This window comes from Triticum aestivum, chromosome 5B, assembly GCF_018294505.1.
Source record: "Triticum aestivum cultivar Chinese Spring chromosome 5B, IWGSC CS RefSeq v2.1, whole genome shotgun sequence".
NCBI classification, from domain to species: Eukaryota; Viridiplantae; Streptophyta; class Magnoliopsida; order Poales; family Poaceae; genus Triticum; species Triticum aestivum.
In genome coordinates, this window is record NC_057807.1 from 643745940 (window position 1) to 643818028 (window position 72089).

A 72089-nucleotide genomic window follows, 5' to 3' on the forward strand; every position below is an offset into this window, starting at 1 on the left:
TATCATAAATTAAAATCCTAAAAATACCTTGCTGCAATTTTCCTTTCTTTATTTATTTTGTGTTTTATCTATCTATCCATCACTACAAAATTAGATCTTGTGAATAACCGCCGAGGGATTGACAACCCCTTGTTCGTGTTGGGTGCAAGTATTTGCTATTTTGTGTGTAGGTACTGCTAACAAGGTGTTGCATGATTCTCCTACTGGATTGATAACCTTAGTTCTTAACTGACGGAAATACTTATCTCTATTGTACTGCATCATCCTCTCCTCCTCGAGGAAATCCCAACGCACCTCACAACTAGCAGGAAGAATTTCTGGCGTCGTTGCCAGGGAGACATCATCAACATCTATCAAGTATCTACGCATAAACTTTCATCTCTTTACATTTACATTATTCGCCATTTGCCTTTCGTTTTCATCTCCCCCACTTCTAAAAGGTTTTTACAAAATAAGAAAGATATTATCCGTTTGCTCTTTTTGCGTTTGCCTTTTTCTTTGCTTCATATCTTGTTTGCTCAGTCGCTATGTCTCAAGAAGATACAATATTGTGTGATTTTTCCAATACTAATAATAATAATTTTATTAGTACTCTGATTGCTCCTCCTGCCGCTAGTGCGGAGTCTTGTGATATTAATGCCGCTTTACTAAATCTTGTTATGAAAGAACAATTTTGCGGTAGTCCTAATGAACATGCCGCATCACATCTTAACACTTTCGTTGAATTGTGTGATATGCAAAAGAAAAAAGACGTGGATAATGATATTGTAAAATTAAAATTATTTTCGTTCTCACTATGAGATCACGGTAAAACTTGGTTTTCATCTTTGCCACGTAATAGTACTGATTCTTGGGATAGGTGCGAAGATGCTTTTATTGCCAAGTATTTTCCTCCCGTGAAAATTATTTCTCTTAGAAATCAAATTATGAATTTCAAGCAACTTGAGCATGAACATGTTTCCCAATCTTGGGAGAGGATGAAATTAATGATAGGAAATTGCCCTACTCCTGGTTTGAATTTATGGATGATCATACGAATTTTTAATTAGGGATTGAATTTTGTTTCTAGAAACCTTTTAGATTCCGCCACGGGCAGTAATTTTATGGAAATAACACTAGGGGAAGCCTCAAAATTGTTTTACAATATTATGGCAAATTATTCACAATGGCATACCGAAAGAACCTCTACTAGTAAAAAGGTGAATTCTGCTGAGGAAATTTGTACTTTGAGTGATAAAATAGACGCACTTATGAAATTGGTTGCTAGTAAAAGTGATCATATTGATCCTAATGATGTGCCATTGTATACATGATTGAGCAACACAATGATCCCATGGATGTGAATTATGTCTTGCGAAACAATTTCAATAGTGATGCTTATAGAGGTAATTTTAATCATAGGTCGTTTCCTAGAAATTCCTCTAATAATTATGACACTTCCTATGGTAATTCTTCTTCTTATAATAATAATAATAATAATAATAATAATGATAATAATAATAGGATGCCCTATGATCTTGAAAGTAATAACAAATAATTCTTTAATTCTCAAAAAGTTTTCAACACTACGATAGAAGAAAATTTGAGTAAACTTGATGATATGTCTAGGAGCATGGATAGAATCATTTATGATGTGGATAATCATAAAACTATTTTTTTTCACCCAAGCTTGATATAAATGAATCAATTGAAGCTCTTCGTGTCTCCATGGATGAAATTAAAGAAAGAACCGCTAGGTTGAGGGCTAAGCGAGAATTCTTAGAAAAAGTGATCCCGCCTGATTTTTGTCGTAGTAATGATGAAGATATTAAAATGATTGGTGTTTCTTCTATTGAATCTTTATTTATCAATGTATAAATTGATTAAAAGGGGATTGAATAAGAGTCAACTTTAGCTAGAAGGCTTCCCCATAATTCGGAGGGTGAAAATCTTAATGAAAAAATGATAAAAGTAGGTTTGGAGAGGTAAAAACTTTAAATAGTTATGTGCCCACTCTTTTGGATTGAAAATGCTTTAAATATGATAGTTGTTCTTTAATTGAGTATATATCTTTTTTGCAATCCATGTTAAATTCACCCAATTATTATGAACAAAACAAGGCTTTTACTAAACACATTGTAAAAGCAATGATGAAAGTTTTAGAAGAAAAGCTAGAATTGGAGGTCTGAATACCTAGGAAATTATATGATGAGTGGTAACCCACCATTAAAGTTAAAATTAAAAATTATGAGTGCAATGCTTTATGTGAGTTGGGTGCTAGCGTTTCCACAATACCAAAATCTCTATGTGATGTGCTAGGTTTTACCAATATGGATGAATGTTCTCTTAATTTGCACTCAGCAGATTCTACTATCAAGAAACCTTTGGGTAGAATAAATGATGTTCTTATTCTTGCAAATAGAAATTATGTACAAGTTGATTTCATTATGCTTGATATTGATTGTAATCCGTCTTGTCCCATAATACTGGGTAGACCGTTCCTAAGAACCATATGTGTTGTTATTGACATGAAAGAAGGGAATATAAAATTTCTATTTCCGTTAAAGAAGGGTATGGAACACTTCCCTAGAAATATAATTAAGCAACCATATGAATCTATTATGAGGGCCACCTATGGAATTAATTTGAAAGTTGACAACACTTGAACCTATGCATTACGCCTAGCTAGGGGCGTAAAATAATAGCGCTAGTTGGGAGGAAGCCCAATAGTTATCTTAATTTTCTTGTTTCTTTTTCTATTTTTGTGTGCACACAATTATGCTACTGTTATGAGTGTTTTGTGTTTTAGTTAGTGTTTGTGCCAAGTAAAGCCTTTGGGATGATTTGGATGATAGTTGCTTTGATTGCATCCAGTAGGAGAATTATTTAAATTTGCTGGAGCATGGTAAAATTCTGAAGTTTTTACACATGACTGATATACAAATTGCCCACATTATCCTATTTTTTTTAGAATATTTGGAGTTACATAAGTATGGTCATTGTTCGAGTTACTCAGACTGTTCTATTTTTGACATATTTTATTTTTGTTACATTGTTCGTTTGTTTTGATGAATCTATGGATTGTATCAGGGGGTATAAGCCATGGTGAAGTTAGAATATAGTAGTTAGAATGCAATAATAAATTATGAATGGGTTTACCACAGTACCTTAAGTAGTGATTTGCTTTATTATACTAACGGATCTCACGAAGGTTTTGTTGAGTTTTGTGTGCTGAAGTTTTCAAGTTTCGGGTGAGATCACGATGGAAGAAGGAATAAGGAGTGGCAAGAGCCTAAGCTTGGGGATGCCCGAGGAATCCCAAGGTAATATTCAAGGATTCCCAAGCATCTAAGCTTGGGGATGCCCAGGAAGGCATCCCCCCTTTCTTCTACCAACTATCAGTAATTTTACTTGGAGCTATATTTTTATGGGATAATCGGTTTTATACCCTTAGTTGGGTACCACTCATCAGGATTGCCCCTACTTTTGGAAAACACATGGTCTTGCCCAATTTAGTTTGCTTTTCTTGTGCTTTTGCCCTTTCGGCACGGCTTCGTCCAGTCAGTGTCGTTTGACCATAAGCGGCACTAGACTTTGGACATTTTTGCCCCTGTCGGTGCTACACTTTGTACCCTTTCGTCCTTAGTGAGCTCGGGCTGAACAAAATAGAGGAGCAAAGCCGTCGAGAAGAGGCCTGATGAGGAAGAGGATGGAGCCGCGCAGCACAGCGAGCTCAGGCTCGTCCAACTACTCGCAGGCGGCCGGTGAGGTAAGTGAACATCAGCTTGTGCGCCTTCCTCCACCCCCAATTCGTGCTAGGGTTTCTAGGGTTTGTGATATTCGGGGAAAATTTTGACCTTCCTTGCCTTCCATTTGGTTTAGGTTGATGGGGTTAGGATTGTGCAGCTCGTCTTCGTGTTCTTTCTTCCCTATGACACCTATTGTGGATTGGAGTATCATTCAAATCATCATTGCCCTGGTCATGGTCTTGTTCCAGCCTGCCGTATTTCCTGGGAAGGGGCAAGCACTGGCCGCCGGTTTTTAGGGTTTCCTTTAGATGTAAGAGTTTGTGAATTTGAGCATCTTTTAGTTCTCGTTTATGAAATATCTAATTTTTGGTTAATGTGATGTGCAATCAGTTACCATAGGAGTGTCAGTGGGTAGTTTGGGTTGATCCTCCTCCTCCATTGCATGTTGCCCTGGCTTTTGAAGACCTGCACGTAGAGGTAGAATAGAGCTGGATCAAAAGCCACAACTTGAAGAAGGAAAACCTTGAGCTTTCAAGAAAGAATCTTCTTTTGAAGAAGAAGCTGAGAGGAAGAGATGAGATGATGCTTCTTTTAGCATTCTTGTTTGTACGAATTTGTGTTGTAGTTGTATCAGTTTTTGCTTGTTGACAGAATGGTACAACCTAGTATGATGTATTTGAAGATGATGATGCACTGTTGTGGTCAAGATGAACATGCTATTTTGTTTCTGCAAACTAGATGATGGTGTGGATGGATGCAAAGTAGATGCTGGTTGAGATGTCCTAATTAGACAGAAGTGTGCCAAAGTAGATGTAGTTTTTGTCGTCGACACGCCGATGACAAAACTATGCCAAAGTAGATGTAGTTTTTCTCATCGACGACGTCGATGAAAAAACTATGCCAAAGTAGATGTAGTTTTTGTCGTCGACGACGTCGATGACAAAACTATGCCAAAGTAGACAACAACAAACTTATGCCAAAACAGTGAGCACAAAGCATTAAGAAGAAGAAGCTGGTCATCACAAATGTACCAAACACTGGGCATAACTAGTGCATAAAGCATTAAGAAGTTGATCATCACAAATGTACCAAGCACTGGGGCATAATTAGTGCATACAACACTAAGAACATAAAAGTACTAGCTATCATAGTCCACACACAACAACATCAAATGCATAATAGTTTTATCTAGTAACAGTACTAAAGCTGAAGTTTCTCGCTCCTGGTGTTCTTGGCTGGGTTTGGATCCAGTTTGCCTTGCTTCTACTGTTCTTTACTGGATTGGGGGCAGTGGGTGGAGCTTCAACTGCTATTGTTGCTTTTTTGGCTGGAGAGACACCCTTGCTGTTAACACTGCTTCTAGTAACTAAGAAAAATGTAGTTGTTGGTACATTTTTCTTCTGCTTGCAACACCTTGGAGAAGCTCCCCTCTCTGCTCCTCATTTATAATTCTTTCTAGGACTAAAACAAGTTCAAACATAACACAATTTTTAAGATATGAACTAATGAAAACTGAAACAAGTTGAAGATATGAATGAAGACTAACACAAGTTGTTGGCACATACCTGACTACATTAGCTTGTGTAGATGCCTCATGTGAGGTTTCCTTTGGTGGTGGCGTCTGCTACTGAAGAACATCAACTTCTAGCTCTTCATCCTCCTCCTCATCTTCTACTTCTGTTTCTGCTAGGTCATTAGCTGTTGGATGATCATCTGCATAATCTAATCCCCAATGTTCTTCTTCTCTAAAGGCTGGATCACACTATAAAAAAATACACTTCCGTGATGATACGTGTTTGTCACAGTAGGTCGCGTTTTTTGTCATGCATGTACATCCATGACAATTTTATGACAGAATCAAGATAGTCATACCTGTGCTGTCGTAGAAGTGTTCCATGACATTACCAAAATTATCATCACGGAAGTGTCCACTTCCATGACGATAAATCGCACGTCACAGAAGTGCTTTCGTCAAGGGTGACCGACACGTGGCATCCACCGTAACGGAACACCGTTAAGCTACCGGGTCGGGTTTTGGATCCGATAACCCATTAACAGCCCGGACCGATGGGGATTTTCCATGTGTAAAATCATCATTAGCTAGAGGAAACATGTGTCGGCTCATCGTTGGGACAGATGTCATCCACTCATTGGACAGAAGGCGCCTTTGATACGTCGATAGGTGGCACGGCCCAACAGAGGCCCATTCCAGTGAAAAGGTCGGCTCGTCTGACTTGGTCAAAAGGTGGCGGGCCGGCCCATGGAAAGCCTGTTAACGGCCTGTTCGCATATAGCTCATTTACAGCACGCTAACCCAAGGCCCGTTATGCCCTATCCGAATTAGGCCCAGTAGCATCATCTAGGCCATCCAATATGATTCCAGCCCGTTTTCACTTCTGGCCCATGTATGGCCCATGATGTCTTTCGGCCCATATGAGGCCCTTTGTAACTCTTGGCCCATTAACAGCCCATCGTGAAATTGGCCCGTAATGAATAGTGTATCACTTTACACCCATTAACGGCCCGTGCTGAAACTGGCCCATAATGAACAGTGTATCACTTTATACCCATTAACGGCCCGTTATTCCGTTGGGCCATTTCCAACCCATGTTATCTTTCGGCCTTCTCAGAGCCCATTTATTCTTGGGCTCATTTCTAGCATTCGTTTACTTATGGCCCGTTACTGTCATTTTCTGCTTGTGGGCCAAATTTAGCCATGGTTACAGTCGGCCCGTTTGTGGTCCGTTAATACGTTGGGCCGTTTTCATAGCGTCATCAAATACGGCCTATTAACGATGGCCTGTTATGGTCGGCCCATGAATGGACAATTCCAACTCTAGCCCGTTTACGGCCATAATGCGGTATGTTTGGCCCATGTTTGGCTAATCGATCATATGGCCCGTACACGGCCCATTGATGACACGGCCCGTAGAAGGCCCATTGTTTCTACGGCCTGTAGAAGTCCCACTGTTTCTACGGCCCGTAGAAGACCCACTATTTCTACGGCCCGTAGGAGGCCCAGTGTCACTACAGTAAATATTAGCCCATGGTTATTGTGGCCTAGTTTTAAAAAGTAGGTTATTGCGGCCACTAGCAAACCGCAGAAAAAGAACTGCAATGACTACAAGCAAACAAATAAACAAGACAAAAAGGAAATAAATAAGCAAGCAACTAATGCTAGGCTATCACGGCTATTACACATATTACATCCACTAGGTATCAAAGTTCGCCAGTGCAAATATAGGGAACAAAGCAGCATATCATATACACTGGTTGTTAAAGTTGGCGACTATCGCAAATAAACGCCGCAGCAAAACAAATCCAGAGCTGAAACCACTTCAGAAGATCTCAAGAAACAATATCCTGGGTACCCATAATGCTGGCAAGATTCTTAGCAAGCTTATTAACTTTCTCTTTTTTGGCACTTAAATCCTCTAGCGCTTGCTGTTGCACCAGGAAATATGCATCTGAATTCTGCAGGGACTACCTCAGTCCTTCAGCTTCCTGTCGTAGCACATCTGATTGATGTCTTTCAACTTGAAGTTGAGACTCAAGAAGACGAACTGATTCAGGCAGCGAGTTCGAAGAGCTTGTGCCAGCAGTTGTGGCAAGTAACTCGAACACTACATCAAGACAGGACTTTTGGGTTCTCTCACAGTCGTCAAGATAGTTTTTATCAACTTTCTTGGAGACCAACAGGGATGTCTCACTATCTTGAACCTTATCTGCATTACTTCCTTTACCATGCATAACGTGGTACTGTTCTCCAATATTTTATCCGCATTCTAAAAGAGAAACAAGCAGATACATCACAGGTTTACCATGTTGGGTATGAAACTCATTTTGGTAAATGAGTTCAGTAGTAAAGTGGATAGGATAGCAGCATGAAACAAACATATATCTATGTACCATGGTCAATTTATGGTCTATATCATTCTAGTTTTTGTTGCCAAATCAAGATAGAGACACAGTTCAAATAATATTTGTTCAAGACAAAGTAAAATAGACAGAATATAAGTGTGGGAAACTATAGAGCAATAACAACACTTTTAATGTGCATGACATGAGAACATAACTATTTATTCAATTGAAACTTAAATCAACATAGAGCAGGTTACAACAGCAAACCGGTTAAAGAAACAGGTTTGAAACATACCTGTTGCGCCATTGGAGTTTCAATTCCATCCTTCAAATTTGAAAATAGTTGGTATGAGTAAATATAGTAATGCAAGAGCAAAGGAGTATGAACCATAGCTACAGAACCTGACCTGAGAACAAATCTTCTTCTCCTTTAAGCGTTGAGTTGGGATTCGGAGTGGTGGTCCTCGTGCTTTGGGCACTGCAGTTCCCTTACTAACTGCTCATGTTTGGGTGCTCTGTGGTGGAGACGGTGTTGTGTCAACTGGAACTAGGTTACTATCTACCGGGGTTGGGGTTAGAAGGGGTGTACCTGGTTCTCTGTCCAACTGGATAGGGGTACAATCTGCGAGAGTCTGGGTTATGTGTGGTGGATCTGGTCCTTGGGCAAGTACAACCGTGGTTCTATCTGCATCAACTGGTAGCACTATCTTTTCTGAAGACCGTGTTGTTACTCCCTTAGGTACTGCCATCACCCTCTCCAATTCAAATGGCTGATAAACAATAAAAGTAATTGAAAGTATAGACATTGTATGATAGACAGGTGCAATGGATAGTGGGGAATAAAAGAGGGCATGAAATAATTCATATTTATGTTGTCTAACCAAACAGGATAGCATGACACAATTTCACATATATGATGGCTAACTAACCAGGATAGCATGACACAATTTCACATTATGATGGCTAACTAAAAAAGATGGAAAGACATAGTTAAAAATATGATGACTATGTAAATAGGATGACATTATATAACTATATAATGTGTTTATTAAATAGGTTGGCATGCCATAATTCACATACATTCACAGATAGAATGCCATAATTCAAAATATGATGACTGTAAACACTAAACAGGATGAGATGATATAACTATTTGATGTCTTTATTAAATGGGTTGCCATCCCATAATTCAGATAGATGATGTGTATGTACTATGTAAACATGATGGCATGGTATAATTCAAATATATGATTTATATAGTAAGCAAGTAAGCAGATGGCAATCCATATATGATGTAAAAACTAAGCAATGCAAGACAACATGCATGACATGGGTAATATAACCCTGCCAAGTTTGAGCATAGACCTCAGGGGGGAAATAGGACTGGTCATCAGTCTCTGAATCCTCCTCTAAGGAGCTCTCTGTAACCATCAAGATGTCTGCTTCAGCAGGTAGCATTGTCTGCTCTGAATACCTTGTTTTCACTCTAGATACTTCCATCACCGCTTCAAATGGCTGATGCACATGAAGAGTAGTTGAATATACAAACGTTGTCGACAAATGGAACACGTAATACAAAAAAAATGATAGCATGACATAATTCACATACATGATGATTGGCTAAACAGCATGGCATTGCATAATTCACATATATAATGCCTTTGCAACAAGATATCATTGTATAATTCACATATATAATGTCTTGCAACAAGATGGCAATGCATAATTCACATATATGGTAATTAGACACTGAACAGGTGGCATTCACACAAAGCATGTCTAAACTAATCAAATGACATAGCAATGCGAGACACCATACGCACGATATGAGCAACATAACCCTGCCAAGTTAGAGCATACACCTCGGGGGGGGGATAGGACTGGTCATATGTCTCTGAATCCTCCTCTGAGGAGCTATCCGTAACCATCAAGATATGCACTTCGTCAGATAGCATAGTCTGCTCTGAAGACCTTGTTTTCACTCCAGAATTTGCCATCACCGTGTCAAATGGCTGATGCACATGAAGAGCAGTTGAACGCACTAACATTTGGCGATTCTAGTAGGCAGGCTTGAGCAAGGAAAAACCTACACTAAATTTTTGTGTGTGCTACTTCTATTACTTTGGACCCAGGCCACTGCCCTACTAGCTCAACTCCCAGGGCCATCGACAAATGCACAGCTCAAACACGCAGAGATAAATAATGATGGTGTTCAAGAGAGTCCATCACGAAAAGCTAAGTTGTCTGATACCTCACTCCTTGTCATATAGTAGGATGAAATAATTGTATTTCCTGTTACTACAGGTGCTCAGTGGACAATATATATAACATTGTAGAGTAAAAAAGAGATGCAACAAGTGTACAACCTCTTTGGCGAAGCCATGTCGATCTCAGCGTGATTGGGTTGGCCAGTGAGGATGCTCCCGCTGACTTGGCTGTCGGAGGAGGGGAAGAAGATCTTAGGCGTCTGGAGATGGAGCCCGAGGTACTGCTCCGCTGTGATGGAGGGTTTCATCGTTGGAGCAGCTCCGGTGAGTTGTACGACACCGAGGCTGAAGCACGACAAGAGAGACAATGTTAACCTGAGTGGAATTCTAATAGCATCTCCAATACATGACGTAAAATACATAACCACAAAGATCTAGATGTAAAATACATCAGTCGCTCATCTCTGAACTTAATTGTCGAAACTGAATTTAACTGTCGAAACTGAACTTAACTGTCGAAACTGAACTTAACTATCGAAACTAAATTTTGCTGTTGAAACTAAATTTTGCTGTCGAAACTGAACGCACTAGCAAGGTGAGGCTACACATCGGTCGACTGACTTTTTCATCTCTGGTCAGTCGATTTTGCAGCTGTTGGATACGAAAACAAGGGCCTACAGTTCATATTCAACCTCCACCCCCCTGAGTCGCTAGCCACCTCCGGCCAAAAAGCAGCCCCCAGCCGCCCGCACCCGGTGGTCCGCCGCCCCGCCCGCCCCAAAAACACTCCCCACTGTCGGTCCGCCGCTGCCACGGCCATCCCTCTAGGCCCCCACGTGCCGAGCTTTTTCTCCGGCGATCTCCACGCCACAGCCCCGCCACCGCCGGCGACCACCGCCCCCACCCTGAACCCTAAGATAGATAGTGGGGTACCTCTCCGACGATCCCCCTCCCCGCTGCGGCTGGTTCTTCCTTCTCCCAAGCGAGCCCCCACCCCCTGAAAATCGACTGACCCAAAAGTCGATTCAGTCGACAGAAGTGTAGCTAAATCGGAGCAACATCACAAGCAAGAGCAAGAGCAAGAGCGAGAGCAGCAACGCGAGCAAGAGCAATAACAAGAGCAGACCAGGCAGGAGACCGAGAGCAAGAGCAGAGCAGCAGCGCGAGCGAGAGCTAAAGCAGCAGCAACTCCTACTAATGTGGACGTCACCGCCGAGGGAGTGACGCCATGGAGGAAGTGGCCGGCGACGCCGCCGTGGATGGGGCCGTGCCGTGTCGGCTCGGGACCGAGTGCCGGCAGCACCGTGAGATCGAATAAAGAAGAAAATGCGGCGATTAGTGTACAACCTCTTTGGTGGCGCCGATTAGGCTGCGACTTCATCCAAGGAAACGGTGATGATGATGCTCTTCCAGTGGTGCAGGTGAAGACGGCGGTGTGGGAATGGAGGTGGCGCGAAAGATGAGGGGAACATCAGGGCAGCTCCTTGGAGGTGGAGGACGGGGTGTCTGAACCGGCGGGACGACAAGATCGACAACGGATCCTCATCCGGTACGGTGGATGAGGGACGTCGAGGTGCTGATGTGGACGACGTCATCGGAGAAGAGGCTCCGGCTGGGTGGCAGACGGAGCAGGGTGTGGGGCTTCGTCGCGGGTTTTCGCGGCCTTAGTGTACGGATGGGTGGGCAGATGGGATGGCAGTGGGGAACCATGGCTTAGGGACGCGCTTGTCCGAAATGTGGGGTAAGTTACAAAAGTACCCCCACCGATTTGAGGCGGTTCTTTCGGTTCAGGGCTACCACGGGCATTTCACGTGTCAGGATTTCACAGGAGGTGGGAGTTTTCACGCGCGTTGTAATTTCGGAATAGCAAGGCGCGGGTTGAGATGGAGGGAGTTTTCGGATCACGACGAGACAAAGATATATCTTAAATATTTTGGGCTAACAAGGCGCGGGTTGAAATTTCCGGACAAGCCTAACATCTACTGTACCAAATCAATGCCCACTACAAATGTCATTCAAAACTTTGAATTCATGTTATGTTCAATTAAAATATTTCACTACGTGTATAATGCATGCAACCTACTACTCAAATGAATGTTTTAGTGCATTCCAAACGTATATACTACCGCTTCAATATGAACTAAATTTGAATTGGTTTCTCTATTTGAATAAGATCTACAGTAATGATTGTTGTGAAGTCAAAGCATTTGAATTCGTTTCTCTGTTTTAATAAGATCTACAATCATCATTATTGTCAAGTTAAACCATTGTTTGTGTATTATCTTCACAACACACCACATGATTAGTCTCGAGTTACATATGAACTATGTGTACTATATGAACTCGAACTCAATTTTTTGAATCCACTTTATGTTGATTTCAAATCACATTACATTTCTAGCTCTAGCTAGATCTTCATAATCTAAACCATGTCTCAGAGGTATAATGTGTTTATCACATTATGTATGGTGCCCCGCCCCCCTACGCCTACAAGTATTTAGATGTGAGTTGCAAACACCACACATTACCACAAATTCAAATAAAATGTGAGAATGTTCGATATATAGTATTGTTTAGATTGTTCGATATTTAGTTGTAAGCTGCAAACGCCACACATTATCACAAATTCAAATAAAATGTGAGATTGTTTGATGTATAGTATGGTTTAGATTGTTCGACATTTAGGTGTGAGTTGCAAACGCCATGCATTATCACATTATGGTATAACATGTGCACAGCACGTGTATCACCGCTATATTCATGCATGCATATGTTTAAAACACTATGATCTCCTATTCAAATATATGAATCCACTTTCATATCAAATTATGATCTTTGTTAGTCTCTTACACCCACACAATCCTCTAACCTTTGTAGCTACCACTAAATTTCTCTCGCGCATGCACACGCCCTCCTCGCCCTCCCCCTCCCTCGGCATTCTATCCACCGGGCACATTCATTTGTTTTCTTTAGGCCGTTCTCCTAGAGTCTCCACAACTCCTTTCCGACACACACCGATCGATAAACCTCTTCAGCGATGCCTGCCTACAACATACACACGCACCTTCAATCTCCTCCTTTATGTGTCCTTGCCTCGTGTCTCTCATACAGTCACACACACGTGTAAACTCTCACCCCTCTTTTCATCAATCTCACAACCGCACACTCCTCCCCCTATCTAGCTAGTAGCTGGGCCTCTCACATCACCTCCTAGCTCCATTCTCTCTGTCTATCCATCTCGCTGGGCCTTATTTGCCTCTAACAAATGGACGTACACCGACCGATCTCTCGCTATACATATAACTAGCTAGGTCCTTATAACTCGTTTTTACCCACGCGTCAATCAATCTACCTCATTAGTTATGTCTCTCCCTTCCTCTGACAAACAACAATTGATCTACCGATCTAGTTAGGTTTTCTTACCAAACACATGGTTCCCCTTCATCATCCATGGATGCGTCCCGAGAGATCTATCACACTCAGGCACACACAGAAACACATCCCCACTCTTATTGATAACATTGCAGTTCCACCCTCAGTTTGTCTAGTAGGCCTCTCCCACCATCTTTGAGAAGCAACTCCATCACCCATCCAACACTCTACCCCTCTCCCTCCCTCTCTCTCTCCTATCTCTCTCTGTCCCATCATATTTCCCGTCCTTCAGTTATGTATGCATGTCGACCGATCTCCCTCAAGACATAGTTGGGTCTCTCCTTCTCAACACATATATGAATCGTTCTACCTCTATAGTTAGGCCTCTGCCTACCCCTCCCCCCACCCCCCCACACACACCGATACATCGAGCGCTCTAGTCATGTCTCCCTGCCACACACAAACTTGACATGTGCCCTCTGACGTTTCGGTAGGTCAGTCGCCCTATATCTTTGACTTGCACACACACACAATTTCAATGGCTCTCTTCATTGATCTCGCACCCACCCACTTGATCCTCTCTTCGACTCTATCGGTATCTATGACCCCTCCCTCTCTTCTCGTGGATTGCCCGACCCTCTATATATGATATGGATAGGCCTCCATTTCACACACATTGCATGCAAAATTTTGTTTGAGATGTCATTGACACATATTCCCACAAATACATTCATGAAATCAACCCCCACCACCCCCACCCCAAAACAAAAAACACTCACGAACGTGGTTTGTATCTCTCTCACACACCCACGTAGGTGGGGACATGCACGAAGAGAAGAGGTGCATGCACGGCGCACGTACTCCCGTCTCTTTCCCAACCACACCCGCGCGGGTACATGGTGGAGCTCATTTCTGTACGAAAAAGGCAGTCCACATGGTAATTTGGCACATGTACTGGTTGTCCACTTGGTGGAGGGAGGATCGTCTACCACGGGTGAACAAACAAATTGTGATTTGACGCATTATGTTAAAAAAAGAGGCAAACCATGTGGGGCCTACCTTAGAGGCAAGGCTCTATGCACTGGAGTACTTTTGATGTGTCCCGTCAACTCGCAGAACAAGAAGAAGCTTGCTTAGTACGCCGTCTCCCCCGCCCACAGGCGCGGTGGCTCGCAGGATGAGGTGAAGCTTGCTTAGTACTGTCCGCCTTACGCCCGCTCCCTCGCCCATGCGCGCGGTGGCTCGCAGGACGAGGAGAAAAATTTACTACTCCCTCCGTTTACTCCTCGTTCCTACTACCTTCGTTATAGAGATTATATCATATTATTTGGAATATATATGTCCTTTAGTAGATTTCAAAGAGATTTCACCATGAACCACATGCGGATGTATATAGATGCATTTTAAGTGTAGATTCATTCATTTTTTCAGTATGTAGTTCACCTAGTGGAATCTCTACAAAGACTTATCTACTAGTAATAGCTAGCCCCCACTACTAGGAATTCACTATCCTCTCCTTGAGCCACATCATCAAAATTAATGTAGCCGTTAGATGAACTAAATCAGTCCATAATAGCCATCTGATCTAGACGTTGAGAGGCTCCGCACTAAGCCACATGCAAGCATGCAGAAATACCCTGGCATGCATGTGAGTGGGTTTTAAATTACATCAACATGTCTCCACGCAAGCAGGCACCGGTAGCATGCATGTAAGTGAGCTTTTAAGTCCCATTAACATGTCAAAAATAAAAATATAATCCCATTATGTAGTAGGAGTTGGCTGATCTTTTTTCCTTACGTGGGATGATCTAAATGATGATGTGAGTTTTTTTAGTTTGGCTACCACATTTGTCATGCGGTTATAGAGTTTTTTTAGTTCTATGAAATCGATAATTTTAGGCACAGAGATATACGGCTGTTCCGCGGCAACGCGCAGGGACTCATCTAGTAGTATTTAGGAATGGAGGGAGTACTATGTAAAGAGTTAGGTGCCGCATGGTGTCCAGAAAATATGGTGATAGTGTGAGGTGGACCATGTAATCACTGAGCCTGTGTGTTTTCACTGCTCTTGCACTCCTCCGCTGTAAGAATGGAGAAAATTGTAATCTAGTAGTACTTCCTTTCGCCAAAAGTGTGGGACGTCCAGCAGTTCTACCACCTCAGTAATAAAGACCAATGAGCCGTCAAATCACATAGACCCAGCAGTAAGTTGGACGGATGAAGCAACCATCACTCTTGTGCTAGTGAGAGGTCGCATCCGCTCTACCCGGGCATGAATGCGGCACCGATTCTTTGGAGCGGCGCTGACCGTTTCGGGCGGGAAGCACGCGCGGGCGATGGAGGGGCTTTGGGTGGGCCAGGCTAGTCAGGAGCGGGCGTGGCAGCTGTCCGCTTGTCCCTACCGGACACACCCGGAAATGAGAGGATGCACTAACTCTCGCGGCTAAAATCGTACACTACACACCATCTCTCTGTAGGAGTAGGTCGATTTGTCGCTCTCTCTAACACACACATGCTGTTAAACACACACACACACACACACACACACACACACACACACACACACACACATACACGCACGCACGCACCTTGGTCCCGCTGCACCTTCTAACGTGACTTATTGCACCTAGACGAAGGGAGTAGTAAGTACGAGATACGGTGGCACACTGACTTAGGTCAAATACAATTGACCAAAATTGTGTGCATGTTATAATAAGGATTCACTTAAAATAGTACGTGAGCGAACAGAGGGATCAATTGGACAGTGTTCCCGAGCAGTAGCGAGATGTGTGAGGTAAGATACACCGCTGGCGCTTTTATTTTTTCTTATTAATTTGTTTGTTTCACCCTCTGACTGGTGGGACCCAACGTACTACGTGGGGAGAGGTAAGGTGACTAAAGCTGCATTATTTCTGCACCACTATGGATAGTCTTACCACCAAAGCCACATGACACGATTATGATTTAAATCCCAATGACTCCCACACACACAAAAAAACACGACATGCTTGTCACATGAATGCAGGAATGTATAAAAGGTTATTTTCCTCTCGTTGAACATAACGGGAGGGTTGTGTAGCTGGTTAGCCTGTTCGCTCATCAAACTTGAGGTCTCGGGTTCCACTCAAAAATAAAAACTTGAGGTCTCGGGTTCGATAACTACACTTGAGCATAATTTGTGCCAGGAGGATTCTTTGACTGGTCAAAATGGATGGATACGGAGCTATACGATCTCGAAGTGACCGTATAATCACCTCATCACATACTCTATAAGTTGCAGCCTCGGCGCTTGTTTTCTAGGGTTTGCACGCTTCACACTCTCTCTCCAGTATATATATACACGCTGGAGCCTCAGCGCTTGTAGTTGCTCTCTTCACACTCTCTCATCCTCTCCAGACCTAAACAAGACTTCGTTGGCCTCTCTCTCCCCTCACTGCTGCTCAAAGAGCCGGCAGGATCCGTCTGCCGGGAAGGGAAGGAGGTTTAACGCTGTCACCATCGGCGAGGGAGGGAATTCACTACCGGTGCAGCTGTTCACTTTCACCCAGCAGCGGCGCTGGAGGGCCTCTGACCCCTTCTTCTTTGCCGTCGTCCCGTCGCCCACCGAACCACGCCCCAAGAACCTTAAGGTATAATTTACTTATTCCACATGCATTGCTCTAGCTACATGTATACAATAAATCTAGGACGTGGTTCAAAGAGGAAAGGAGTGGGGGAAAGTAGTGGGAAAAGTGGTTCAAAGAGGAAAGGAAGGGGGAAAGTTGTATAGCATGAATCTAGGACATGGTTCAAAGAGGAAAGGAATGGGGGAAAGTAGTGGGGAAAGTTGTATCGCATAAATCTAGGACATGGTTCAAAGAGGAAAGGAAGGGGCGAAAGTACTAGTACAGACTGGCTATCTAGCACCTACGTTGGTCGAAAAGGGAAAACAATGACAAATGCAGTACGCACATCTGTAACAAAGTGATCTTTTGTTTTGGGGGACAAGGCTGTAGAGTTTGAGCAGGACTAGATTTTCTGCGCTAACATAGGGAAAGGTGTCTAAAGATAACAAAACTGGGACCAACACAAATATGCTCCTTGGTTGTTTGTCCTATGTTGCAATAGACTATGCATGACCACAGTACATCGGTAGATGCACATGGTGCTGGTGCGTCCACTGTCCCGTGCAACTCTTTAGCTGTTGTTAATCTAAGGCCTTGTTTGGTTAAAAAAACATAGTCCCTACCTGCTTGGTTCCAGGGACTAAACACTATAGGTTATTAAATGACATGCTAAAAGACCATGTTACCCCTATTAGTGAACTAATAGAGACAAGGTGTGATGCGTGGCAAGGGCAACTACTGTAAAAAGTCCCAAAAAGACTCCCTCGGGGTCTTCTTTCTTTAGTCCCAAAAATGCCCACTTTTAGTCCCTAAAAGTCCCTCCTGTTTGGTTTAGATGGGACTGACACGGAGTTTTTTTGGTCCCTACACCAAAATGTCCCTGTAAACAAACACCCTCTAATAATGCCGCTGGAAAATTGATGCAATGCCACAGTTAAAAGCAAATTACATGTTTAACGAATTTTATTGTTAATATAATCTCTATGTTAATATTAATCAAAGCCACCGTTTGAGAAATGCTACTATCTTGCTTTTTTCCCATTTAGATAAGGTAGATGCTTCTTTTTGTTGGCTTCTGTGTCATCACCGTTATTGACCACTAATTGTTTCCTTTGCACCTCTGTGTAAACATGGTTATCTACTTCACCTCGTTGCCATTGTGACCTTTTGTTGCACTGCTCAAAACACTTTTGTTTTAAGAGTGTTTTGTGCAGTTCAACCAAAATGTCACACCGACAATGTTGCTTGATTGCTTGATCTTAGTGGAACTGCACAAGAGGAGATCTTACTTCCTATCCATGTTGGCAAATTTGGTTCAGATCTTCTTCTTGTGAGTTGTTTGAATTCCGCATCATGAGAGTTCAGTACTAGCCTTCTTTCACATGATTCTGCAGTGTGCTTTCATATGTTGTGCTACTTGTATGGTAATGTTGCTTGATTTTAGTGAATTGCACAAATGGAGACAAGATTTCCAATCTGTATGTGCACCGTAATATCCCATTGAGGTAAGATAAGGATATTTCACAACTGTTGGCCTGTATTTTGCCACTTTCATCAGAAAATTAATGTCATTGTTTAGTGCTATACTTGTGCTCCCTAATTGACATGCCAAATCTTACATTGAAGGCGAAGTTTGTCTGTTATTGAACCAAGTGATGAAGGGGAAGAACAAGCGGAAAAAACAAAAATCAACTCCCGGTGCTGTAATGAAGCACTGGAACTGTGATGACACAAGTAATGATATAGTTTTGCATCTTAATTTATTGCTATGGCTGGAACGAGCAATTGTTTTGCCACTGATTTGATGACACTCTTAATGTAATACGTAATTATCTCTACTTGTGCAAACAAGGATCTTCTTTGAAGATACCATATATTTTAGTGGAACTGCAGAAGAAGTTGTTGGAAACATTAAACTAATTGAGGAGTATATAGTAAGCATGGCCACCACAGTAGATAGCAACAGATGGTTCCGGAGAAGTGCTTCATCTGTATGCTCTACACAATAAGCCTCCTGACAAAGGTTGGTACTCGCCCACTGATTTCATCCATATGATTGAGCTTTGTCATCTCTATTGGTGTTGTGCTACTGTTTAGATACTGTCATGAAAAAGTGGTATTGTCCTTGAGAAGTGCTTCATCGGTGCTATTTTAATTATTTCCTTTCCTTTTTTCGAGCAAACAGGGATGCTAGCATTTAGTAGTCCTCTTGTCTTTGCACAACAGGATCATCTTCCTCTGAAGAAGAATATGGAGTACGTGAAGTGACTAGTTCTGATTATGCCAGGATGAAGAAGCCCTGTCTATCTTCTCATCAGAAGGAGCAGTTGAAGGATGGTTACATTACTCCCCACAAGACCAAACTAACTTCAGCTCAGAAGGACTGACAAATCTCCATTTTTTTGCTGTGATGCGCGAGTACAATGTTGTTCTAGGATTCTTTCTGGTGAGTTCCATTTTTCTAAAAGTGTGCTCTACATGGACCATGTAGGTGCCTGTTTAAACTGTCAATTCATAGTACAGTTTGCTTTATACTAATCACTTTTTTGTATTTGTGCAAACAGGGGTGCTCAGCTTGATTTCAATGGGAACTGCACAAAATGTTCATGAATACATCGAATCATTCATTTCCACCACAAGAAAGGAGGTGCCGATAAGTTCAAGGCGTTGCAACATATAAGGGCGAAATCATACAAGCTACGCGCGAATTTGGTTGATTTTGGTGGAACTGCACAAAAAGAACAGCTGGTTTATTTAGCACGAGGTGCCATGTCAATGTCCGAACTGATGGCAAACCCTGCCCATTCCACAATCGTAGGCATTTGATATTTTGGAATGGGACAACCTTGTCAAATTTTGCTCATTGATTTTAGCAAGACATGCATTTGATATTTTCGAATGGGACACCCTTTGCTGTCAGCAGCGTCGATCAATTTTTTCTTTATTCTTTAGTTGTGAAGTAAATATTGCCTCTGACATGTGAGTCGCTGAGATGCATAATCATCGATTGTTTTGAACGTTCTCTATGAATTGCCAACCCTGTGTGTTTGATTGCAATGTACAGAAACGCTAAAAAGCTGCTCAAACTCTTTGTACTCCTTTTGTTCCTTTTTACTTCGCACATTGTGAAAGAGCATACTTTTTTCTATAAGATTGGTCAAAGTAGAAATAATTTGACTGCAGACAAAACTTGTATGCAGACTAGAAAGGACCAGAGGGAGTACATGTGAAACTGCTGCAAACGAGGTGATCACCCTGGGAATAATGCTAGTACGTATTGTTTTGCATGTTCATCCAATGCCAGTGATACAGGAATTAGAACTAATCGAAATAAATTCATTCATACACGGTCGGATTTCATATAAACATGCCGGATTTCATTACATTTCATACATTCTTCAACTAAAAAGGGGTGAGCTGGAGGTATAATTAATTAACCGAAGCTACCCACCTGTGTCCCGCTGAGCCGAACAGAAGCTTCAGTGACTTAACTACAGGTGCAGTTGCATAACTGACATGTGGCCTGTTGGGCCCACGTGTCAGTCAGCCAACTGCACCAGCAGTTAAGTGGAAGCAGCGTTTTTCTCCAGCACAGCTCTCCGACTCCACGTCGCCGCCAAGAAGCTAACCGGCCGTCAATGGTCAACACGCCTAGCTTGGCTTCAACCGGAGGGTAGCAGCGGTGGCCTTACTTGGACCCGAGCGGCGGCGACCCACCGTGTTCTACTCTTCCTCGTTTTCTATGTGGCGCGGCCTCGTTGGCAGCGGGGCGGGACCTCGGCGGAGCTGGCGATGTCCTCTGTCTCGTTGCCGGTGGGCGGCGCCTCGGCAGAGCGGTGGAAATCCTCCCCCTCGTTGCCGGTAGGGTGGGGCCTCGGCTGAGCCGGTGATGTCCTCTGCCTCGTTGTTGGCGGGGCGGGGCCTCAGCGGAGCCGGCGGTGTCCTCTGCCTCGTTGTTGGCGCCGCAGGGCCTCGGCGGAGCAGGGCCTCGTTGACGCCAGCGGAGCGGTCACTCGTCGGAGCTGGCATTGTCCTCTACCTCGTCCTCGGTCTCGTCAAACAGCGCCTCGCCCGCTTCATCGCCCTCTTTGTAGGCGGCCGCAGCCTCCGCCACCCGCATGCGGTACCGCCAGTGCTCGAGGTGACCCTCGCGGGCGGAGCAGTACGAGTCGAGCAGCGCCTCCTGCTCCGCCCGCTCCATGGTGATCTGCTCCTCCGCCTACAGGTGCTCCTGGAGGAGATGGTGGTTGTAGGCGGCGTCGGCCTGCGCCTCCCGGAACTGCTCCTCACGCATCTGCCTCACCGTGTCCATACATTGGGCACGGAACTCGCCGATGGTCATGGTGCAATGCACCAGCGAGGATGGCGCGGAGGAGGGGGTTGGCGCCGGATCATCGACTACCATGTTCTCCATTGGGACGTCGTCGTCCTCTGGCTGCCTGCCGACCAGCCGGTCGGCAGCAATGGCTGCCATCTCCTTGTGTTCCGTCGTCCTCCCGTCTCGAAGAGTGCTGGAGTGCGAGGAAGCCATGGTGGGCAGTAGTGGTGTGGATAGGAGAAAGGGAACGGATGTGGATGACTGCGGCTATGGCCGGCGCAACAATTTATATAGCAATGGTGGGCGGCGGAGGGACAAACGTGTGGCATCGGAGTAGCCGCCTCGGCAACCGCATATCATTAATGTGGGCGGCAGATGGACAGACGGACGACACTTGTGTCGTTTGAAGGCAGAGCAATCGCCTGCACCGGGAAGCGGGGCGGGCGGCACTGACTGTTTCGGGCGGAAAGCGCGCACGGGTGAGGAGATGACTTTACTTGGATAGGATGACAATGGGGACCCACCAGGGCCATAGCCTCACCGTACGCAAGTGCCTCCTTATTATATATATAACTATTTTTTTGCTTCCTCCTGGTTTCCTGACATCACGGTCCCACACCATTGTCAACCTATGTACTCCCTCCTTTCCGGTTTATAGGGCTTATCTCAAAATTTTAGTTTTTCCATTTTATAAGGCTCAATTTGGTTGTTTTCCATCACATGTTCAGATTCCAAGGTGCATTAAATCATTACATGCAAGTATTAAGAGAAAATTGACCAATGCATGTACTTTATGCATGCACGCATTGCAATTAATGCATTGATAAACATAATTTTTTGAGGATAACAAGAGCATTAATTAGGTGCTTTTGCAAAACTACAAAAAATATTCCACCACTCCCCATCTACCTTGATTGGTGAGATTTTTGAATTGAGCACTATAAACCGGAAAGGAGGGAGTAGTCAATAAACGAGAGAATTGCACAAGAAGCGGCCGACAGCTGGGACCAAGCAACTCGAGCAGTATTTGTGTTTTTGAGGTGTGAGCACTGCAGAGTTTTTTGATGTTTAGCCTAGATATTAATTTTTCTCCTCTGAACAACAACGAAAACATCGCTGCAGGTATTAACTGGGCGGGCTGTGGCCCGTCTAGCCCAGGCCAGATATCCAGCCCAGATATTAATTTTTTTCAAGCTAAAAATGGCTAGCCCAGCTATACTTTTTTTAGGAATACCCAGGCAAGGTCAAGTTGTTATTCTCCACCCCGCTGGGCTGCAAATCTTTCCTAGGAGGGATGCATTAGGCTTAACAAGAAAATGGGCTTTAAGAAATAATAAATGGGATGTAATTATAAAAACTGGGCAGTAACTATAAAAAATGCAACAAACACATAATTACTTTATAAAATATTATTTTTGGATATTGAAAATTTTAATTTCATTAATTGTTGCGAGTGCAATGTTTTGTTGGATTTTTATGTAATATAAATTTATATTGAAAATGTATCTAATCTGACTAGAAATTTCGGGATAAAAATATTTCGGATCCCATCAAAATGTAGGAAATTTTATTGAATTCTGTTTTGAACGGTTGGTTGAAATGGGTTGTACTTTTAACAAACTGTAAATGGCCTGTAGTAAATTCCATTAGAATTCAAAAATGGGCTGCACATTCTTACAAATCTCAAATGGGTTATACGTTCTCTGCCACACACTTCTGGCCTTACTAAGTTGACGCGTCCCCTAAAAAAAGAGAGTTGGCACATATGCAAGGCTTTGTCAACTTATAGTCAACACACAGTTCTAGCAGCAGTGGCCGTTGAATGTCCATCCAACAGATGCCGTGCTTCTTCTTCAATCTAGGATATTCTAGCTTCACCCACCCAAAAAATGATTCCTCCCCCTGACATCTGGGGCGCACCATTTCAGAAGCTGACCTGTGGGCCTACTAAGTTGACGTACCAAGGGCTTGTCAACTTAGTCAATATAAATGATTCTAGCTGCAGTGACCGTACGATGTCCATCCAACGGCCGTCGTGCTTCTTCAACCTCTGGTCTTCTTGCTCCAACCGCCCAAAGCAGCGCCGGTCGTGCCGCCTGCTCCTGCCTCCCGTGGCCGACTGTGTTGCCGCAGAGACCTCACCACCCCCTACTACTCCCACCGCTGGCCAGGCCATCTCTCCACTCACCCACACCCCCTATTATTCTGCGGCGACGGCAGCCTCACACCGCAGCCGAACCAGTGAACCCTTGTACTCCTCTTCGTGTGGGCATCCACTGCCGTGTCTTCCCCGGCTGCGCGTCATCCCCTTCCTAGGCCTCGCCGCCGTCCACCGCCGTGGTGCTCTCGGCGCGGCGTGGTCAATGTGGTCAAGGAACGACTTCCATCGAACGTGGACTGTACGTGGAGAGGCTGACAGCTGGGTCCACGGCCGCAGCAAGAAAGTGCCTCCTTAGGCCAACTCCACCGCGCGACCCCATCTTGTCCGGGTGTGTCCGTTTGGGGTAAAACGGACGAATAGCATGGCCCAACGCGCGGCCTCAAACAGACAAATGTCCGAAATTCGTCCGTTTTCGACCCATCCCCGGCCCAAAGTTGCGCTCGGTTTGGGATGAAACAAACGCGCGCGGACGGCCACGACACACGCCCTTGTCCCTCCTGTGGCCCGCCTGTCGAGGACACTACCAGTCCCTCCCTCCCAACGCTTCAACCCTTCCTCTCCCGCCCCGCCCCGCCGCCGGCGCCGCCGCTATTCTCCGGCCGCCTCCACACCGCGCAGCCCCCGGCCGTCCATACCAAACCACGTGTAGACATGGCCGCCACCACACCCGCGCTTTTGCCGTAGTTTTGGCCATCGATCGAAGGAGGTTTGGCCGTCGCCGTCTTTGTCGGTGGCAAAGAAGAAACGACCGTCGGCGACGTACCAGCTTCCGACAGCTCCAAAGCGTCCAATGGCCGGCCGGCAACCACCCCTGCTGGGTCCAGTTGATCATCGCGGCCTCTTCGCCACCACGACCGCAAGGTGTTCGATAGTTTGCCCACAAAGGTATGGACAGTGGAGACAAGTTCTTCTTCCACCACTTCCTTTGTTCATCGGACGATTCATCGTCGGATGATGAAGATCTTGTGGTGGCTGCACTGGTCGTTCACGACCACATTCAACGGCAGCTTCCTCGGTACAAGGGGTCAGTGCCTGGCCGTGCTCCCAACCTGAACCGCAACAGGGAGAGAGGCCACACCCTGCTCTATGCCGATTACTTTCGAACAAACCGCTCTTCAAGCCGGATAAATTCCGTCGCCGTTTTTGAATGGCAAGGCATGTGTTCAATCATATTCGAGAGAGAGTGGTTGCTCATGACCCATACTTCAAGTGCAAGACGGATGCCCTTGGCAAGCTTGGGTTCTCCTCTTACCAGAAATGCACCGCGGCCGTCTGCATGCTTGCCTATGGAATTCCAGGCGATCTGGTGGATGAGTACGTGCGTATGAGCGAGACAACATGTCTGATGTCAATGTACAAGTTCTGCCAAGCTGTGATCGAGGTGTTTGGCCCAGAGTACTTGAGGCAGCCAACTGCCGCTGATACAGAGAGATTGTTGGCGATCAACGCAGCTAGAGGCTTTCCAGGCATGCTTGGCAGCATAGATTGTATGCACTGAGAGTGGAAGAACTGTCCATTTGCTTGGTAGGGCCAGTACAAGGGGCATGTCAGCGAGTGCACTGTCATATTAGAAGTTGTGGCATCGCAGGATCTCTGGATATGGCATTCTTTCTTCAGTATGGCAGGTTCTCACAATGATATCAACGTGCTGCAACGTTCTCCAGTCTCCGTGAGGCTTGCAGATGGCCGCTCCCCACCTGTCAACTTTGAGGTCAACGACCACCAGTACAACAAAGGATACTATCTAGCTGATGGTATATATCCTCAGTGGTCAACTTTTGTGAAGACAATCTCAAAGCCCGAAGGTGAGAAGAGAAAGAGATTTGCCCAAATGCAAGAGAGTGCTAGAAAGGATGTGTAACGTGCTTTTGGTGTGCTTCAATCCTGATGGGGCATCGTTCGATACCCTGCACTGTCATGGGATGAAAGGAAGCTTTGGGAGGTGATGACTGCTTGTGTGATCATGCACAACATGATCGTCGAGGACGAGCGTGATGACAGTATCTTCGACCAAGGATTTGACTATCAAGGTGACAATGTTGAGCCCCTGCATCAAGAACCGGCCACGTTTGATCAGTTCTGCCAGTTCCATCATGAGTTGCGTGATTGGCACACTCATAAGGCTCTTCAAAATGACTTGGTTGAGCACGTCTGGGAGCATATTGGCAACCGATAGATGTATTGGTTCGTTTTATGTTCATTCAAAACAATTTCGATTTGGTTGTAAAACTATCTTTATTAGAGACAATGTCAATTGGGTTGTAAAACTATTTTAATTTTCAAACAATTAATATTTGGACGTGCAAACTTGTTTTCATATGAAAATATGGGCATTTTAGGCCCTGTCGGACGAGATGGGGCAAAAGGATGCGGCCGCGCGCTGGGCGCACGGCCACCGCATCCCAGGACAGGCTCGTACACAACCCCATCCCCCTACCCAAATGGACAGAATCCGGACAAAACGGACGTCCGTTTGGGGTCGCGCGGTGGAGTTGGCTTTATTACGCGGAAAATAATGATTCCTTCACCTGACAGCTGGGACCCATCGGACGGGCCACTGTATTTCACGAAAAAAACATTTCCCCCTGACTGCTGGGACCCACCAGCTACATCTTCGCACGCAAGGAAGTGCGTCCAGAAAAAAATAGATGCACCCCCTGACTGATGTGACCCACCAGCTACATCTTCGCACGCAAGGAAGTGCCTGACAGTCGGGACCCACCTGGTCGAAGCGTACGTAGCGTTGTCATTCTGGTCGCGAACGTGTACGTACATACTGGTGGATGTAGAGGCACGCACGTGTCGTAGTAGAGGCGCACATGTGTCATAGTAGAGGCGCGCACGTGTCGTAGTAGAGGCGCGCACGTAGCATGTACACGTACGTACAATGGCCACTGTGCAAGAAAGAAAATACGGCCACATATGTGTATATACAGGCAGGGTTTCGAACGCCTACTCGCGCATACGTATGGCCATGGTCGTGTACATGGCTGGGTCGGAGCAGAGAAACATCATCGTCATCGTGTTCATGGGGAGACAATCGGCTGGATCGAAACGGAATGCGTCGTCGTGTTCATCGGGAGGGCTTGAACGGAACAGGCGATGGAAACGAGGCCTGGCGTACCGCAGAATGGAGGAAACAACCTTGTGTTAGACCGGACACATTCAAAACGGGATCATGTTCATCGGGAGGGGTCTAGCGTACTGCAAAACAGAAGAAACGGACCTCTTACAGTCGAAACGGGGGTCCTGTTGATCGGGAGGGGTGTGGCGTACCGCAAAATGGACGAAACAGACTTGTGTTGGAGCGCTACGGTCAAAACGGGGGTCCTGATCATCGGGAGGGGTGTGGCGTACCGCAAAACGGGACTCCACGGGATACTGTTCATCTCCACCGTCGACCTCCTCCAGCCTCATGGGCTACTGTGCATCCACCGTCGACCTCCTCCAGCCTCCACAGGCTCCTGTTCATCCAGCCTCCACGGCACGCTACTCCACCGGCTACTGTTCAACCACCCCTCCACGAGCTCCTGTTCAACAACCCCTCCACGGGCACCCCTCCATCGTCTACTGTTCATCCAACGCTCCATGGGGTCGTCCTGTTCATCCAGCCGTCCACGGGGTCCTGTTCATCCAGCCCCAACCGGCTCGATCGATCGGGGTCCTGTTCAACTAGAGGCAATGCCACGGGGTCCTGTTCATCCACCCTCACCGCTCACTGTTCATCCACCCCCCCCCCGCAACACGCACTGTTCATCCAAAGGCAGCATCGATCGGCTTCAGTTAGCAGCAGTAGCGAAGGAATCGCTCAATCGGGTTCAGTTAACAGCCATTGATCTATCGCTCGGGTTCAGTAACGCGTAGCCTGCAGTGCAATCGCTCGGGTTCAGTTAGAGCCAACGCCTCACTCGGGTTTAGTTAGAGCCAATGCCTCGCACACACGCGCGTACGTGTATGAGAGAAACACACATCGCTTATCCCCCGACCACCCACCGTAACCGGGAACTCCCTGAAATTTTCCTCGCACTTGCTTCTACCATAGTTTTTTCCGTCATGGACGGCCCAAAGAATGTCATGCAGCTGTGTCTCTGGCCCGCCCAAGACGAAAAGCCCATTTTCTGTCATGAATTTTGTCATAGAAGTAGGAGCCCACCACATCTATGATGATACCTGGTTTTGTCACAATTATCGTCATAGAAGTGTCATAAGTATGACAGAAAAAATTTTTGTTCCTCCCAAAATGTCACGGATGTGTCTTTTTTTTGTAGTGTCAACAGATTCTTTGCAGCCTTTGGTTTTGTGTCCACATCTTCCACATCTCTTGCACTTATAGTTCCTAGGACCAAGGCCCTTTCCTTCACTGGTATACCTTATCCTCTGCTTTCTTGGTCTGCCTGGTGGTCTGTTCTGAACAGGAGCACACAGCTTGAATCCTGGATCTACACAATCCCACTTTTGTTTGCCTTCTAGAGCTGGTAGATTGTCAGCATAAGTTGCTCTAAACATCTCAACTGAGTAATATTTGTGGACATACTAATCTATTCCACTTGCTTCACCTCTTAGAGCAGTGATGGAAAAAGGGCATGGATGTAGGGTTTACCAGTGATCTGCCACTGCCTACAACTGCAAGACCACTTCTCTAAGTCAACAGGATACCTCCATTCTCTTTTCTCTCTGTCAGTAGTAGTCACCTCCGCCTCTGTTGGGCTTCTCCTATCTATACTCATTTCCAAACCTTTAGTCTTCTCCATCAAAACCTTCATTACTACTGGTATGATGTAGTGCCCAATGCAATGGTCAGTGGCAAATATGTTTCTTAAGTCAAATTTCTCCATGATGTATTGCCTAATCTTGTCTAGCAAGTCAACTATGTGAGGACTCTTTTATTTCCTGATTCTTGAGTTGAATGATTGAGCAAGGTTGTTGTTCACATAGTCAACCTTGCACATCTCATTGAAATCAGCTCTTGCCCAGATTTTTATGTGGTGCTCCTCCAGAAATTCCTTCACTTTGGGTTTGCTTTTGAGCTGGTTCAGATGATAATTATGCTTCTTGATACTGTAGGTCAGTGAACAAGGCCATAAGTTATCATCATAGAACTTCCCCTTAAATTTCTTACTGAAATTCTGAGCCAAGTGTCTCATACACTCTCTATGTTCCACTCCAGGGTACACATCATCAATAGCAGTTTCCAATCCCTTGCAAGCATCAGTATGTATCACTAAACCTTCTGGATGACCTAGCATTTTCTTCAGGTTTGTGAAAAACCATGTCCAACTCTCAGTAGACTCCACTTTTAGAACACCATAAGCAACTGGAATCAACCAGTTGTGTCCATGAGGGAGTCTTGGATTAAGGGTCCTCGGACAACCGGACTATTAACATGGGCCGGACTGTTGGGCTATGAAGATACAAGACAGAAGACTTCTTCCCGTGTCCGGATGGGACTCTCCTTTGCGTGGATGGCAAGCTTGATGATTCAGATATGTAGATTCCTTTCTGTAACCGACTTTGTGTAACCCTAGCCCCCTCCGATGTCTATATAAACCGGAGGGTTTAGTCCGTACAGACAACTACAATCATAAACATAGGATAGACTTCTAGGGTTTTAGCCATTACGATCTCGTGGTAGATCAACTCATGTAACACTCATATTCATCAAGATCAATCAAGCAGGAAGTAGGGTATTACCTCCATAGAGATGGCCCGAACCTGGGTAAACATTGTGTCCCCCGCCTCCTGTTACCATTAACCTTAGATGCACAGTTCGGGACCCCCTACCTGAGATCCGCCGGTTTTGACACCGACATTGAGAGTTCCACTGTGACGTCAAAAAAGGATTGATGGTTTGCCTTGTTATCAAGGACAGTATCACCTCCGGAGGAGCGTTGGCCTTAGGCTAAACCCTCCGACTGGGCGGTTTTACCATGACCGCCCGTTCGGCCATTGCACCGACGATGACTTCTCGGGTCATCAAAAATCGCCTTTGTGTTGATTCCGAATTCTCCAAACAGATGGATCCCATGGAGCTGTCATCTTTAAACGAACTCCTGGATCGTTTCGCCGCCTTGGGGGTTGCTACATACTACGATTGGATTGGGCTTAAACCCGACCAGAGAGAAATCAAATCTCCGCCGATCACCCATCAGATAGCGGTAGTGGAGGAGCAGTACAACAATTCTCCCTCTATATTGAGGACGAACTATGTTCGGATTTCCAAGCTCGGAGAGCCGGATACTGGTCCATGGAAGGACGTGCCCCTTCCTCCGAATTTGGAGTTGGACTGTGGACCTGAAAAATTGGTTGATATCCCAGAGCCCGAACTGTTAAGCTCAGAAGTTTCTCAGAGTCCGGATCCCAAATCGGGTTAGGGTTCGGATTTGATTCCACCCACCCACCCAGATATACGCGATCTTATGAACATCAGATAGCAGCCTCAAGAAACAGTCCATCACTTTTGGGCGAGATTCCACCTTGTCAAAGACAAGGTCAAAGACTACCGCGATGAAGACGCAATCTCATTATTCTGCAAAAATTGCATGAACGAGGGAATCCTTAATTCCATCAACCGCCGTCACGTATTACACTTTGCTGACTTGGCAACCATAGTACAGAAGTACTGCACAATGGAAAGCGCCTGGAAAACCCATGCATCTTCTTGGGAGCCGCCGATTCCTACCCAACCCCCCCTCCGAACAAAGAGGACGCACCCTCGTCGATCGCCTGATCCAATAGTAAAAAAATCGAAGCCCATTACAGGGCGCGAAACCGTTCTGGAGGGATGGCTCGATAGGTCATGCAAAATACACACAACACCGGATAACGTACCAACCCACAACCTTAGAGCATGTTGGATACTCCGGCAAGTGGCCAAGAGAGGCGAGGATCTCCTCACCAAAAATGCCGCAGAGCAACATCCCACGAAGGACAAGACTCTACAGTATTGACAGTCTTCGAGACTTTCGCCTCAAACAATAGGTGCAAAAGGGCACTGCGCAGCCTCGCTGACATCTGCCAAGTCGCAGCAATAAACCCTTGGAACGACACGGCCATAACTTTCAATGCTAGTGACGAACCAAAATTCAGAACAGTCTGGGCACCAGCCGCATTGGTCCTCAGTCCAATCGTGGATGGTTTTAGGCTTACCAAAGTACTCATGGACAACGGCAGTGGACTAAACCTCATTTACAAGGAAACTCTCAACAAAATGGAAATAGACAGGAGCCGCATTGAGCAAAGTAGCATGACCTTCTGAGGAATAATTCCTAGTTGAGAGGCGCGATGCGTGGGAAAAATCACACTCAATGTGGTATTCGGCACGCCAGAGAATTACCGGTCCGAAGAGATAACCTTTCAAGTGGCCCCTTTCAATAGTGGATATCACACCTTATTAGGGCGAGACGCGTCTGCATGCTTCCAAGCTATACCCCATTACGGGTACATGAAGCTTAAGATGCCCGGGCCCAATGGTATTATCACTCTTGCCAGTGATCTGGACATAGCACTCCGCGCCGAAAACAAAACCGCAGCCGTAGCCCTCGAGGCATGTCTGAAGCCCTCGCGGCCGAAGAGTTAACCACATTGCGCTCCACGGTGGACAAGGATAACATGATCCTAGACAAGCGACCCAAATCCACCTCCTTTAAACCAGCAGATGAAATAGTCAAATTCCAAGTTCACCCGATGGACCCCAAGAAGACAACACCCATCGGGGCACAATTGGATCTGACGGTTGACGCAGCACTACAAGCGTTCCTACGCGAAAATTGGGACATATTCGCCTGGCATCCTTCTGATATGCCAGGGATCCCACATAGGCTGGCCAAACACAGCCTCAATATATTGAAGGGATATAAGCCAGTAAAGCAAACAGTGCGGCGCTTTTCAGAACCCAAACGACAAGCTATGGGGGAGGAGTTAGCCAAGTTACTCGAGGCCAGATTCATCAGAGAAATAAAACACCCGGACTAGCTAGCAAACCTGGTGATGGTACCAAAGAAGGATAAATCCTAGCGCCTATGTGTCAATTTCAAAGACCTCAACAAGGCCTGCCCTAAAGATCCCTTCCCCCTCCCATGAATCAATCAGATTATCGATGCTACCACAGGACACGACTCACTGTGTTTCCTCGACGCATACTCCGGATACCATAAAATCATTATGAAGGAGTCCGACAAAGCCGCAATGGCATTTATCACCTCATACGGGCCTTTCTGCTTCAACACTATGCCCTTCGGGCTCAAAAACGCCGGTGCCACCTACCAACGCATGATTCAAACATGCCTGGAGAAACAAATCAGGAAGACAGTTGAAGCATACGTGGATGACGTAGTCATCAAAACTAGGCACGTCGAGTCATTAATAGACGATCTGCATCTCACATTCGACAACCTCCAAACATATGACATCAAGCTCAATCCGGAAAAGTGTGTTTTCGGTGTTCGCGCTAGAAAACTGCTGGGCTTCATCGTTTCCAATAGGAGAATTGAGGCGAACGCAGCTAAAATCCGAGCTTTGTCACAGTTGGCTACGCCAACAGATCTCAAACAAGTCCAAAAACTATCCGGATGTGTGGGAGCTTTAAGACACTTTATCTCCAGACTAGGAGAAAAGGCATTGCCACTCTATCGCCTTCTCCAACGCACCGTTCACTTCGAGTGGACGGATGTGGCGACGGCCGGACTGGAAGAAATAAAGGCTCTTCTAGCAAGCAACTCAATCCTGGCCGCGCCGAACATCGGCGAACCCATGTTATTATACATATCGGCCACACATCAAGTCATAAGTGCGGTTCTCGTTGTTGAACGAGAGGAGGACGGACACAAATTCCCGCTTCAGAAGCCGGTCTACTACGTATCCACTGTCCTCACATCACGCAAAGCATGGTACCCTCATTAGCAAAAAATTGCATATGCGGTCTTCATGGCATCCCGGAAGCTACGACACTACTTTCAAGAGTGCTCAATAATGGTGGCCTCCGAGGTACCACTCAATGACATAATAAACAACCGCGACGCTACGGGCCGGATTGCCAAGTGGGCCATTGAGCTCCTCCCATTCGACATAACATACAAACCGCGCCAGGCCATTAAATCTCAAGTACTGGCCGACTTCCTTGCCGAATGGACAGAGGTCGAACTCCCTAAAGAGTTCGGCACATATTCCGACTGGGTCATGCACTTCGACGGCTCCAAAATGTTGGAAGGCTTGGGAGCAGGAGTTATCTTAACATCCCCTGTCGGTGTCAAAACCGGCGGATCTCGGGTAGGGGGTCCCGAACTGTGCGTCTAGGCGGATGGTAACAGGAGACAAGGGACACGATGTTTTTACCCAGGTTCGGGCCCTCTCTATGGAGGTAAAACCCTACTCCTGCTTGATTAATATTGATGATATGGGTAGTACAAAAGTAGATCTACCACGAGATCAGAGAGGCTAAACCCTAGAAGCTAGCCTATGGTATGATTGTTGTTTGTCCTACAGACTAAAACCCTCTGGTTTATATAGACACCGGAGAGGGCTAGGGTTACACAGAGTCGGTTACAATGGGAGGAGATCTACATATCCGTATCGCCAAACTTGCCTTCCACGCCAAGGAAAGTCCCATCCGGACACGGGACGAAGTCTTCAATCTTGTATCTTCATAGTCCAGGAGTCCGGCCAAAGTATATAGTCCGGTCATCCAGATACCCCCTAATCCAGGACTCCCTCAGTAGCCCCTGAACCAGGCTTCAATGACGACGAGTCCGGCGTGCTGATTGTCTTCGGCATTGCAAGGCGGGTTCCTCCTCCGAATACTTCATAGAAGATTTTGAACACAAGGATAGTGTCCGGCTAAACAAGTTCCACATACCACCGTAGAGAGAATAATATTTGCACAAATATAATCTGCTGACGTATTCCGCTGCGTGACATCACACCACGGCCAAGCCTTTATTCGAATCGTTTTACTGTCCCACCTCAGCACGTTTAGCGAGGTGGTTTCCTTGGCACGTCTTGTCGAAGCAGAGATTGTGTCCCCTTATTCCGGGATTCTCATCAATACGGGCGTGGGTAGCCCAACCGTGCCATTAATCACGGCGCTTGGGAGATAAGCAAGTTTTACCAGGCTGGTGGGGGCTCATAGTTTCGTCCGCCCGTATAAGGGGATAAGGATCTACCTTTTTCATCTACACCTTCTTCCTCCTTCGCTTATCCATTTCCGCGCACTTGAGCTCCAGCGCCCAAGTCCGCACTTCCCACCTCAACCTTCTCCAACCATGTCCGGAGCGGGAGGCAGGTGGATGGCCTCCTCCGTCATGGAGGGGCACATCGAAAAGTTGAGGAAAGCCGGATACTTGTCCAACGACATTGCGCACTGGCTCCCAGACAAGGGGTAGCTCATTCCCACCCCAGGCCCCATGAGAGGGTGGTGTTCCTCCCCCATTTCCTCCGTGGACTAGGCTTCCCACTCCACCCATTTGTCCAGGGGCTCATGTTCTACTATGGCCTGGATTTCCACGATCTGGCCCCAAACTTCATCCTCAACATCTCGGCGTTTATCGTCGTGTGCGAGGTCTTCCTCCGCATCAAGCCCCACTTCGGCTTATGGCTGAAGATCTTCAATGTCAAGCTGAAGGTAGTGGGCGGCCAGCAGGCAGAGTGCGGAGGCGCCATGGTGGGCAAGATGCCCAACGTCACATGGCTCGAGGGCTCCTTTGTGGAAACCATCAAAGGGTGGCAATCGGGGTGGTTCTACATCACCGAGCCGCATGACCCTGAATGGGCAGCGGCCCCCAAATTCTGATCTGGCATCCCCACACGGCTCACCTCCTGGAAAGAGACGGGACTGTCGTGGGGTAATTCGAGAGAGCTGACCGGACTCCAAACCTGCGTCAAAGACCTGATTGACAAGAAGGTTAAACTTGTCATCATAGTCGAGGTCATGCTCTTCCGCCGGATCCTCCCGTGTCAACGACGGGCTTTTAACTTGTGGGAGTTCGACCCGGCCTAGCACCAAACTTTGTCCAGGCTCTTTGACACAACGCACGAAGATGCCTGGAAGGTGCTATTCAAGGGCACCGAGGTTCCCCCTCCCATTGCTGAGGATGACGGATTCTGCGCGAAGTGCCAAGCCAGCGCGGTAAGCTTGTTTTACCCATTACAAGATACTTGTTTTTCATAGTTTGACTCTATGCAGGATCTAAGCTCCCATTCCTTTAACAGGACTGGCAGAAGAAGTCCGGACAGATCGACTGTCCGGCTCCTTTGCCCGAAGGCCCAGCAGATGCCCGCTTGGCGAAGCTGCTGGTCCCGGCACCTCACGTGGTGCTGGAGAAGAAGGCCAAGAAGAAGGCCACGGGAACTCGAAAGAGCTCCCGGCGCCTGGTGGTGTCGGATTCATTGCCCGACGACTCCGAAGCGCACTCCTCCCACGAAGACGAGGAGGAGGAAGAAGAGGCCTCTTCCCCCTCCAATGGGGGGAGGAAATAAAAGGAAGGCCACCCCAACTAGGGGGGACGGAGGGTCCAAGAAGGGAAAGACCGTTCTCCCGGACTACTCCACCAACACCGACGACGGCGAAGAGGAGTGGCCATCGAGGGCCAAGCCCCTGGCAAAATCATAAGTATCTGGATACCAGAATAAATCATGGTGTTCCTTTACTGCACAGTATCTTCTAACGCCGAACATAATCATGCAGTCCGCCCAAGGCCCGGCTCGACGCTTCGTCGAGGGGATCCCTGGATTCGTCGGATGTGAATAGTCTTTCACTCCCGACTGCTACCACCCCTCGCCCCACGGACGATGCCGAGGTGGAGTCCCAAAAGGGGCCGAGCCAGGAGGAGGTAGCCCCGGAGGCGCCGCAAGGCGACCTTCCGGACTCCAGGCACAAAGGGGATAAAACCCCAAAGGGCTCTAATTCCGGCCCTGGGCCGGACACCGCACCGGAACCTTCAGTGGTTCCGGAGTCCGGCAGGCGGCCCCCTCGTAAGAAGGGCAAGCCTATGACGCCGGTGACCTCCGTCCAACCGGAGGCACCGGATAATTTGCTGGAGGTGCTTAACGGCGCCTCCATCGATGAGGAGCACTGCACTATTATGAGTGCGGTGATCCAGAAGGTTCAGTCTGCCAAGAGCGGGCTGACGGAAGCCTGTGCCAGCCTTCTAACAGGCTTTGAGGTATGTATTTAAGATCTGTAAAAATATTACTGCATAGACAGTAGCCCCTGATGCTCAGTTTGGTGTTTGGAAAGAAAAGCCAAACTGAGGATCTGAAAAGATATATGCAGGTGTCTAACAGAAGTATGTCAATATGGGAATGCAGGTTGCGCTGCTGACCTCTGTCGCACTGACTGTAGAGGTCGATGCATTAAAGCAGAGCCTCGAGCGGTCCGAGAACAAGCTCGACCTTGCCAAGAAGTAGCTCGAGGACAAGGAAGGTAAGTAATACCTTATGTAAGTATATAAAAAGATCTTGTTGCAAATAACGACAGGACGAACATGGTTATTACAGGGGCCACAACCGAGGTGGCGACCCTGAAGGAAGCGCTGTCCAAGGCCGAAGACAATGCGGCCGTGGAGCGCACTGAGCGAGAAAAGCAGGAGGCGCAGGGGGTGAGGTGCAGCAAGAGCTCCACGCTCTTGTGAAAAAACACGAGAGTTTGGAGCTTGACTGAAAGACTCGAGAGTCCGAGCTTGTCGCGACCCTTGAGAGCGCCAAATCTGCCAAAGCCTAAGCCCAAAAAGCCCTCCAGGAAATTGAGGCGATGAAGAAGATAGCGGCGGGTAAGGCATTCTTTATGCAAAGCAAGCATGTGAAAGTGAATTACTTGTTACTTACCCGAGTCCGAAGCTCTCCAGGAGCATTCGCAGATCTACCCCGCAGTGTGTCCGATGCTGCCACATTCTACCGAGCCAAGGAAGGGAGCTCGACGGAGAAGGTGTTCTGGTCCCAGTATGTTAAGGCCGGACACCCGGTGCCCTTGAGCGACCAACTGAAGCAGCTGGTCGGGCTCCATAAGGTGACCGAACAGGCCGTGAAGGGCCTTATAGTCCGGCTATGGCCTGGGAAGGTCATGTCTGGGAGCTACTTTGGGCTAGTGAGGTGGCTGGTGGATGCTTGTCCATGGGTTGAAGTCATCAAGTGCTCCGTGTGCATCGAAGGTGCCCGTTAGGCCCTTGCCCGTGTTAAAGTACACTGGGGCAAGCTGGATGCTGAGAAGCTGGTGAAAGAGGGGCCACCGGAGAAGAAGGAGCATCGCAAGCCCGAGATGTATTATGAGGGCGTCCTGAAGGGTGCCCGCCTTGTGGCGAATGAATGTTCCAAAGATGTAATATTTGAGTAAACTCGCTCGTGTTATCTTGTGCGCTGAAGACTTGTTCATATGCGCTAAGCAACGCTTTTTGAATTTAAAATATTGCCTTATGTGCGGCCATTTATCAAATCTGAGAGATGGCGAGTCATCGGCTTCTACCCCATGCCACGAGTGCTGGGGTGTTCGGGATAAACCTGAGCGCTCTTGTTCCCATTCTTGGGTCCTTCGAGGGAGGCGCTCAGCACGACGAACAAGGCAATCGGACTATAATGCTTTATCACTCTCACTTAGCCATAGAATTCTATAATTTTAAATTTCGGTGAAGCCCCTAGTATTCGGAAGACCGAGTTCAGGGCGCTATCCACGCCTAGGCCGGACAAAGCCAGCTCCTCGCTCTAAGCGGCATAAGTCTTTAGGGACTCAAAAACCTCTCGAACAGCGACCGGCTCTCACCCTATCATGACGGTCAGTTTTAGCTTTCTCTACTGAGGTGCTTAACCCAGCTCAACTGGGGCACAATTGCAGTAGTTCTCCCACCGCTACCTTAGCCGATATAACAGAACGTAAGGTACCAAAACATGGGAGCCGGGCAAACCCAACTATTGACCCAAGACATGATTCGGAGCCGATGCATATAATGCTATAAGTTCGGGGTGCCGCACTCGTGAGAGTGTTCGGACTTCTCACACCATATTCTGGGGTACTTAAGCCCCTGGTGTATTGGCCGTACCAAAGTGCACAGTTGCATAATGTCATAAATGAACATATTTACATAAAAAGTGAATGCAATAACAGACAAGAGCTATGTATTGTTTATTAAAAGGCTACTGTGAGAGCAGAGCGATACAAATAGTGCGATAAGCAAGAGATGGGATTATTTGACATGTCCCCCTCCAGGGGCAAGGTGCGAGACTTTATGTAAGACAGGAATTTAGCACGTTATATAGACCACCTGGACGTTCGACGTAGCTTGTTGCTTCCCTGGCTATTGTATCGTGAGTTCGGCAATTGTACTGCCGGACAGGCCTTCCGGATAGTGGGGTCCTGAAAGTAAAAAAAAAAGAATGACAAAATCGGGAGCCCCTAGTGCGGTTGAGCCGCATTTTGGGCGTGCCGTGGTTGTGCCCCTCCCCTTATGCCCATGGTATTTCCATAGCGTAATTATGTACGCGTAGTACTGGTTTCGCAATTTCGCGAGGGCTGGGGTTGGGGCCGCACTGCTACACTTGCTCGGAACGTGCCAGGCGGTCTTGCTGTAGGTTACTTTGGACGCGCTTGACGGTGTGCGGACGTTTAATAGCTGGACTAGAGAATTGCCTTGAGAGGCTACTTTGTACTTCCGTCGCGAGGGCCACCGTATGCTCCTCCGTTCAGAGAGAGCGTTCGGTGTTTCCATTAACCTAATGACTCCTCGAGGGCCTGGCATCTTGAGCTTGAGGTATGCATAGTGCGGCACCGCATTGAACTTTGCAAATGCGGTTCGTCCGAGCAGCGCGTGATAGCCGCTGCGGAACGGGACTATGTCGAAGATTAACTCCTCGCTTCAGAAATTATCCAGGCATCCGAAGACCACTTCGAGTGTAACTGAGCCTGTATAGTTGGCCTCTACACCTGGAATGACGCCTTTAAAGGTCCTCTTTGTGGGTTTAATCCTTGAGGGATCTATGCCCATTTTTCGCACTATATCCTGATAAAGCAGGTTCAGGTTGCTGCCACCGTCCATAAGGACTCTAGTGAGGTGAAATCCGTCAATGATTGGGTCTAGAACCAATGTAGCGAATCCGCCGTGGCGGATGCTAGTGGGTGGTCCCTTCGATCAAATGTGATCGGGCAGGAGGACCATGGGTTGAACTTTGGGACGACTGGCTCCAACGCATATACATCCCTGAGTGCACGCTTTCGTTCCCTTTTGGGGATGTGGGTTGCGTATATCATGTTCACCGTCTGCACTTTATGGGGGAAAGCCCTTCTGTCCCCTATTGTTTGGCGGCCGGGGCTCCTCCTCGTCATCGCTATGCAGCCCCTTGTCTTTGTTTTCGGCACTTAACTTGCCTGCCTGCTTGAACACCCAACAATCCCTGTTGGTGTGATTGGCTGATTTTTCGGGGGTGGCGTGTATCTGGCGCAAGCGATAGAGTATTCGGTCCAAATTGGACGGGCCCGGAGTACTTCTTTTGAATGGCTTTTTTCGCTGACCGGGTTTAGAGCCTCGGAATCCGCCATTAACTGTCGTATCCTCCGCATTGTCGTTGTTAATGCGGCGCTTGTGTTTGTTGCGATGCGACCTGCCATTGTTGTCCTTGGTATCCGAATTACCAGGGCTCTTGGTCATGTTATTACTACGAGCTAGCCAGCTGTCTTCTCGCGCGCAAAAGCGGGTCATGAGTGTTGTGAGGGCTACCATGGATTTCGGCTTTTCCTGTCCTAGGTGCCAGGCAAGCCATTCATCACGGATGTTATGTTTGAAGGCTGCGAGGGCCTCTGCGTCCGGACAGTCGACTATTTGATTTTTCTTGGTTAGGAACCGTGTCCAGAATTGTCTGGCCGATTCATCTGGCTGCTGAATGATGTGGCTTAGGTCATCGTCGTCCGGTGGTCGCACATAGGTGCCCTGGAAATTGTCGAGGAATGCAGCTTCCAGGTCCTCCCAGCAACTAATTGACTCTGCTGGCAAGCTATTAAGCCAATGCCGAGCTGGTCCTTTAAGCTTGAGTGGGAGGTATTTGATAGCGTGTAGATCATCACCGCGGGCCATGTGGATATGAAGGAGATAGTCCTCGATCCATACCGCGGGATCTGTTGTGCCATCGTATGATTCGATGTTTATGGGTTTAAAACCCTCGGGGATTTGATGATCCATTACTTCATCTGTGAAGCATAGTGGGTGTGCGGCGCCTCTATACTGGGCTATATCATGACGTAGCTCAAATGAGCCTTGTCTGCTATGTTCGGCCTGGCCGTATTTGCCATATCCGTCATGACGGTTATCATCACGTGTCGTGGGGCGCTCATGCGATCCGTAGATCGATCTTGTTTGCCTTGCCTTGTCCTCCAATATGTCTCGCAGGTCTGGCGCATTTCCCCATGCCTTGGTATTTTTTGAGCGACGCCGGGGTGCGGCTTGAGTGGATGGCCGAGAGGCCTCTCTGTCGCGGCCATGAGGTGGCCGGTCGGTCGCGTCGTGCGCTGGTGATGTAGGTTTAGGTGCTTCCTCCTCTAATCGGGGTAGCAGCCTGCGCTTTGGGTAGCTCTTGGTGGGGCATTCGAGTTCGTACTCCTTGGCTGCAAGGACTTCAGTCCATCTGTCGGCTAGCAAGTCTTGGTCAACTCTGAGTTGTTGCTGTTTTTTCTTGAGGCTGCTTGCCGTGGCCATAAGCCTGCATTTGAAACGCTCTTGTTCGACGGGATCCTCAGGCATGACAAATTCGTCGTCGTCGAGGCTTGCCTCATCTTCGAAGGGAGGCATGTAATTATCATCCTCTACCTCTCTGTCTGCCGCTCTCTCATGAGGGCTGGTTTCTCCATCCTCCTGTGCTGAATCCTGCTGGGGAGGGGTTGTCTTCGGCACTGTCCGGGGTGTTATTATCTCCCGTGCCGGAATCGCCGTTTTTGCTTTGGCGGGATTTAGAGCGGTGCCGCTGACGTCGGTGCTTAGGCTGCTTCTTGGAGGGGTCATCCTCCTTTGTTCCATCGCCATTCCCTTCTTTTGGGGTGTCCACCATGTATATGTCGTATGACGAGGTGGCCTTCCAGTGCCCTATAGGCGCTGGTTCTTGGTTGTCTCCTTCATCGGCGTCTGTACCGTCGATGTCTTCGGAGTCGAAGTCGATCATGTCGGTTAAATCATCGACAGTGGCTACGAAGAGGGTGGTGGGTGGGCTTTGAATTTCTTCGTCGTCCGCATCCCAACCATGCTGACCATAGTCCGGCCAGGGCTCTCCTGATAAAGAGAGAGACTTTAGTGAATTCAGAATGTCGCCGAAGGGCGAGTGCTGAAAGATTTCCGCGGCGGCGAACTCCATGATCGGCGCCCAATCGGGTTCGATCGGCAGGGCGCAGGAGGTTCGGAGTCCGGACAGGAGTCCCGCACCTTGGAGTCGCGAGCTTCGCAAAGGACAAGGCTGGTGTTTGGCTCGATCGCCGTAGAGATTGCAGCCCTTGAGGCGGTGTCCAGCCACCCGTCCTCGATTGGCGCAGTCGGCTCCGAACTAAGGGTTAGAGCGGACACTGGGGCGGCCTCCTGGGCACTGTTCAGCGGCAGAGCTAGATCATGCCCATCGTGACAGTGCGGCGCGCTCGGCTGTGGCTCGAACCCGTCGAAGATCAAGTTTCCGCGGATGTCAGCCGTGTAGTTCAAACTTCCAAATCTGACCTGATGGCGAGGGGCATAGCTTTCGATCTGCTCCAGATGGCCAAGCGAATTGGCCCGCAGTGCAAAGCCGCCGAATACGAAGATCTGTCCGGGGAGAAAAGTCTCACCCTGGACCGCGTCATTGTTGATGATCGGAGGAGCCATCGGGCCTAAAGATGATGACACAGAGGAACTCTCAATGAAAGCACCAATGTCGGTGTCAAAACCGGCGGATCTCGGGTAGGGGGTCCCAAACTGTGCGTCTAGGCGGATGGTAATAGGAGACAAGGGACACGATGTTTTTACCCAGGTTCGGGCCCTCTCGATGGAGGTAAAACCCTACTCCTGCTTGATTAATATTGATGATATGGGTAGTACAAAAGTAGATCTACCACGAGATCAGAGAGGCTAAACCCTAGAAGCTATCCTATGTTATGATTGTTGTTCGTCCTACAGACTAAAACCCTCCGGTTTATATAGACATCGGAGAGGGCTAGGGTTACACAGAGTCGGTTACAATGGGAGGAGATCTACATATCCATATCGCCAAGCTTGCCTTCCACGCCAAGGAAAGTCCCATCCGGACACGGGACAAAGTCTTCAATCTTGTATCTTCATAGTCCAGGAGTCTGGCCAAAGTATATAGTCCGGTCATCCGGTCACCCCCTAATCCAGGACTCCATCATCCCCCACCGGAGATATAGTTCAGTATGTACTCCAAATATTATACACAGTCTCCAACAATGCAACCGAATACGAGGCCTTGTTGCATGGTCTTCAGATGGTTGTCTCCATGGGCATACAACGCCTAGAAGTGCGCGGGGATTCAAACCTCACAATATCCCAAATAAATGGAGATTTTGATGCCAAAGATCCAAAGATGGCGGCTTACCGTAACGCCGTTCTCAAAATGTCAGCTCGGTTCGAGGGGCTCGAGTTTCACCATGTGGCTCGAGAAAGCAATCAAGCGGTGGATGTCCTTGCTCGCATCGGTGCCAACCGCGATCCCGTCCCACCTAATATCTTTTTGGAAAGGCTTTTCAAGCCATCCGTGGTGTGGCAAGGGGTGAGCGGCTCCAATTTCGAACACACCGACATCATTGGGGGCCCAGCCACCGAAATTACACCATCGGCCCATCTCATCATGGCAGTCATTGCCCCATGGAACGAACCCTTCTTGGCCTACCTTAATAGGCGAGAACTCCCCGAGGATCAGAATGAGGCGCGATGCATTGTGCGGCGCTCTAAAGCCTACAAGGTTCACGAGGGAGAACTTTACAAGAAAAGTGCTACCGGAGTACTCCAAAGATGTATCTCCGAGGAAGAAGGGAGGCAGCTCTTGGCTGAAATTCATGCTGGTCTCGGTGGTCACCACGCCGCAGCTTGGGCCCTTGTAAGCAAGGCCTTCATTACAGGTTTCTGTTGGCCAATGGCCCGAGCAAATTCACAGGACCTTGTCCAACATTGCGTCGGATGCCAGCTTTTCGCCAACCAAAGCCACATGTCACCCACTGCTCTACAAACAATCCCCATCACATGGCCTTTTGCGGTCTCGGGGATTGATATGGTCGGACCCCTTAAAGGAGGAAGCCATAAGAAAACATATCTGTTGGTCATGGTGGATAAATTCACTAAGTGGATAGAAGCAAAACCAGTCAAAACGGCCAAAGCCGGACCAGTGATAGATTTTATATCCGGTGTTGTGCAACGTTATGGTGTTCCACATAGCGTCATCACCGATAACGGCTCCAATTTCACAGCCGATGAGGTGAAAACTTGGTGTGCTAATCTGGGCATCAAGCTCAATTATGCCTCCGTCTATCACCCACAAACCAACGGTCGAGTCGAATGAGCCAATGGTCTTATTACGAGCGGCATTAAACCCAGACTAGTGCGGTCTTTGACAGAATCAGACAAGCACTGGGTCGAGGAGCTCGACTCCGTACTCTGGGGGCTGCGGACCACGCCCAATAGCTCTACCGGATATACACCTTTTTTCATGGTGTACGGTGCAGAGGTTGTGTTACCCTGGGACATTATTCATGACTCACCTCGAGTGCGCATGTATGAAGAGAGAGAGAGGACAAACTTGATTGGCAGGACAGCTTAGATGCCCTAGAGGAGGTGTGCGACGTTGCAAAAGCACATTCCACATTTTATCAACAACATGCCCGCAGATATCAAAGCAGAGAAGCACGGGCCAAGACTTATAATGTTGGAGAACTCGTTCTACGCTTGACGGAGAAGAAAAAGGATAAACTCAAGCCCAAGTGGGAGGGTCCCTTCATCATTGACGAAGTCCTTACCGGAGGAGCGTACTGCCTGTATGCTGCATCAGACAATCGCCTAGAGCCGAACCCATGGAACGCGGCCAGACTCCAAAGATTCTATGCCTAGCGTCGGACTCTTCGTTCGTCTCCTTTTTACCCTTTTATTTCCATTATTTATTTTCCTCTCTTTTCACATTTTCTTTCTTTAAGCTTTAAAGCTCTCATGCGGCTAAGCCGTACAACTATGATGCACACATCCTAAAATATGTACGTCAATTATACCTGGGGGCTTCTTGTATAGAAGCTTATTATTATTATTATTATCCGAGCATCAAGCTCACCACATATTTGTCTTTTCCACGTATGTACCTTTTCTTTGCCATTATATGCATCGATATGACTTAAGTTTTGGCCAAGCTGGGTTGCCTGGCTCCTATGCTTATGCCCTAAGTTCCCATTAGTTCGGCTAGGGCATAAAGGGAGCACCTCTGCGATTGATACTGGCGAGTCATCCGGATGTGTACCTCAGACTGGGTGAAGCCAAAAGCTAGCGTTCTTAAGGGAATATTGGATCGGCGGACTAAAGATGTTTTTTACTCGTTACACTATGAACCCCCAGATGTTACGTATGTTGTGGTTTTTCAATCACAGTTCGGACATGCACATTAGCGCATGCGGACCGAGGGAAAGGAACCCTTAACAGAACTATTCTCTGGAAGATGTTTCTTACGATTAAAAATGTAATATAACATAGCTAGCCGGTTACTTGTCTGTTCAAGAAACTATGACCCCTACACGTGGTTTCCACGCATACCCTGGTATATATTACTGAGCGAGTATTCGGAAGCACTCTGCACCTTTGGGTCTAGAGGTTGAAACAAAAAGGTCCGCCATGACATTTGCTTTATAATCTGGCTAGGGATAGATTTGTCAATTGAAGTACATAGTCACTTGGACTCAAAAACTTATTCCTCTATGCCCTCCAACTGGCTATCTAGCCTACAATCTTGTTGGGAATACTTGGCAGCTACTTGTACCTGGTCATATACCAAACTAACAGGAATTTCTTTTCCATCTGACCCAAAAGATATGACCCGGGCCATGTGATTCGGGTCAAGCTTGGTATACCGTGTTTTCACCATGGCCCAGGCCTCTCGCGCACCTTCCTGGCAGGCCGATATCTTCCATAATCAGAAGCACCGCCGCGCTCCCTTGAGTATCTATACAAGCTCCTCCATACTTCCTGGAGGGGAGTCGGATGGCCATAAGGCCTTGGCAATACTTTGCATCGCCTGCCGAGCTCTCTCGTGCATTTGCGATAGCTCTTGTAGCAAATCGCCCAAAGATCCGGGCATCTCCTCTTCGGGATGGCCGGTCAGCATACCTACAGACATAACTCTATCAGTTCCTTTCCTCGCTGAACTATGTAAAGGTAAGTTCAAACACATACTAAATATGCCGCCTCATAGCTTCTTATTTTCCTTAACGGAGTCAGCTAGTTGGGCCCGAACATCTTTTAGTTCAACACCCAGCTCGGTGTTGGCATCCTGGAGTTTGTTCTTCTCCTCCCTCACCCTTGTCCGTATACGTCTGCACGCGGCCAGTTGCCATTGAGCTTCTGGACCTCCCGCCTGTGCGACTTCCGGTACCTCTCCCAGATGATCTGACTACTTTGCCATAAGATGTGCACCTGCATTAATAATTCTGGTATATGATTATGTTTTCCCGATATAGGGGAACATTACCAGACACTGCCTTCTTGGATTTCTCCAGTTCGACGGTAGCAGCAGCTAGCTGGGTCTGACACTTTTTTAGCTCTTGAGATAGCAGGCTGTTCTTCTCTGTAAGCAGCTGGTCGTACAATGATCCTTAAATCAGTTGTACCAACTGTTTTAAGTCTCAGGGGCTACTGGTATATGATTATCAGATTTGTACAAATGTGTACTTACCCACATATCTTTCAAATACTGGTCTGTGGCTCTGGTAAGCCCATCTCGAGCAACTCGGATGTATGCATCACCCAAGTTGAAGGCATTGAAAGCCTCTTTTGAGAAACCAGGGTCGCGAAGAGCGGCCCGCCGGTGCCGATGATTCATGGCACTTTCCACTTCAGAGTTTGTGACGGATACATCATCTGAATCCTCTGCGGAAGGACAAACCGGTGCCACTCCTGCGCCAGCCTTAGTCCTTGACAGGGTTTGGAATCTGGCTAGTGGAAGTATGACTGGCAGGATCCCCAGACACAGTCCGGCGAATGTTTTTCCTGATAATACACAATGGATAGCATCACACTTCAATGTGACAGCCAAGGAGCATATTTACAAAACCATACCTCTTTGATGAAGGCTCTGCCGTGTTTCTATATGCCTTCCTCTTCAAAGGCCTGCCCGGTGTAGGCGCCGCTTTCTTGTGTGTCGCCTCATGTGCAGCATGGCTCGCCGATCGTCTCCCCTTTGGAACACGAGATAGTATGGTGGGTGAGGCGGAATGGGGAAATTCTTTCAAAAGAGAAGTTTCCTGATTACTTACATGTGAGGCAGGGAGAAGACTGGGATAATCGGCGGTGATGGCCACTTCCGTGCCGTCATGGCTTGCCTGGTAAAATACTCCATCCTCAAGCTCCACAAATATATCCGGATCCTCTTTAAATACAGGGACAAGGGCCCGGTTGTGGTCCTCGGGCTGTGGAGCAAGGATGTGGAGCTCCCTGGTGATCTTCTGCCATTCCTGTTACAAATGGACGGATTAATATTTAAGGAAAGTGACTCGGGGAGTAAAACGAGTGGAGTAGTAGGGTGGAAACTCACCCAGCTGGGAGGGTTGTACATAGAAAATCCATCTCGGCGCTTAATGTGGATGAACTCCTCTTTCTCCCCTTTGTATAGTCCGACCAGAATTTTGGCTAAAGCGGCAGGGGTATCCGGACCCTTCCGGCCGCAGCGGGTGGCGTCATCTTCTCCGTTATAGTGCCACATGGGACGCCCTCTGTATTGGAGCGGCTGGACCCCCCGCACCATATATGTCGCCATAACCTCGACTATTGACAAGCCGGACCAGGCAAGTGTCTTTATCTTGCTCATCAATTGACGGACTTCCGCGCTATCTTCCTCCCCGAGGCTCCGAGGGCGCCAGCTATAGCATTTCTTCAATGAAGCACTTGAAAATTCGGAAGACCCATTCGGACTGGGTCGGGAAGAGAAACGTCCTCGATATAGAACCATTCGGAAGGCCACTCTTCGGATGCCTTCTTCGGCGTGCCGGGCAGGTATCCGGTCCCGGCGATGCGCCATACCTCGTCTCCGCCCACTTGAAATATTGATCCATCTTGATTACGAGGGACGAGGCAGAACAATTTCTTCCATAACTCAAAATGGGCCTCACAACCCAGGAATAGCTCACAAAGAGCAATGTAACCCGTGATGTGCAGGATGGAGGCAGGACTGAAATTGTGCAGTTGGAGGCCATAATACTCTAGAAGCCCTCAGAGGAACGGATGGATTGGAAGTCTGACACCTCTCAATAAGTAGGGAACGAAGCATACTCGTTCCCCCTGGATGGGTTTGCGAAATTCTCTGCCTACGCCCCACCGTCGAAGGAAGCCAATCCGGCTCGAACGGGGACTAGATCTGCGGGGGGAAGAAATCCATGTGTCTGCAGCTTCACTAACTGATTGTGGGATACGGAACACTTTCCCCAATCACCCTTTTAGGGGACGTGAGGGCGGGATGAGGAGTTGTGAGCGGTAGCCATGTTGGGGTGGTTTCTGCTGGCAAGCCCTGAGGATTCCGCTATGGGTGTGGACTGGATCTGAAGATCCCCTTCTCTTTAAATAGACAACTTTCTTGCATGGTCAGTGTCAGTGTCAAAACCGGCGGATCTTGGGTAGGGGGTCCCAAACTATGCGTCTAAGATGAATGGTAACAGGAGGCTGGGGACACGATGTTTACCGAGGTTCAAGCCCTCTCGATGGAGGTAATACCCTACTTCCTGCTTGATTGATCTTGATGATATGAGTATTACAAGAGTTGATCTACCACGAGATCAGAGAGGCTAAACCCTAGAAGCTAGCCTATGGTATGATTGTTGTTGTTCCCTACGGACTAAACCCTCCGGTTTATATAGACACAGGAGGGGGCTAGGGTTACACAGAGTCGGTTTACAAGGGAGGAGACCTACATCCGAATCGCCAAGCTTGCCTTCCACGCCAAGGAGAGTCCCATCCGGACACGGGACAAAGTCTTCTGTCTTGTATCTTCATAGTCCAACAGTTCGGCCAAAGTATATAGTCCGGCTGTCCGGATACCCCCTTATCCAGGACTCCCTCAGTAGCCCCTAAACCAGGCTTCAATGACGATGAGTCCGGCACGTAGATTGTCTTCGGTGTTGCGAGGCGGGTTCCACCTCCGAATACTCCAAAATTAATTCCGAACACAAGGACCGTGTCCGGCTCTGTAAGATAAATTCCATATACCACCGTCGAGAGAATAATAATCCACGAATCTGATCTGCTGACAATTCCTCGTGATGTGACATCACGCCATGGCTCAGTAACTTATTCAAACCGTTTTTACAACCTGCTCCCGCACACATCACGAGGCGGTTTCTTTGGCACGTCTTGTCAAAGCAGAGATCGTGTCCCCTTATCGCGGGATCTCCATTAATACGGGTATGGGTAACCCAACCAGTGCCATCAATCGAGGCGCTTGGAAAGATAAGAGATTTCGAGAGGCAAGTGGGGAGGCGCACATTCTACATTGCCTTTATAAAGGGATAGAGATCTCCCGTTTTCACCCACGCCTTCTTCCTCCTCTGCTCATCCGTTCTCGCACCCTTGAGCTCCAGACCCCAAGTTCTCACCTTCTCCATACGATCGCATCATGTCCGGAGCGGGAGGCAAGTGGATGGCCTCCTCTTTCATAGAGGAGAACATCACCAAGCTTCGGGAAGCCAGATACCTGGCCGAGAATATCGTGCACAGGCTTCCAACAGAGGGACAGATTACCCCCACTCTGAAGTCTCGGGAGAGAGTAGTATTTCTCCCTCATTTCGTCCGCGGACTAGGGTTTCCACTCCACCCATTTGTCCGCGGGCTTATGTACTACTATGGGCTAGATTTTCACGATCTGGCCCCGAATTTCGTCCTCAACATCTCGGCGTTCATCGTTGTGTGCGAGGCATTCCTCCGCATCAAGCCCCACTTCGGCCCGTGGTTGAAGATCTTCTGCGTGAAGCCGAAGATCGTGAGCGGCCAACAGGCGAAGTGTGGAGGCACCATGGTGGGCAAAATGCCCAACGTCACATGGCTTGACGGCTCCTTCGTGGAGACCGTAAAGGGGTGGCAATCAGGGTAGTTCTACATCACCGAGCCGCGCGATGCCAACTGGGTGGTGGCCCCCAAATTCAGATCCGGAATCTCCACGCGGCTCACTTCTTGGGAGAAGAAGGGCCTGGCCTGGGGCGAAACCACAGAGCTGGCCGGACTCGAGACCTACATCCGAAGTATGAGGGACAAGAAGATCAAGCTTGTCAATGTGGTCCAGGTCATGCTCATTCGCTGGATTCTCCCGTGTCAAAGACGGGCATTCGATATGTCGGAGTTCGACCCAGCCGAACACCAGATGCTGCTAGAGCTCTTCGGCACAACACACAAAGAAATCTGGAAGGCGTTGTTCAAGACCAGCGAAGTTCCTCCTCCCCTTTCCGAGGACCGGGGGCTCAACGCAAGCCGCCTCACCAATCCGGTAAGTCCTCTCGTTATTTGTAAGATATTTCCTTCCTGGTATGTTCGTGGGAGGATTCTCAGGTCACTATACTGACCGAACAGGATTGGGTGGAGATGGCGGAGCAGATTAACTATCTGGCTCCATTGCCTGAGGACCCAGTGAGCGCACTCCTAGCGGAGATGCTGGTTCCGGCGCCTTACAAGGTGCCGGAGAAAAAGGCCAAAAATAAGGCCGCAGGGACCCGTAAGGGTCTCCAGCACGAAGCCGCACCAGACGCCTCGCCAAAAGATGATGAGGAGCACTCCTCCCACGAAGGGGAGGAGAGGAAGAAGAAGAAGGCCGCCTCAACTGAGGGGGCCGGAGGGTCCAAGAAGGTGGCCGCGGGGACCAAAAAAGGTCCCCGGTGCAAGGCCGTGATAGAGTCGTCATCCGAAGACGATGAGGAAGATTCTCCCCCCGAAGACAGGGGAGAACATGAAGAAATGCCTCCTCCCCGCTCTAGGGAGGAGAAGAAGAGGAAGGCCGCCCCGTCAGGGGAGGCTGGGACGCGGAAGAAGGTGAAAGTGTCCCTTCCCGATCACTCCACTACCACCGATTTCAGCGGCGAGGAGTGGCTGCCCAGGGGCAAGCCCCGGGCGAGGTCGTAAGTATCCGCATTCCATAGTAATTTCCGTGCGACTTTGACCTCATGGTTTATAATGACGTCGGACATGTTTATGCAGTCCGGCCGGGTCCGATCTCGAGGAGTCCTCTTTGGAGGAGTCTCTAAACGAGTCGGAGATGAATTTGCTCCCGACGGCAACCTCCCCACGACCCGCGGATGACACCGAGGTGTTGTCCTGGAGGATGCCAGAGCAGGAGGCAATGGCTCCGGAGATGCCCTAAGGCAAAATCTCGGGCGCCGGACACACGGGGGATGGGAACCCCATGGATTATGCTGATGGGAGCCACAGCAAGCCTGGCTCCCAGCCGGTTACTGTGCCAGAGCCTACAAAGGTTCCGGATTCCAGTAAGCAGCCCCTCACGAAGGAGGGCGAGCCGGCCGTGCTGATGACCTCCGCCCAGCCGGAGGCATCGGATAATTTGTTGGAAGTGCTTCGAGGCGCTTCCATCGAGGATGAACACTGTACACTTATGGGTACAGTGATTGAGAAGGTTTGGTCCGCCAAGGGCAGTTTGACCGAAGCCTGCAACAGCCTGCTAGCAGGCTTTGAGGTAAGGAAAGTGTGAGAAAATATCACCCGATAGATAGTAGCCCCTGATACTCTGGTTGGTGTTCAGAAAGAATAGCCAAACGGAGGGTCAACTAGAAAACCGCAGGAAGCTAATGGTATTTGTCTGAATGAATCAAACAGGCACTGCTGCTGACCCCCGCTGCACGCACGACTGAGGTTGCCGGACTCAAGCGCAAACTGGGGCAGGCCGAAGAAGAGCTCGGCCTCATGAAGAAGCAGCTCAAGGCGAGCAAAGGTAAACGAAACCCCGTCCATATGTCGTATAGAGGATAAAAAGTTGGTGATGCTAAGAAAAAGCATCATGGCTTTTGATAGGGACCGCGACCGAAGTGGCGACCCTGAAGGAAGCGCTGTCCGCGGCTGAAGCCAAGGCGGATACAGAGCGCACCAAGCGAGAGAAGCAAGATGCTCGGGTGGGAGAGGTACAGCAGGAGCTCCAGGAGCTCGGCAAGAAGTTCGGCTCCCTGGAGCATGACTACAAGACGCAAGCGTCTGATCTTGCAAAGGCCCTCCAGAGCGCGGCCGACGCCAAGGCCGAAGCCCAAAAGGCCCTCTAGGAAATCCAGGCGACCAAGAAAATAGCAGAGGGTAAGGAATTCTTTATGCAAAGCAAGCATGTGGAGGAGTCATTTCTTTTACTTACATGAATCCGAAGCTCTCCAGGAGCATTCGCAGATCTGCCACGCAGCATTTCGGATGCCACGGAGTTCTATCGCACTGAAGAGGGGAGCTCTATGGAGAAGCTATTCTGGTCCCAATATATACTGGGGCCGGACACCCTATGCCTCTGAGTGACCAACTGAAGTAGCTGGTCGAACTCCACAATGCGGCCGAACAGGCCATGAGGGACCTCATAGTCCGGATGTGGCCTGGCGAGCCCCTGCCCGGAACCTACTTTGGCCTGGTGAAGCGAATGGTGCATGCCTATCCACGGCTAGAGGTTATCAAGCAGTCTGTATATATTGAGGGTGCCCGACGGGCCTTTGCCTGTGTGAAGGTTCATTGGGGCAAACTGGATGTTGAGCAGCTCATGAAGGATGGACCCCCAAAGGGCAAGGAGCATCGCTACCCCGAGATGTATTATAGCGGTGTTATGAAAGGCGCTCGGCTTGTGGTGAATGAATGTCCAAGGAACATTATTTTCGAGTAAATGTACTCATGTCGTCTGTGTAATATGAGGACGAGTTTGATTGCGCTATATAATGCTTTGTTTGATTTAAAATATTACCTTCTGTGCGGCCGTTTATCAAAACCTGAAAGTAGGCCAGTCGTCGGCTTCCGCCCCTTGTAACTTGTACTGGGGTGTTCGTGGAAAACCTAAACACTCTTTATCCAAATTCTTGGTCCTTTAAGGAGGTGTTTAGCGCAGCGAACCAGGCAATCAGACTATTCGGCTTTATAACTCTCACTTGTCCATAGAAGTCTATAATTTTAAATTTCGGCGAAGCCCCTAGTATTCGGAAAGCCGAATTGGGGCGTTATACATGCCTAAATCGGGAAAGACCAATTCCTCGCCTTAAGCAGAAAAAATCTTTAGGGATTTTACTACCTCGTGAACAGCGACCAGCTCTCGCCGCATCATGACATTCAGTTTTCGGCTTTCTCTACTGAGGTGCTCGTCCGGAAGAACCAGGACACAATCGCAGTAGTTCTCCCTGCGCTACCTTAGCCGATATAACGGAATGTAAGGTACCAAAACAAGGGAGCTGGGCTAACCCAACTATTGACCCAAGAAATGATTCGGAGCTGATGCATATAATGCTATAAGTTCGGGGTGCCGCACTGTTGAAAGTGTTCAGACTTATCTTGCCATTTTATGGGCTTGATAAGAAGCCCCTGGCAAACTGACCGTACCAAAGTGTACGGATGCAAATATTGAATAAATATTCAAAGGAAAATATGAGGATAGTAATAAGAAGCTAACGCTATGTATTACTTCCAATTTATTCGGACGATACGGCAAAACGTAGGTGTACAATTGATGCATTAAGCAGAAAAATAGGACTATTTGACATATCCTATCCAAGGGCAGGCTACATGCGTGTATGTAAGGACAGGTATAACGATCATTGGAGAAGACCACCTGAGTACTCCCTTGCATGCGATGCCTCTCTGCCTCCTTGGTGTACCTTCTGTTATGAGTCCTGTTATCCGATCTCTCTGAAGGGGCTGCCCGAAAGTGGGGTCCTGAAAAAAGAAAAAGGTATGCGGGCCTCATGGCGGCTGAACCGCACTCTGGCCGCATCATCGTCCTGCCTCCACCTATGCCCATGGTATCTTGAGCATGTAATTATGTACGCGTGGCACTAACGCTACTTGAATGGGGCTGGGGTGGAGGCTGGGTTGCTAATCGAGCTCCTGGCGTGCCTGGCGGTCCTGTTGCGGGGTACTCCGAACTCGCTTGACAATGTTCGGGGATGTCGTTGCTGGATTGGCTGTCTGTCGGAGGAGGCTGCTTTGTACTTCTGCCGCGAGGGCTGCAGTATGCTCTTCCGTACGGAGGGAGCAGTCTGTGTTTCCATTGACTGTTATGATCGCGAGGTCCTGGCATCTTGAGCTTGAGGTATGCATAGTGTGGTACCGCATTGAAACGAGCGAACACAGTTCGTTCAAGTAGTGCATGATAGCCACTACGGAAAGGGACGATATCGAAGATTAACTCCTCGCTTCGGAAGTTATCCGGAGATCCGAAGACCACTTCCAGTGTTATTGAGCCCGTACAATGGGCCTCTACCCCTGGAATTACACCTTTGAAGGTGGTTTTGGTGGGTTTGATCCGTGACGGGTCGATGCCCATTTTGTGCACTGTGTCCTGATAAAGCAGGTTCAGGCTGCTGCCACCATCCATGAGGACTCGTGTGAGGTGGAATCCGTCGATGATTGGGTTAAGGACCAATGCGGCTGAGCCACCGTGACGGATGCTGGTCGGATGGTCCCTACGATCAAAGGTGATCGAGTAGGATGACCATGGGTTGAATTTTGGGGCGACGGGCTCCATCGCATAGACATCCCTGAGTGCACGCTTTCGCTCCCGTTTGGGGATGTGAGTGGCATACATCATGTTCACCGTTTTGACCAGGGGGGGCAAATTTCTTATGTCCTCCAGTGTTCGGACACCGGGGCTCCTCGTCATCATCGTTGTGCAGCCCCTTGTCCTTGTTCTCGGCATTTATCTTGCCGGCCTGTTTGAACACCCAGCAATCTCTGTTAGTGTGATTGGCTGGTTTGTCGGGGGTGCCGTGAATCTGGCACGAGCGATCGAGTATGCGGTCCAGACTGGACGATCCCGGGTTGTTTCTTTTGAACGGCTTCTTTCGCTGACCGGATTTGGATTTGCTGAATCCGGCATTGACTGTCGTATCCTTCGCATTGTCGCTGTTGTTTCGACGCTTGTGTCTATTGCGCCGTGGCTTTCCGTTACTGTCACGGGTATCTGAGGGTCCAGGGTTTCCTGGCACTGTGTTGCTGCGAGCCAGCCAACTGTCCTCACCCGCGCAAAAGCGGGTCATTAGTGTCGTGAGTGCCGCCATGGTCTTCGGTTTTTCTTGGCCGAGGTGTCGAGCAAGCCACTCGTCACGGATATTATGATTAAAGGCTGCTAGGGCCTTGGCATCCGGGCAGTCGACAATTTGGTTCTTTTTAGTTAGGAACCGAGTCCAGAATTTCCTGGGTGACTCTCCGGGCTGTTGGGTAATGTGACTTAAGTCATCAGCATCCGGTGGTCGCACATAGGTATCTTGGAAGTCATCGAGGAATGCGTCGTCAAGGTTTTTCAAGCTGCCAATAGAGTTTGCTGGCAGGCTGTTCAGCCAGTGTCTGGCTGGCCCTTTAAGCTTGAGTGGGAGGTACTTGATGGCATGCAGGTCGTCACCGCGGGCCATATGAATGTGGAGAAGAAAATCCCCGATCCACACCGCGGGGTCTGTTATGCCATCATATGACTCGATGTTGACGGGTTTAAACCCTTCTGGGAATTCATGTTCCATTACTTCGTCAGTGAAACAGAGGGGGTGTGCGGCGCCTCTATGTCATGCTATGTCACGGCGTAGTCCGATTAGGTCTGGTCGGTAATGTCCGGCCCGGTCGGATTGATTAGTATTGTATCCGACGTGACGATCGGTGTCCCGAGCTGTGGTGCGCCCTCGTGATCCATAGATCGATCTTGGTTGTCCTGCATTGTTTTCCAGTATATCTCGCAGGTCCTGCGTATTGCCCCGGGCCGTAGTGAACCGGCGTGGGGGTGCGGGCTGGTGTCCGGCCTGACATGCCATTTTATCCCAGCCACGTGGTGGTCGGTCAGCCTCATCTTGTGCTGGAAGTTCAGGCTCTTCGACCTCTTCTTCTAGCGTTTTATGCTTTGGGTATCCCCTGCTTGGGGGTTTGAGTCTATATTCTTCGGCCGCCAGGACTTCGGTCCATCTGTCTGCGAGTAGATCTTGGTCCGCTTGGAGCTGCTGCTGCTTCTTTTTCAGGCTTCTTGCGGTGGCTATAAGCCTGTGCTTGAAGCGCTCCTGCTCTATGGGATCCTCTGGTATGCCGAATTCGTCGTCACTGAGGCTCACCTCGTCTTCGGAAGGAGGCATATAGTTATCATCCTACAAGTATCTGTCTGTCGCCTGTTCGTCTGGGCTAGCCTGCTCGTGTTCCTGTTCGGCTTACTCGAAGGTGGGTTGATCAGGATCATATTCCTCTTTGGCGCCATCTAGTTTTTCTTCTCCATTGCCGGTATTGTTGTGGCGAGGCCTGGAGCGGCGCCGATGACGCCCATGTTTTGCTTTCTTCCCCGAGGGGCTATCTCCCGTTGCCTCATCACCATTGTTTTCTTTGGGAGTATCCATCATATATATCATATGAAGAGGTGGCAGTCCAGCGCCCTGTGGGCGGTGGTTCCTGTTCTTCTCCCGCTTTGTCGTCTATACCGTCGATGTCTTCCGAGTCGAAGTTAAGCACGTCGGTCAAATCGTCGACCGTGGCTATTAAGTGGGTGGTGGGTGGGTAACGAATTTCTTCGTCGCTAGCTTCCCACTCGAGTCGGACATAGTTCGGCCAGGAGCCTCCTGACAAAGAGAGGGACCTTAATGAATTCAGCACGTCTTCAAAGGGTGAGTGCTGAAAGATATCCGCAGCGACGAACTCCATGACTGGAGCCCAATTAGATTCAATGGGCACGGATGCGCGCGGTCCAGAACGCACTACCGGAGATGAGTCCGGGGGTCCGGAGGTACAGATTTTCTGAGAAGAGGAGTCTGTGTTCGGATCCAACGCTAATGAGACTGCGGCCTCCGGGGCGGGGTCCATACACCCATCCTCGGGAGGCGCAGCCTGCCCTGGAACAAAGTCCGGAGCTGAAGCAGGTGCGATGTTCCGAATACTGGCCGACTGCAGATCTAGGTCATGCTCGTCGTGATTGTTCGGCGCGCCTGACACGGGCCCGAATCCATCGAAGATCAAGTCTCCGCGGATGTCGGCGCTGTAGTTTAGGTTTCCAAACCTGACCTGATGGCCAGGGGCGTAGCTATCGATCTTCTCTAGTTGGCCAAGCGAGTTGGCCCGCAGTGCGAAGCCGCCGAACATGAAGATCTGTCCGGGGAGAAAAGTCTCACCCAGGGCAGCGTGGTTGAAGGTTGGAGAAGCCATCTAGCCTTGCAGCAATGACACAAAGGAACTCTCAATGAAAGCACCAATGTCGGTGTCAAAACCGGCGGATCTCGGGTAGGGGGTCCCATACTGTGCGTCTAAGACTAATGGTAACAGGAGGCTGGGGACACGATGTTTACCCAGGTTTGGGCCCTCTCGATGGAGGTAATACCCTACTTCCTGCTTGATTGATCTTGATGATATGAGTATTACAAGAGTTGATCTACCACGAGATCAGAGAGGCCAAACCTAGGTAAAACATCGTGTCCCCTGCATCCTATTACCATTAGCCTTAGATGCACAGTTCGGGACCCCCTACCCGAGATCCGCCGGTTTTGACACCGACATTGGTGCTTTCATTGAGAGTTTCACGGTGTCGTCACGATAAGGCTTGATGGCTCCGTTAATCATCTTCAACGATGCGGTCCAAGCGGAGGTTTTTCTTCCCGGACAGATCTTCGTATTCGGTGGCTTCGTACTGTGGGCCAACTCGCTTGGCCATCTGGAGTAGATCGATAGCTACGCCCCTGGCCATCAGGTCAGGTTTGGAAGCTTGAACTATACTGCCGACTGATACGTCTCCAATGTATCTATAATTTTGATTGTTCCATGCTATTACATTACCCCTTTTGGATGTTTATGGGCTTTATTTTACACATTTATATCATTTTTGGGACTAACCTACTAACCGGAGGCCCAGCCCATATTGCTGTTTTTTTGCCTATTTCAGTATTTCGAAGAAAAGGAATATCAAATGGAGTCCAAATGGAATGAAACCTTCGGGAGCGTTATTTTTGGAACAAATCTGATCCGGAGAGCCTGGAGTGCAAGTCAAGAAAACTCCGCCCCCCTGTCTCGTGGGCCCCTCGGGCGTCCACCGACGTACTTCTTCCTCCTATATATACCTACGGACCCCGAAAACATCCAGGAGCACCAAGAAACACAATTTCCACCTCCGTAACCTTCTGTATCCGCGAGATCTCATCTTGGAGCCTTCGCCGGCACTCTGCCGGAGGGGGAATCGACCACGGAGGGCTTCTACATCAACACCATAACCCCTCCGATGAGTTGTGAGTAGTTTACCACAGACCTATGGGTCCATAGTTATTAGCTAGATGGCTTCTTCTCTCTTTTTGGATCTCAATACAATGTTCTCCCCCTCTCTTGTGGAGATCTATTTGATGTAATCTCTTTTTGCGGTGTGTTTGTCAAGATCCGATGAATTGTGGGTTTATGATCAAGTTTATCTATGAATAATATTTGAATCTTCTCTGAATTCTTTTATGTATGATTGAGTTATCTTTGCAAGTCCCTTCGAATTATCAGTTTGGTTTGGCCTACTAGATTGATCTTTCTTGCCATGGGAGAAGTGCTTAGCTTTGGGTTCAATCTTGCGGTGTTCTTACCTAGTGACAGAAAGGGTTGCAAGACATGTATTGTATTGTTGCCATCGAGGATAACAAGATGGGGTTTATATCATATTGCATGTGTTTATCCCTCTACATCATGTCATCTTGCTTAAAGCGTTACTCTGTTCTTATGAACTTAATACTCTAGATGCAGGCAGGAGTTGGTCGATGTGTGGAGTAATAGTAGTAGATGCAGGCAGGAGTCAGTCTACTTGTTATGGACGTGATGCCTATATACATGATCATGCCTAGATAATCTCATAACTATGTGCTTTTCTATCAATTGCTCGACAGTAATTTGTTCACCCACCGTAATACGTATGCTATCTTGAGAGAAGCCTCAAGTGAAACCTATGGCCCCCAGGTCTATCTCTTATCATATTTGCTTTCAAACTACTTTTATTTGCATCTTTACTTTTTGCATCTATATTACAAAATACCAAAAATATATTATTATCTCTCTATCAGATCTCACTTTCGCAAGAGGCCGTGAAGGGATTGACAACCCCTTTATCGCGTTGGTTGCGAGTTCTCAGTTTGTTTGTGTAGGTGCATGGGACTTTTGAGGAGCCTCCTACTAGATTGATATCTTGGTTCTCAAAATTGAGGGAAATACTTACGCTACACTTGCTGCATCACCCTCTCCTCTTCGGGGAAAACCAACGCAAGCTCAAGACGTAGCAAGAAGGATTTCTGGCACCATTGCCGGGGAGGCCTTCGCTCAAGTCAAGACATACCAAGTACCCATCACAAACCCATCTCGCTCGCATTTACATTATTTGCCTCTCGTTTTCCTCTCCCCCACTTCACCCTTGCCATTTTATCGCCCTCCCTTTCCCAATCTTGTTCTCCTCTCTTTTGCTTTCCTTTTCCTTTGCTCGTTTGGTTGGAGTAGATGCTTGCTTATTGCTAAACAAAGAACCTAAGATCTGTGGATCCTCATCCGCTTGCTAATCTCTTTAAGAGATCCAACTATGTTGAACCAATTGCTAGTGAGTTTTGTGCACTGGATTATCTTTATGAAGTTTTGCTTGAAATTCGTGAGTCTGAAAATTATGATGAAGAAATTTATGAAGAGATTCACGATAATTCCTTGAATAAAAAGCATGATTGCAATGATTTTCCTATAAATTATCTTGATGTCAATTGTGCTAATAATATGCAAAACCCTAAGCTTGGGGATGCTAGTTTGGCTATGTCTACTACTTGTTTCAATGATCATGATTGGGGTGATTCTTCTCATAACCTTGAAAATTTCTTTAAGCCCCATGATGAATATGAGATTGATAATAGTGTTTGCAATAATATTGAAGTGGTTTTGGAAGAGTGTCAACTTTAGATCCCACATATTTGGAGTGTGTTCAATCTTATAATATTTTTGATAAAAGTGGGTTCGAAAAGGTCATGACTTTAGTTAATGTTAATCCCACTATCTTGGAAGAGTGTCAACTTTGCATGCATGTGGATCATGTTGAGAATATGTTTTGTGATAGCTATTTTGTTGAATTTTCTTATGATCCTACATGTAATTATTATGAGAGAGGAAAATATGGTCGTAGAAATTTCCATGTTACTAAATTACCTCTCTTCATGTTGAGATTGCTATCATCTCTTTGTTCTTCCTTGCATATGCTAGTTTTTGCTTGCCTTGATAATTTGTTTGTTTACAAGATGCCTATGCATAGGAAGTATGCTAGACTTAAGTGTGTTTGTCACATGTTTTATGATGCTCTCTTTGTGCTTCAATTCTTGTCTTTCATGTGAGCATCATTGAAATCTCAATGCCTGGCTAAAAAGGCTTTAAAGAAAAGCACTTGTTGGGAGACAACCCAATATTTTTCCTTGCTGTTATTGAATAAATCTTGCATCTACTCTCTGTTTAGATGTGTTTTTATCTTTAAGTTAGTGTTTGTGCCAAGTAGAACCTATAGGATAACCTACGATGATAGTTGATTTGATTCTACTGAAAAACAGAAACTTTGCACGCACGAATATAATTTTGTTAAATCACAGGAATGTGATTTTGCGTTGATTATTTTTTCTGCTGTTCTATAGAAAAAATTTACAGGCCTTCCTATTTTCATAGGATTTTTATAGTTCGAGAAGTTTGCATTATCTACAGATTGCTACAGACTGTTCTGTTTTTGACAAATTCTGTTTTTCGTGTGTTATTTGCTTATTTCAATGCATCTATGGCTAGTAAATTAGTTTATGAACCATAAGTAAGTTGGAATACAGTAGGTTTAACACCAAAATAAATAAAGAATGAGTTCATTGCAGTACCTTATGTGGTGGTTTTGTTTTCTTTCACTAACGGAGCTTATAAGATTTCCTGTTGAGTTTTGTGTTGTGAAGTTTTCAAGTTTTGGGTAAAGCTTTTATGGACTATGGAATAAAGGGTGGAAAGAGCCTAAGCTTGGGGACGCCCATGGCACCCCAAGATATTCAAGGATATCCAAAAGCCTAATCTTGGGGATGCCCCGGGAAGGCATCCCCTCTTTCGTCTTCGTTCATTGGTAACTTTACTTGGAGCTATATTTTTATTTGCCACATGATATGTGTTTTGCTTGGAGCGTCGTGTATTATATTATTCTTTGCTTTTTAGTTTACCACAATCATCCTTGCTGTACACACCTTTTGGGAGAAGCCTATTTGATTAGAATTTGCTAGAATACTCTATGTGCTTCACTTATATCTTTTGAGCTTGATAGTTTTTGCTCTAGTGCTTCACTTATATCTTTTAGAGCACGGTGGTGTCTTAATTTTGAAGAAATTGCCAGTCTCTCATGCCTCACCTATATTATTTTGAGAGTATTTTAGAACAGCATGGTATTTGCTATTGTCATAAAGTTTGTCATAAAGTTGGTCCTAGAATGATGAGCATCCAAGTTGGGTATAATAAAAACTATCATATGAAGTGAATTGGATGCTATGATCAACTTGATACTTGATAATTGTTTTGAGATATGGAGGTAGTGATATTAAAGTCATGCTAGTTGGGTGATTATGAATTCAAAGAATGCTTGTGTTGAAGTTAGCAAGTCCCTTAGCATGCACGTACGGTTAAAGTTGTGTTGGTTGCACCGAAATCCGCCATCCATGGAGACTTGATCTTCGACGGATTCGAGCCCATGTTAGGTGAGTCGAACGGTCACGACGGGCATGACTTTGATCTGCCATCGGACAGTATTCGGGAGATCGCACCTGCGGCGGTGCCGGGAATCAATCCGGAGCAGATCGTGCCTTCCGAGGATGGGTGGATGGACCCCGCCACGGAGGCCGCGCACTCATCAACGTTGGAGCCGAACACTGATCCCACCTCCTGTGAGAGTGGTGTCATCGGACCCTCGAACTCGTCTCCGGCTACAGGATCCAAACCGTGTACGTCCGTGCCTATCGAATCTGATTGGGCACCGGTCATGGAGTTCACCGCCGCAGATATTTTTCAGCACTCCCCCTTGGGTGATGTGCTAAACTCATTAAGGTCTCTTTCCTTGTGAGGAGATTCTTGGCCGAACTATGTCCGGCTCGAGTGGGAAGTGGACGACGAAGAAATTCATCCCCCACCCACCACCCACTTTATAGCCATTGTCGATGACTTAACTGACGTGCTTAACTTCGACTCTGAAGACATCGACGGTATGGACGATGATGCAGGAGAAGAACAGGAACCACCTCCTATAGGGCGCTGGACAACCACCTCATCATATGATATTTATATGGTGGACACCCCCAAAGAAAGCAATGGTAACGAGGCAACGGAAGATAACCCCTTGGAGAAGCAATCTAAGCACCGGGGTCATAGGCGCCGCTCCAAGCCCCGCCATAGCAAAAATAGTGATACCAGCACAAGAGATAACAATCCGGATGGTGCCGAAGATGAAGACAATCCTGCCCAGCCAGGCTTCAAGCAGGCCGAGCAAGAGGATGGGCAAGCTAGACCTAAAGAACAGGCAACTAATGGAGAATCAGAGGATGATAACTACATGCCTCTCTCCGAAGACAAAGTGAGCCTTGGCGATGAAGAATTCATCATGCCTGAGGACTCCGTCGAGCAGGAGCGCTTCAAGCGCCGGCTTATAGCCACTGAAAAAAGCCTGAAGAAAAAGCAGCAACAACTTCAAGCTAATCAAGATCTACTAACTGATAGATGGATCGAGGTCCTGGCTGCCAAGGAATATGGACTCGAGCGCCCTACCAAAAGTTACCCAAAGCGCAGGCTGCTGATGTCTACTACACAACCTTCTTCTTGTAGACGTTGTTGGGCCTCCAAGTGCATAGGTTTGTAGGACAATAGCAAATTTCCCTCAAGTGGATGACCTAAGGTTAATCAATCCGTGGGAGGCGTAGGATGAAGATGGTCTCTCTCAAGCAACCTTGCAACCAAATAACAAAGTGTCTCTTGTGTCCCCAACACACCCAATACAATGGTAAATTGTATAGGTGCACTAGTTCGGCGAAGAGATAGTGATACAAGTGCAATATGGATAGTAGATAAAGGTTTTTGTAATCTGAAATTATAAAAACAGCAAGGTAGCAAGCGATAAACGTGAGCATAAACGGTATTGAATTGGTAGGAAACAAGGCCTAGGGTTCATACTTTCACTAGTGCAAGTTCTCTCAACAATAATAACATAGATAGATCATATAACAATCCCTCAACATGCAACCACTACTAGGAAAAGGGCTATAGATAGGATTGATACTAATGGCGCACCGAGGAACCAGTGCGCCACTACTATATACTAATGGCGCACCAGTCGATGATGCGCCATTAGTGTGGAAGACACTAATGGCGCACCAGAGACATGGCGCGCCACTAGTATAAATTTTTATTTATTTATTTTTCCATACATACTCATGGCGCATCCGGTCGAAGTGCGCCATTACTAGTTCTAATTAGTAATGGTGCACGAGGCAGATCGTGCGCCATTACTGTTGTTTTTTTTTTATTCTTTTTTTGCAAAACTACTAATGGCGCACACAGGCCAGGTGCGCCATTACTAGTTTAGACTAGTAATGGCGCACTGTGACCAGATGCGCCATTAGTATATATATATATATATATATATATATATATTTACTTTTCTACAACACTACTAATGGCGCACCTCCAGTAGGTGCGCCATTAGTAACCAGGGTTACTAATGGCACATTTGCTGCTGGTGCGCCATTAGGAACCTGGGACCCCAACAAGATATTTTGGATAGCCCCACACCTACCCACTCACTTTCCCCACTTCATTCCCTCCACCTCCTTCTCGAAGCTTTCGGCTGCCTCCTCCTCCTCACCTCATTTCCACCATAGATTCATCAAAATTAAGTGGTGAAATTACCTTTTTTGATAGGTAAGTAAGGGGAAAGCTATCTTCATGATGTAGATCTACTTTTTTTCTCCCTAGCTCGCTCCAACAACGTGCACATGCACTTTTTGTGGCCTAGCTAGATCTATGTATGTTTGTGGTGTTGCTTGTGTTTGTGGTGTTGCATATATGTTTGTGTTTGCAGGTACCGGTATTTGAAATGCGATAGTTGCCAATATTTTGTCGGAATGTTGATTCATTTCCGTTTCAGCGAGAATTTTGGCACTATGCATTCTTTTTGGTCCTATTTTTAGGGAAGGTCATGCCAAATTTTTTCTTGGTTCTAAAATATCGTTTTGCTCTACCCCGCAGGCGACCATGGTCCGCACGATGACCGAAGGCATCGTGAATAGGTTTTTGAGCTCCGCAAAGGCCGAGATGCTTCAAAAGAACGAGATGGAGATAAGATGTCCGTGTCGAAGATGCAAGCTGAAGAGCCTTATTGCGGACCCGGATTCCGGGCAGGTGTGGGACCACCTGCTCTTGCGTGGTTTCATGGATGGCTATCGGTGGCAAGGTGATGAAGATGACTATGAAGTCGTCCATGGGGGTCGGGCAAGAAATGAGGAAGGGCAAGAAGACAAGTACCACCGCGGCGAGGGCGGGCGAGAAGACGAAGAATCTCCAGGACATGATCACGGCAGTGATGCTGTACACAGTCATCATGTAGAAGATGTCGTACATGATGATGAGGAAGATCAAGACGAAGGGCATGATCATGAAGATGAAGATGCCGGAGCAGACGACGATGGAGGCTGGGTACAGGACCCTCATATTCAAGAGCTGGTTCTCAAGCAGACGTATAACGCAAGAGCTGCCGCCCGAGAGAAAGCCAAGCTGGATCAATTGGAGATAGACGTGGTTACTCCATTGTATGAAGGATGCAGGCCCGAGGATACCCGCCTGGAAGTAACGCTCATGGCTCTGGAGATGAAGGTAAAACACAAAATGACCGACGCATGCTTCGACGAGAACATGCCATTCTGGCACGAACGTCTTCCCAAGGGGAACAAGTGCCCGACCAGTTTCGAGGAGGTGAAGAAAACCGTGTGTCCTTTGGATTTACGCACGTGAAATACCATGTGTGCATGAACAATTGCATCATTTATCGGGACGAGCACGCGGGTCTACCATATGTCCGGTGTGCGGCGTCACTCGATACAAGAAGAGGAAGAAAGCTCCTCGAAAATCGGTGTGGTACTTTCCGATCACTCCTCGTCTGCAGCGGTATTTCGCGGACCCTAAGGTAGCAAAGCTCCTGCGTTGGCACGCGGATAGGGAGGAGAATAAGCGGGAAGATGACGGAAATGATCCGGAGATAAATAAAAAAGACAAGATGCTGAGTCACCCTAAGGATGCGAGCCAGTGGCAAGCGTTGAACTTCGAATACCCAGAATTTGGGAAGGATCCAAGGAACATTGTGCTGGGCGCGAGCACCTATGGAGTCAATCCGTTTGGCAGCCAGAGAAGCACACATAGCACCTGGCCTGTGTTTGTGTGGATGTACAACCTTCCCCCCTGGTTGTGCATGAAGAGGAAGTACATTCACATGAGTATGCTAATTGAAGTGCCGAAACAACCAGGGAATGACATCAATCTGTATCTGGGGCTGCTGAAGGAGGAGCTAGACACGCTGTGGAAAACGCCAGCCAATACGTGGGACGCCGCAGAGAAAGAATATTTCCCTATGAGATCCGCACTGCTCACGACGGTGCATGACTATCTTGGTTACGGATATCTCGCAGGGCAGGTAGTCCACGGATTTTCTGGATGCGTAAGGTGCATGGATGACACAACGTATCGCCATCTAGATAGAGATCCCGGGTCTTAGAAAACCGTGTTCATGGGACATCGAAGGTGGCTTCGCGATGATGACCCGTGGAGGAAACGCAAGGATCTGTTCAATGGTGAAACCGAACCCCGAAAACGCCCGTGTACGAGGAGCAGCGAGGAAATAGATGAGCTATTGAAAAATTGGAAAGACTGCCCACTGCCGGGAAAGAAGCAAAAGGCGCCAGAGCCGGGAAAAAAGCGAAAGGCGCCAGAGCCGCTGCTGAAGGTATGGAAAACGAGGTCTGTTTTCTGGGACTTACCATACTGGAAGATCCACCGTGTGCCTCACAGCCTTGATGTCATGCATATCACGAAGAACGTGTGCGAGAGTCTGCTTGGTACCCTGCTCAACATGCCAGAGAGGACCAAAGATGGGCCGAAAGCAAGGGCAGACTTGAAATCAATGGGCATCAGGCAGGAGCTTCACGCTAATGATGATGATGATGATGATGATGAGGCGAAGCAGGACACAGAAAGTCATCGCAAAGGCAAAAAGGCCAAGAAGACCGGAAATGACTACCCTCCCGCGTGCTTCACTCTAAGTTAGGAGGAGATCGAACGGTTTTTCACCTGCCTCCTAGGAGTAAAACTTCCTTACGGTTACGCGGGGAAGATAAGCAGATACCTAGACCCAGCGAAGCAGAAGTTCAGCGGGATGAAGTCTCACGATTGTCACGTGCTGATGACGCAGATACTTCCAGTTGCAATCCGTGGGATCATGGACGCGCACGTCCGTGAAATGCTATTTGGCCTATGCAACTTTTTCGACGTCATCTCTCGGAAGTCGATTGGCGTGAGGCAACTCAGAAGGCTACAGGAAGAGATCGTGGTGATACTATGCAAGCTTGAGATGTACTTCCCACCTGCATTCTTCGATGTTATGGTGCATCTGCTGGTCCATATCATGGAGGATATCATCCAACTTGGGCCGACGTTCCTGCACAGCATGATGCCATTTGAAAGGATGAATGGTGTCATCAAAGGATACGTTCGCAACATGTCACGTCCAGAGGGAAGTATAGCCAGGGGCTTTCTGACCGAAGAGTGCATCTCCTACTGCACGAATTATCTAGGCATCGAGAACCCCGTTGGTCTGCCCGTCAACAGGCACCTAGGCAGGCTCGCTGGATGGGGTCACCGTGACGGTCGCCGCGAAATGCATGTCAACTTCGAGGGTCGACTCGCCGACTTTGAAAGAGAAAACCTAGTCGCGCTACAACACATAGACGTGGTCGATCCTTGGGTGGTAGAGCACAAAACCTTTATTGAGAAGACGTGCAATTACCGAGGCCAACAGAGGACGGACAGAGATATACTCAAAGAGCACAACTCATGTTTCACGCGTTGGTTCAAGCAGAAGCTTCTGTCATACCCTTTACATGAAGATTCTTCCGCGGAAGAACAACTCATATTCGCCTTGTCACAGGGCGCCGAGCACAACCTGATGACCTATGAGGCATACGATATCAACGGCTACACATTCTACACCGAGGACAAGGACATGAAGAGCGATGATTATCAGAACTCCGGGGTAACGATGGAATCCTACACCGATAAGGACAAGGATAGATATTACGGAAGGATCGAGGAGATCTGGGAGCTGAGCTACGCTGGAGAGAAGGTGCCGATGTTCCGTGTCAGATAGGCCAAGAGCGTCCTAAAAGAAGACCGATATTTCACCACCATGGTTATACCCGAAGCCAAATCCAAGACTGCGGGCGCAAACGTCACCGCAAAAAATGAGCCATGGGTACTGGCTTCCCAAGTGGACCAATGCATCTTCATTACCGACCCGCCAAAGCCCAGTCGTGTTGTCGTGAGGAGAGGCAAAAGGAAGATCATCGGTATGGATGGAGTAGCCAATGAGCAAGACTTCGACAAGTACGGAGACCCGAAGATCAAACATGACGACGACGATGAAGTAGCAGCACACACCACAAGAAGAAGCAGGACCACCCTACCTAAAGGACGTCCGTTCCACAGAACAACTCCATTTGCAAAAAAGAAGGGCAAGAAGATTGTGAACAGATAGCTAGCTAAGATCGATTGTATTTAAATCGTAGTCTTCATTTCTTGATTGTATTTCATGGGCACTTTTTGATATCTTGAATATTTTTAAATTTCATGGGCACTTTTTGAATTCATGAGAACACTTGATCTCGATCCCCCTCCATCTCGATCTCGATCCCACCCGCACCCTCCCCCGCTAGCTCCACCGCCACCAACGACCCACCGCAACCCTCCCCCGCTCCACAGCCGCCGCCGAGCACCCGGCCCCCCTCACCCTCCCCCGCTCCACCGCCGCCAACGGGCACCCCCCACACCTGTTGGGGAACGTTGCAGAAAATAAAAAAAATTCTACGGTTTCACCAAGATCCGTCTATGAGTTCATCTAAGCAACGAGTCATGGGAGAGAGATTGCATCTACATACCACTTGTAGATCGCGTGCGGAAGCGTTCAAGGGAACGGTGATGATGAAGTCGTACTCGTCGTGATTCAAATCACCGATGACCAAGTGCTGAACGGACAGCACCTCCGTGTTCAACACACGTACGGTACGGATGACGTCTCCTCCTTCTTGATCCAGCAAGGGGAAGGAGAGGTTGAGGAAGAAGGCTCCAGCAGCAGCACGACGGTGTGATGGTGATGGAGAGGCAGTACTCCGACAGGGCTTCGCCAAGCGCACAACAGAGGAGGAGAGGTGTTGGGGAGGGGAGGGGCTGCGCCTTGGATCAGGTGTTCAGCCCTCCCCTCGCCCCTCTATTTATAGGGGAAGGGGGAAGGGGGCCGGCCCCCTCTAGATGAGATCTAGAGGGGGGGCGACGGCCAGGGAGGGGGCTTGCCCCCCAAGCAAAGGGGTGCGCCCCCCTTAGGGTCCCCCCCCAACCCTAGGCGCATGGGCCCAAGGGGGGGGGCCAGCCCTCCAGGGGCGCCCAGCCCTCCAGGGGCTGGTTCCCTGCCCCATGCGGCCCATGAGGCCCTCCGAGAGGGGTGGCCCCTCCCGGTGGACCCCCGGAACCCTTCCGGTGGCCCCGGTACAATACCGATATGCCCCCGAAACTTTCCGGTGTCCGCATGACAACTTCCCATATATAAATCTTTACCTCCGGACCCTTCCGGAACTCCTCGTGACGTCCGGGATCTCATCCGGGACTCCGAACAACATTCGGTAATCACATACAAGTCTTCCTAATAACCCTAGCGTCACCGAACCTTAAGTGTGTAGACCCTACGGGTTCGGGAGACACGCAGACATGACCGAGACGGCTCTCCGGTCAATAACCAACAGCGTGATCTGGATACCCATGTTGGCTCCCACATGCTCCTCGATGATGTCATCGGATGAACCACGATGTCGAGGATTCAAGCAACCCCGTATACTATTCCCTTTGTCAGTCGGTATGTTACTTGCCCGAGACTCGGTCGTCGGTATCCCAATACCTCATTCAGTCTCGTTACCACCAAGTCACTTTACTCGTACCGTAATGCATGATCCCGTGACCAGACACTTGGTCACTCTGAGCTCATTATGATGATGCACTACCGAGTGGGCCCAGTGATACCTCTCCGTCATACAGAGTGACAAATTCCAGTCTCAATCCGTGTCAACCCAACAAACACTTTTGGAGATACCTGTAGTGCACCTTTATAGTCACCCAGTTACGTTGTGACGTTTGGTACACCCAAAGCACTCTTACGGTATCCGGGAGTTACACGATCTCATGGTCTAAGGAAGAGATACTTGACATTGGAAAAGCTCTAGCAAAACGAACTACACGATCTTGTGCTATGCTTAGGAATGGGTCTTGTCCATCACATCATTCTCCTAATGATGTGATCCCGTTATCAACGACATCCAACGTCCATAGTCAGGAAACCATGACTATCTGTTGATCAACGAGCTAGTCAACTAGAGGCTCACTAGGGACGTATTGTGGTCTATGTATTCACACGTGTATTGATTTCCAGATAATACAATTATAGCATGAATAAAAGACAATTATCATGAACAAGGAAATATAATAATAATCCTTTTATTATTGCCTCTAGGGCATATTTCCAACAGTCTCCCACTTGCACTAGAGTCAATAATCTAGTTACATTGTGATGAATCGAACACCCATAGAGTTCTGGTGTTGATCATGTTTTGCTCGCGAGAGAGGTTTAGTCAACGGATCTGCGACATTCAGATCCGTATGTACTTTGCAAATATCTATGTCTCCATCTTGAACATTTTCACGGATGGAGTTGAAGCGACGCTTGATGTGCCTGGTCTTCTTGTGAAACCTGGGCTCCTTGGCAAGGGCAATAGCTCCAGTGTTGTCACAGAAGAGTTTGATCGGCCCCGACGCATTGGGTATGACTCCTAGGTCGGTGATGAACTCCTTCACCCAAATTGCTTCATGCGCTGCCTCCGAGGCTGCCATGTACTCCGCTTCACATGTAGATCCCGCCACGACGCTCTGCTTGCAGCTGCACCAGCTTACTGCTCCACCATTCAACATATACACGTATCCGGTTTGTGACTTAGAGTCATCCAGATCTGTGTCGAAGCTAGCGTCGACGTAACCCTTTACGACGAGCTCTTCGTCACCTCCATAAACGAGAAACATGTCCTTTGTCCTTTTCAGGTACTTCAGGATATTCTTGACCGCTGTCCAGTGTTCCTTGCCGGGATTACTTTGGTACCTTCCTACCAAACTTACGGCAAGGTTTACATCAGGTCTGGTACACAGCATGGCATACATAATAGATCCTATGGCTGAGGCATAGGGGATGACGCTCATCTCTTCTTTATCTTTTGCCGTGGTCGGGCATTGAGCCGAGCTCAATCTCACACCTTGCAGTACAGGCAAGAACCCTTTCTTGGACTGATCCATTTTGAACTTCTTCAAAATCTTATCAAGGTATGTGCTTTGTGAAAGACCTATGAGGCGTCTCGATCTATCCCTATAGATCTTGATGCCTAATATGTAAGCAGCTTCTCCAAGGTCCTTCATTGAAAAACACTTATTCAAGTAGGCCTTAATGCTGTCCAAGAATTCTATATCATTTCCCATCAAAAGTATGTCATCTACATATAATATGAGAAATGCTACAGAGCTCCCACTCACTTTCTTGTAAACGCAGGCTTCTCCATAAGTCTGCATAAACCCAAACGCTTTGATCATCTCATCAAAGCGAATGTTCCAACTCCGAGATGCTTGCACCAGCCCATAAATGGATCGCTGGAGCTTGCATACTTTGTTAGCATTCTTAGGATCGACAAAACCCTCCGGCTGCATCATATACAGTTCTTCCTTAAGATGCCCGTTAAGGAATGCCGTTTTGACGTCCATCTGCCATATCTCATAATCATAGTATGCGGCAATTGCTAACATGATTCGGACGGACTTAAGCTTCGCTACGGGAGAGAAAGTCTCATCGTAGTCAATCCCTTGAACTTGCCGATAACCCTTAGCGACAAGTCGAGCTTTATAGATGGTGACATTACCATCCGCGTCCGTCTTCTTCTTAAAGATCCATTTGTTTTCTATCGCTCGCCGATCATCGGGCAAGTCAGTCAAAGTCCATACTTTGTTTTCATACATGGATTCTATCTCGGATTTCATGGCTTCTAGCCATTTGTTGGAATCTGGGCCCGCCATCGCTTCTTCATAGTTCGAAGGTTCACCGTTGTCTAACAACATGATTTCCAGGACAGGGTTGCCATACCACTCTGGTGTGGAACGTGTCCTTGTGGACCTACGAAGTTCAGTAGCAACTTGATCAGAAGTACCTTGATCATCATCATTAATTTCCTCTCCAGTCGGTGTAGGCACCACAGGAACGTTTTCCTGAGCTGCACTACTTTCCGGTTCAAGAGGTAGTACTTCATCGAGTTCTACTTTCCTCCCACTTACTCCTTTCGAGAGAAACTCTTTTTCCAGAAAGGATCCGTTCTTGGCAACAAAGATCTTGCCCTCGGATCTTAAGTAGAAGGTATACCCAATGGTTTCCTTAGGGTATCCTATGAAGACGCATTTTTCCGACTTGGGTTCGAGCTTTTCAGGTTGAAGTTTCTTGACATAAGCATCGCATCCCCAAACTTTTAGAAACGACAGCTTAGGTTTCTTCCCAAACCATAATTCATACGGTGTCGTCTCAACGGATTTAGACGGTGCCCTATTTAAAGTGAATGTAGCTGTCTCTAGAGCGTATCCCCAAAATGATAGCGGTAAATCGGTAAGAGACATCATAGATCGCACCATATCCAATAGAGTGCGATTACGACGTTCGGACACACCGTTACGCTGAGGTGTTCCAGGCGGCGTGAGTTGTGAAACGATTCCACATTTTCTTAAGTGTGTACCAAATTCGTGACTTAAATATTCTCCTCCACGATCTGATCGTAAGAACTTTATCTTTCGGTCACGTTGATTCTCTACTTCATTCTGAAATTCCTTGAACTTTTCAAAGGTCTCAGACTTGTGTTTCATCAAGTAGACATACCCATATCTACTCAAGTCATCAGTGAGAGTGAGAACATAACGATATCCTCCGCGAGCCTCAACGCTCATTGGACCGCACACATCGGTATGTATGATTTCCAACAAGTTGGTTGCTCGCTCCATTGTTCCGGAGAACGGGGTCTTGGTCATTTTGCCCATGAGGCATGGTTCGCATGTGTCAAATGATTCATAATCGAGAGACTCTAAAAGTCCATCAGCATGGAGCTTCTTCATGCGCTTGACACCAATGTGACCAAGGCGGCAGTGCCACAAGTATGTGGGACTATCGTTATCAACTTTACATCTTTTGGTATTCACACTATGAATATGTGTAACATTACGTTCGAGATTCATTAAGAATAAACCATTGACCATCGGGGCATGACCATAAAACATATCTCTCATATAAATAGAACAACCATTATTCTCGGATTTAAATGAGTAGCCATCTCGTATTAAACGAGATCCAGATACAATGTTCATGCTCAAACTTGGCACTAAATAACAATTATTGAGGTTTAAAACTAATCCCGTAGGTAAATGTAGAGGTAGCGTGCCGACGGCGATCACATCGACCTTGGAACCATTCCCGACGCGCATCATCACCTCGTCCTTCGCCAGTCTCCGCTTATTCCGCAGCTCCTGCTGTGAGTTACAAATGTGAGCAACGCACCGGTATCAAATACCCAGGAGTTACTACGAGTACTGGTAAGGTACACATCAATTACATGTATATCAAATATACCTTTAGTGTTGCCGGCCTTCTTGTCCGCTAAGTATTTGGGGCAGTTCCGCTTCCAGTGACCCTTCCCCTTGCAATAAAAGCACTCAGTCTCAGGCTTGGGTCCATTCTTTGACTTCTTCCCGGCAACTGGCTTACCGGGCGCGGCAACATCTTTGCCGTCCTTCTTGAAGTTCTTCTTACCCTTGCCCTTCTTAACTTAGTGGTCTTATTGACCATCAACACTTGATGTTCTTTCTTGATTTCAACCTCTGCTGACTTCAGCATTGAGAATACTTCAGGAATGGTCTTCACCATCCCCTGCATATTGTAGTTCAACACAAAGCTCTTGTAGCTCGGTGGGAGCGACTGAAGGATTCTGTCAATGACCGCCTCTTCCGGGAGGTTGATCTCCAGCTGGGACAGGCGGTTGTGCAACCCAGACATTTTGAGTATGTGCTCACTGACAGAACTGTTTTCCTCCATCTTACAACTATAGAACTTGTCGGAGAC